This window comes from Felis catus, chromosome B1, assembly GCF_018350175.1.
Source record: "Felis catus isolate Fca126 chromosome B1, F.catus_Fca126_mat1.0, whole genome shotgun sequence".
Classification (NCBI taxonomy): Eukaryota; Metazoa; Chordata; class Mammalia; order Carnivora; family Felidae; genus Felis; species Felis catus.
Window position 1 is genome coordinate 48807431 of NC_058371.1, and position 70445 is coordinate 48877875.

The 70445-nt window shown below is 50.2% G+C and overlaps 2 protein-coding genes across 2 annotated transcripts; one reads left to right on the forward strand and one right to left on the reverse strand.

Annotated features, from left to right (window-relative positions):
* Positions 1 to 2857: 2857 nt before the first annotated feature.
* On the forward strand, positions 2858 to 36612 carry LOC101092602 (L-gulonolactone oxidase). The gene is made up of 12 exons (XM_019828593.2): positions 2858 to 3417; positions 4339 to 4440; positions 7221 to 7346; positions 9246 to 9340; positions 13746 to 13836; positions 17381 to 17566; positions 26787 to 26894; positions 27734 to 27810; positions 33319 to 33468; positions 34327 to 34491; positions 34987 to 35077; positions 35851 to 36612. The coding sequence occupies exons 1-12, from the start codon at positions 3415 to 3417 to the stop codon at positions 35977 to 35979; spliced, it is 1323 nt and encodes a 440-aa protein (XP_019684152.1). The 5' UTR covers positions 2858 to 3414; the 3' UTR covers positions 35980 to 36612.
* Positions 36613 to 45344: 8732 nt separating this feature from the next.
* CLU (clusterin) lies at positions 45345 to 62374 on the reverse strand. The gene is made up of 9 exons (XM_003984800.6): positions 62215 to 62374; positions 58408 to 58539; positions 56922 to 57070; positions 53434 to 53604; positions 51513 to 51921; positions 50361 to 50465; positions 46985 to 47214; positions 45842 to 46017; positions 45345 to 45586 (listed from the first exon to the last, which is right to left on the reverse strand). Exons 2-9 carry the CDS (start codon positions 58499 to 58501, stop codon positions 45577 to 45579), a joined length of 1344 nt encoding a protein of 447 aa, XP_003984849.1. The 5' UTR covers positions 58502 to 58539; positions 62215 to 62374; the 3' UTR covers positions 45345 to 45576.
* Between the last annotated feature and the right edge of the window lie 8071 nt (positions 62375 to 70445).

The window sequence follows — 70445 nt, forward strand, 5'->3', positions numbered from 1 at the left end:
TTGCCCATTTTTAATATTTGCTTTCATGTTGAGTTGTATGACTTCTTTATATATTGTGGATATTAACCCCTTGTAAGATATATAATTTACAGATATTTTCTCCCATGGGTCATAAACTCATTCTATTTTATTTATTTATTTATTTATTTATTTATTTATTTATTTATTTTAAGTAGGCTTCATGCCCAGCATAGAGCCCAATGCAGGGCTTTAACCCATGACCCTGAGATCAAGACCTGAGCTGAGATCAGGAGTCAGATGCTTAACCAACTAAGCCACCCAGGTGCCCCCTGTAAACTCATTTTTAATCAATTAAAAAATAACTTCCTAGCTTAAAGACCTTGGCTAAGACCTACCTTGTGTTTCTTAGGCACTTCGTCACTGTTTTCCATGATATTCATGCCAAGCCCCCAGAACGGGGCAGAATGTATCAGCATGGGAGACTCGGTGTGACTGGCTTGTGTCAGAATTTCAAAGACAGAAACAATTCTTGGCTTATGTAACTCAAAGTAAGAAAATTCCAGAGAAGCCGCCAAACTGTCATCTTTTTTGCCATTTGAATAGATTGAGGAGATGGATATTTGGTCTTTGTCTCCATCACTTATCCTGGATTCAACTCTGAGAAGCAGGGGGCGTTTTAGACTGTGTCATCCTTCTTTGCCGTGTGTATTGAGTGAACTTGAATTAGTAGCACAAGAAAGTAATATCTGCAGATCAGAAGTCATTAAACACTCTCCCAGATATTCACACTATTTCAAAGAAGTGTTAAGTTACCACATGTAAGTTGTATATTAAGGACCTCACTCTGACTGATTAACAAGTATGGGAGGGGAAAAGGTCAAAAAAGCTTCAATGACCACTGAAACAGCAGCATTAATTTCCCTTGTCCACAAACGTTAGAAAAAATTAAGACTCAGCAATTACTGAACCAGGTGAGTCCTTCACACAAGAAGGAATAAGCAATAAACCATCCACCTTAATCACGGGATGGTGGCATTGCACATTAAATTAACTGATACTTTTTGCTGATGTTTATATTTTTCTCATGTCATTTTCTGTTTCTCCATAAAGGCAATTGGCAAAATTGATGTGACTGGCTTGGCGGGGATAGGGGAGAAAGCGTTCCATTCAAGGGCAGTAGCAAGAGGCAAAGAGAAAATGGTGTGTGATTCCAGGCTGGGAAATCTTCCAACAGAGGAGGGAAGGGAGCCCCTCGGGCAGTTCCAGGGCACAGCCCAGGTCCACCCACACCCCGCAGCACCTGGCTTCCAGGAGGTCTCAGCATAGAATGCGTTCTCCAAAAGGAGAGACCTTGGGTCTGACTGTGGGTGAGTGGGAAACAAGTTATTTATTTGGGGTGAACCTCCATGCTCGCCTCCCCTCCTTGCCATGGGCCTCCTTCCAGGGCTTTGGGACAGTGGCCAACCAGGTGCTTTCTCCACCACTCAGCCCCAAGGCCTCCAACCACTGTCTCCCTCACCAAGCCCTGCCCTTCCCAGCCAGGGAGTCTGAGGCTCTATGGGGAGGTCCCCCCAGGCTCCCTCCTCTCAGACAGTGGAGCCGGCGGCGTCGGAGGGCACAGGCCCTGCGTCTCCCATCAGGGACAGCCCAAGTGAACCGGGCTCAGAGGCAAGAGCCAGGCCTCACTCTTCTCTCGCGCGAAGGCCCCCGTGGAGATCCCAGCCTCAGGAGCTTGTAGACACCAGGCATTAATTTTCTCGGGCCGCCCTAACAAACTACCACGGACTGAGTGGCTTCAACAGCGGAGATTTATTTTCTCCCAGTTCTGGAGGCTGGAAGCCTGAGATCAAGCAGTCGTCGGCAGGGGTGGCTTCTCCTGAGGCTTCTCTCCTTGGCTTGCAGACAGCTGCCTTGTCCAGAGTCTTCTCATGGCCTCTCCTCTGTGTGCTCCTCTTATTAGGACACCGGTCATATTAGATCAGGGCCCATCCTGACGACCTCACTTTGGCTTCATGACCTCTTTAAAGGCCCTCTCTCCAGATACAGTCACATCCTGAGATGCTGGGGGCTAAGGCTTCAACATAGGAATTTGGGAGGAACACAGTTCGGCCTCTAACACAGCCCTTCCCCAAAGGATCAGTTCTGTGGCCCTGGGACTCCCCTCTCCATGACTGAGCTGCCGAGTCACCGTAAACAGTCACCTCCTGAGCCAGGCTTTCCCTGTAATGAGCACACGCTGCACTCCTACCTCATACTCGTACATTTGCATCTGGGGTGGGGGTACAATCACACACACACACACACACACACACACGCACTCCGTAGCTTGGCAGAAATCCTGCTCCAGGGGATACGGGTGTGCCTCTGACCCTCCCCCTTGCTAGGACTTTTCGGGCACATCTCTGACCCCAGCTCCGCTCCTTCAGCCTGCCCTTTCCTCCTCCCCTGCTTTCGCACCAGACACCAGCCCTTGGCTTGGAGAGATCTGACAGGCCGGGATTGTTTGTTGCACAAATGCGCTTGGGGCGCTGGCTCCGTGCCAGGCACCAGCTCAGGCTGGCGTGTCCGGAGAATCCTGCCACCAGCAAGCTCATGGCCGGGACAGATGCAAGAGCTTGCTGTCATCTCAAGCTCCCGTTGGGTCCCATGCTCCTCATAGATCTGCTCTCACCCTTATATCGACGCAGAGAATTCGGCAAAAGTGCCCCAACTTTATTGGGGAGGAAAATGAGGTTCCCAGAGGTTAATAGGCAGAGCCTGGAGGAGGAACCCATAAAGCCTGGGAAAGGCCTCGCTGGAAGAGTGCCTGAGCGGAGGGTCCCTCGTCTCCCTTCCCCACCCGGTGCTCCAGCCACCAGCCTCCCGTCCTGTCTCTATAGCAATGAGGGGATCGGTGTATTCATCCCCCAAGTCGGACAGATGAGCTAACACAGATCCTGACTGCACCTGCCCTGGGGTGCCACGTGTGTCCTCCTCCAAGGGGACACCAAGGCAGCCCCTGCATGAAGACCCCCACAGACCCTCCACGTCACAGCCTCTGCTGACCTATGGAATTAAGGATCCCGTTTGGAAGCTGTAGGGTCCTTTGGGTCCAGAATGCCCAGAGCTGGGGTCAGAGCTCAAGCAGCGTCCAGGGACAGAACAGCTGCCTCTTAAACTCCTCTCTTCCACCTCACTGCCTGAGAAGGGCCCCTGGGGCAGGGGGCAGGGGGCAGGGCCTGCGCTGCTATCTGGCTATCTGTCCGGGTGGAGCTTGTCGCAACACTGTTTACCCACCTTTGCCGCCCGAAGCCCCTCGGTATGCAGTAGATACAGAGTCAGCCCTGTGCTCGGAGGCCGCTGTGCTTTCCGCTCCGGACCGTCGCCCCACCTCGCCTCTGCACGCTGCTGCCCCGTGCTCTGTTCCCGGAGGGAGCCTCAGTCTGCCAAGGCCACCGACCCATCGCCGGAGCCATGGTAGGATCGCACGGCACAGCCCGTCAGCCCAGCAGGGCTGCGTTCAGGCTGGGCCCACGGGCCAGACGTGGGAGGACAGAATTAGGTCAAGTCTAGGGCCTGGGGGAGGCCATGGGGACCCTCTTGCATTGGACTTGAGGCTCTAGGGGCGGCACTGGGGTCTTGGGGAAAGCATGGAAGAGACAGAGGCCTGGGTCGGACTCTAGTGTCTTCATTTGATTGCTGTGTGTGTTTGGGGAAGTTACCTCACCTCTCTGGGCTGCAGTTTCTGCTCCTGAAAATGGGAGTAGTATTACCAATTTTGTGGCATTATTGTAAGGTCTAAATAAGGTACCACGTGTACGGATCTTGTACAGTGCTCGGGACACAGCTCATATCCAGCACGTGGGAGTCTTATCCCCAGAGCTCCCTGCTTTGGTTTAGAGGCCAGAAAGGCTGCAGTGGAGTCCCCCAGACTTGGCCCTTCTTGGTGGGAGAAGCCTCATAGGAGAGCTGAAGGCCAGCTCCAAGTCCTTCTTGGGCCACCAGGCCCACTCGCGCAACCCCTTCCCCAGTGTCCCTGCTGGACCGGAGTACGCCTTCTGCTGGGTCCCTCAGAGAGGTGCCCGGGACGGAATGGGGGGAGGGGCAGGGGCCCTGAGTCCTGCTTTTTCGGGCTCCACCCCCAGCCCCATCGTTTCTGCTAAGAATGGACAGCGTCCTCTGTGTGCTCTGCCCACGTGGCCATGAGGGGTCAAGGGAGAGAACAAACAGGAAGTCCCGCAGCTTCAGAGCCTCCGACGTCTGTTTAATCTTCCCACCGGCCCCTGGCTCAGCGCCCCGGCCCCGGCCTCCCATCCTGCATTGGCGGGAGCCCCGGACGGCCGTCGGGAAAGTACGCGGCCACATGTCTGTGATGACCCAGCTCTTCTCCTGTCGCAGGTCCATGGGTACAAAGGAGTCAAGTTCCAAAACTGGGCGAGGACCTACGGCTGTTGCCCAGAAATGTACTACCAGCCCACGTCCGTGGAGGAGGTCAGAGAGGTGAGTGTCCCCGCCCCAGACAGGAAGTTGGGTCGCCCTGCCCCCACCCCCACCCCCACCTCAGAGCTGCCGGCCAGGAGACAGCTCCATGAAGCCTGAAAATTTCCGGGCTCCTGGCCCCCACTCCCCTGCTACAGCTCCACGTTACCCCTTCCCGTGCCACCAATGGCTGCCAGCATTTCATTTCCAGCTCAGATCTCTTCTCTGGCCGCAGACTCGCATGTGACTTCTCTCGTTGTGTGTCTCAAGGTCATCACAGGCTTAGGTGCCCCAGACTACATTTCCAGTGCTTTGAGTCTCTTGTGTTGTTGACTCCACCCTCTTCTACCCCTGTCTCTGCATGGGGCACCTGGGAAGCCAGGAAGTGGGTCACTGTCTTTTCTTTACCCTTATCCGCAGTCAGCAAGTCTTGCCCCAGAAGCTTCCAGAACCCATCCCCTTCTCTTAAGCACCATTGCCAATCTCCATGCCCACTCCGCCATCCCTTCCTCACTCACCATGACCTGCGGCGGCCATGGCCCCGGTCTCCCTGCCTCAATTCTCACGTCCTTTGAATGCACTTTCCACCTCAGCAGAAGTAATTTTCTTAAAATGTAAGTTGGACTGGGCTACTCTCTGCTTAAATCCCTTCACAGGCTCACTGTTTAATGTTTATTTATTTATTTTTGAGAGAGAGGAAGAACACAAGTGGGGGAGGGGCAGAGAGAAAGGGACACACAGAATCCGAAGCAGACTTCAGGCTCTGAGCTGTCGGTCCAGGGCCTGAAGCAGGGCTCGAACCCATGAACCCTGAGCTCATGATCTGAGCCAAAGCCGATGCTTAACCAACTGAGCCACCCAGGCGCCCCCACAGGCTCTCTATTATTTGTGGAGTAAAAGCCTAACTTGACTCCCCAAGGCCACGCATCACCTGGCCTTGGTTCATTCTTTGTTCATAAGACAAACCGAACTTTTTCCTACCCCAGGGCCTTTGCACTTGCTGTTCCCACTGCCAGAATGCCTATCCCTTCACTTTTCACATGACTAACTCCTTTTCCTCCTTGAGGGCTCAGGGTAAACTTCAGCTCCTCAGTGGATTCCCAGACCACCTCACCACTGTCCCCAGCGGTCTCTGTCTCAGCTCCTTGTTTCTTTCCTTCATTGCATATTCCTAACTTGCAATTACTTTGTCGACTTGAACGTGTTCATGCTTCTGGCTCTCCTTCTCATAAGGATGTACGACCATGCTTGGCTTGTTTCCCATTGTATCCTCAGCACCTGGCACTGTCCCTGGCCACAGAAAGCACTTGAATCACTGTTGAATGAATAAATGAATGAATGGACAAGACCCAAAGCATAGAGACCCTTAAAGGCTTGCACCTCAGTCAAGCATGCATGCAACTAGCTCCAGAGAATACAGGTGCCGCTCCACCAGCGCCAGTAGGGTACCGGGGAGGGAGGAGTTCACTCTGCGTGCGTGTGTGTGCGAGTATGTGCATGGGCGTGTGTGTGGGAGCGCACTCGGAGAACAGCAGTCTGGACGATACAGTCCCCGTGAAGTGACCCTAAGTCAGAACGCTGTGCTGCGTATCTATTCTCTCTTCAATTCCATGCTCTCCTGAGACATGGTGATTATTATCTCCATTTCACAGATGGATAGACTGAGGCTACCAGAGGTTTTGTCATTTGCCCATATTAATAAACGTCAGAGCCAGGAGTCCCACAGGGATTGTCTGATTCAAAGCCTCCAGCTTCTCACGCAGGGGAAGAGCACTGAGCAAGAGAAAGTGAGGAGCACCGGGGAGCCATCAGAAGCGGCAGAGACAGGGACCCAAGTGCCTGGAGGGAATGAGTGGGCGGAGGGCAGAAGAGGGAGGCTGGGAAGGCAGGATTAGAGGACCTTGAATGCCAAGGCAACTGGCTTTCCTCCGAGCTGAGGGAAATGTTGGAGGTATGCTGATATGGCCATAAATCAAGGCCGTTCTAAGCTGTGCTGGCCCACACAACTGTGAATTCCCAACAGGCTGAGGCCGCTGCAGGCTGACATTTCCCCGGAGGGCTAGTAGGGTCAGGTGAAAATAAAAATTGGTGGTGTGGCCCAGGGGGCTCACAGAAGATGGTGTTAAACAGATTACTGTAGAGCCTGTAGTCTTAAACACGCCATGTACGCGGTGGGTGGAGAAAGGAGCTAGGGAGGACAGAACCCTTCCCAGTCTCACTTGCTCATGGAACCCCTTGTGGTACACGCTGTGAGTAAGGCCAGTGTTCCGGGTAGCAGATGTGAGGTTTTGGAGCAGGGATGTGAGGGTAAAAGGGAATGGATTCATGTAAGTGATACCATGCATTTGTTAATTAATTTATTCATTCTGTGATCACTAGAGACGAGGGCTGGGCCCGGGAGAGACACACTTACAAAGTCAGAGGAAGCCACTTTCACCCCAGCAGCCTTCATTCCAGCCTAGGAGGCCGCTGAGCCCGTGTAGGCCAGGATGAGGAGCTGGGACCTTACTCTGAAGGCACTGGGGCGCCCTCAGAAGGCTTCGTGCTGGCAAAGGGTGTGATCGGGTGTGCCCACCGAGGAGCTCCCAGCCGCAGCAGGGAAGGGGCATGGGAGTCCCACCTTAGCATGACTCCGCTCTGCATGCCGCTCACTTCCTGGCTCTTCACCCTGGCTCTCTTTCCGGGACTGGACCGCACAGCGGCCTCCAGCCGGGCAGGTGCCTTGGCAGCCTGGGTGGCCCACCCCCTGTAGGCCCTGCCAGGTCTCTGGCCCCCGGCTGACTCCAGCATTGCCTCGGCAGGTGCTGGCCCTGGCCAGGCAGCAGAACAAGCGGGTGAAGGTGGTGGGAGGTGGCCACTCACCCTCGGACATCGCCTGCACCGATGGCTTCATGATCCACATGGGCAAGATGAACCGGGTTCTGCAGGTACTCAGAGCCCTCGGCTTCCCCCAGCCTCAGCCTCCCTCGCAGACCTTGGGCGGAAACTCCTTAGCCTCTGCCCCCAGACCCGATCCCCTCCCTGCCCCTGAGTCCAAAGTGACACCCCAATTTCTGACCTGCCCACGATCACCCCTCCCCGGAGCCCTCCCTGGGCTTGCTCAGGCTTCTTGGCAGCTGTATGCGCCTCCTTGTGGCCACAGAGAGAATGTTCGTCTCCTTCCTCCTGCCAGTGCCTCCTCTCTGCTTCTCTAGAACAAAAATGGCAAATCAGATCCCCAAAGGTGGACTCACAGTCCCAGATCGGAAGGATTTACATCCAGCTAGTTTTACACATGGGGAAACAAGATCAGAGAGGGCAAGTGACTTGCCTAGGGTTACACAGCCAATCAGTAGCAGACCTGGGCACAAACTCGGGGGTCTGACACCAGCGCTGTGCTGGGATGCTGTCCATGCATTTCGGCCAACACTTGTCAGGCACCTGCCAGGAAGTGGAGGCCAGACAGGGCCTTCTCTCCTGACAGGGCCGGCTCCCCTGAGCTGTAGTTTTTGCCAAATAACCTCCGCCCCCCGCCCCCCGCCAACCCCCAGCCCTGCTGGCTGAAGTTCTAGGTTTCTCTCTATTATTTATTTCTTTGCTCAGGCTGACAGTCTCCACCCCATAGAAAATGTTCTGGTCAAGATGTCAGTCATGGCAGTAATGAACTCTGATTGCTAATTAGTGAGGATTGGGCTCCAACAATTGATTTTGCCCAGCTCTGTGCTCAGGGTCAGTCGAGTGAGCTTGGGATTTGGAGTCCCACAGATGTAAATTCTCCTCTCAGTGCCGCCGATGCTTGTGTGACCTTGGGTGAGCAACTTAAAGTCCCTGAACTTCAGTCTCCTCCCTGGGAAAGCAGAGTCTGCTCCCACTTCCCTGGGCTGCCAGGGGTCTTCTAGAACCCTTCTTGTGCGTGGCAGGGAACTTCTGTCCCCTTCCAGTCCTCAGTCTTTGCCTAAGACCTCCCCGGTGAGAATAAGTGGAGAATTGGGACTCCATCTGGTAGAATCAAGCCCTTGTAGGAATAGGCCCTCCTTAGTTGGTGGTTGTGCACGACCATCCAGGAATCCTACCTTCTGGTCCAGGTGGGGCGGGGTTGGGAGTAGGGGGAGTTATGGCAGTGACCTTGAGTGACCCCTTCTCTTCCCTGCTCTTTATTTCCTCCCCTGTGGGAAGAAGGGGTTACACAGAATACACTGGTCCCCCCATTATCTGTGGTTTCTTTTTCCGCGGTTTCAGAGGTCAACCACCCTCTGAAAGCAGATGATCTGCCTTTTGACATATTATCAGAAGGCCAACAGTCACCTAATCCTAGGTCACAATTCCTAAGCCCTTTATCTCACTTAATCTCATCATCACGTAGGCATTGTATCATCTCACATCCTTACAAGACACAAAAGGCTGAGGACAGTACAAGAAGGTATTTTAAGAGAGACAGAAGCCACATTCACGTAACTTTTATTAAATATATTGTCATAATTGTTCTATTTTATCTTTAGTTATTGTTGTTACTCTCTTACTGTGCATAATTTATAAATTGAACTTTATCATAGGTAAACATATGGGGAAAATATGGTACATGTAAAGTTCAGTGTTAGATGTGGCTTCAGTCATCCACTGGGGGTCTTGGAACGCATTATCCCCTGTAGATAAGGGGGGATGACTGTATTCCCACAGCCCCAGCACTCCAGGGCTCTGCCCACACCCCCTTCAGCTGCCTGCAGCAAGAGGTCAGCTTGAGCTGACCACAGGCTGGGACAGACATGCTCATCTTCACGGGAATGTGGTTGCTGGGTGAGGGTTGGGCGATAGCCTGGCTCATCCCAGCCTGTGCTGGTCTCTTGCAGGTGGACACAGAGAAGAAGCAGGTGACTGTGGAGGCCGGCATTCTCCTGTCTGACCTGCACCCACAGCTGGGCAAGCATGGCCTGGCCTTGTCCAAGTAAGAACGGCTCTTCCATTCCTGGGGGGCCAACACTGCCCACCACCCCTTGCCCTGGCCTTGGCCGGACACTCAAGGATCTGGCAGGAGAGAGAGAAACACTTCCCAGGGCGCATCCTCTTCCTCTGGACCCCTGTTTCTCCCCCAGGGGGTATCTGTCTCCTCATCCCCCGTGAGTTCAGGGACTCATGTGAGAATAGAAAGAAACAAGCCAGAGATGGGCCAAGCATTAAGCAACAGTCTTGTAAAGGGGCAGGAAAACCATGGATTAAATTTTTTTTTGGCGGGGGGGGGGGGAGGGGAGAGCAAAAAAAGTGAATTTATTAAAGCACGGGGCCAGGATGTGTGGGCAGAAAGAGCTGCTTTTTTTTTTTTTTTTAAGTTTATTTATTTATTTTGAGAGAAAGACAGCACGAGCGGGGAAGGGGCAGTGAGAGAGGGAGAGAGAGAGAATCCTAAGCAGGCTCCACACTGTCAATGTAGAGCTCCATGCAGGACTCGAACTGATGAACCATGAGATCATGACCTGAGCCCAAACCAAGAGTCGACGCTTAACTGACTGAGGCACCCAGGTGCCCCTGGATTAAATTTTTCTTAAAACTTGCAACGAACAACAGTATGGACCCAGACAGAAAAATGTGCAAAATAAGCGTGGAGGAATAGGAGGGCATGCTGACTTCCTGGGGCACCTCCCTGTGGCTGCACTCCTCTCTCCGTCCGGACGAGGAGTCGGCGATGGCTCAGGTTTAAGATCACGGGCTTTGCATTGAAACAGGTGGCAAACAAAGCCAAAGGATTGAATGTCTAAGTGTAGCACTTCAACCATTGGAAAAAGGTGACTGTATTTTGGATATCGGGTAGCACTTTCTTTGCAACAGCACGCATGGAAGCCTGTGGTTTGTCTTGGGGCGGGGGTGGGGGGATGATCCGTTTGCCTTAGCTCTCTTATCACAGGCCCTGAGGCATCGCTACACCTCTTTTACTCCGGAAACCATCCTGTTCCTGCTTCTCCAAAGATCAGGGCAACTCAAACATTTATGGAGCGTCTAGCATGTGCAGGTCTTGCTCAGGCCCTGAAGAGGCAAAGATGAACAAAACCCAGATCCCGCTTGCAAGGAGCTGCTGGCGAGGGGCACACAGACACACAAAGGGTTAAGCATAATGCAGGGCGATAGGTGCAGTGTCAGAGAGGTGTTTGGGACACTTCAGGGCTCTCAGGGGGCCCTGGGTTCAGCCTCGGCAGGCAGAGGACGCTGTGAGGGATGGGAATCAGCAAGCTTGTAGGAGGGGCCCCTGGACTGAGTCCTGAACGATGATCAGGAAGAAACCAGAAAGAAAGAGGAGAGAAGGGACTCGGGCAGAGGGAACGTTGTGAGCAGGAGCGGGAGGGGCGCCTGGGTGGCTCAGCCGGTTAAGGGTCTGACTCTTGATTTCGGCTCAGGTCACGATCTCACAGTTTGTGAGTTCAAGGCCCACATCGGGCTCTGCGCTGACAATGCAGAGCCTGCTTGGGATTCTCTCTCTCTCCCTCTCTCTCTGCCCCTCCCCTGCTCTCTCTGTCTCTGTCTCTCTCTCAAAATAAATAAAGTTTAAAAAAAAAAAGAAAGAAAGAAAACAGGTAGCACTTAAAGAGAGAGAAGTCCAAAAGGGGGAGAGTGTGGGGGGGCGTGCAGGGACCTATGAGCAGATGGTGGGACAGAATCTGTGACAAGGACCACAGGAAGAGACATGGTCTATCAACTATGGGCTTTAGCTTCTGGACTCTGAAGCATCTCTGCGCCCTGCTTATAATATGTCCCTGTCCTCCCTGGGGACCCAGTCCTCCTCCAGTACTGCCCGCATGGGCCCTTCTGCCACTCAGGAGTCAGGATGTCCTATCCTGCGTGCCTCAGGGGAGCCTAGGTCGACAGCTGTAAGGGTGCTGTGGGAACTTCAGGAGTGTCTGTGGCTGGGGGGTGAAGGGAAGCCCCACACTATCAGGCTGCACGCTGGGTGCTCGACAGATGAGGAATATAACCCTTTTACAGATGAAGAAACCGGGGTCTGAGGCAAAGTGGCTTACATAGCCGGAAGGCTCTGGAATGTTCCACTGTGTGGTGAACCAGAGGAGGCAGGACAGCAGCAAGGTGGAGACCCCAGCTCTAGAAGCAGGTGGCCTGGGCGCACATCTTGCTTCAAGTTCCTTGACCCGTCTGGGCCTCAGTGTTCTCATCAAGAAAATGGGTCTTAAAGCAGGGTGCTCAGAGGACTGGATGAGTGAAAGATGCCCCACATAAGGAGCTCACTAAATGTCAGTTCTTGTTCACCTGGCTTTGTCATCTGGCTCCACAGATTCTGGAGGTGATCTTTCCCCTTGGCTTGTTATCTTCAGCCCCTCAGAGGTCAGAGTCTAATTCTTCCTTCCTTGACCCTTCTCCCTGAGGGCCTTTTATCCAGTTTATTTCTCTTAACACGGGGGTCACGAGCCTGTTTCCGAACTGCTTTTTTGTCTGGTAAAGTTCATGGGGAAGAGAAGACACATTGCAATTCGATTAACCACCCCCTTGCTGGGCATTGTTCTCAGTTTTTCACTGTTCTACCTAATGCTGTGATGAACATCTTCGAGCTATGCCTTTCCACACATTGGAAGATGTCCCTAGGGCAGGATTCTATGGTCCTCTTTAAGATTCTGGTATTTTCAGAAGTAACCCAACTAATGTGGACAAAGAGACAAGACTAGACACAAAGGTGGTGGAGGTGGGTGGGTACGGGTAGGCTGGAAAGGGTTTTTTTGTGTTTTTGTTTTTTTGGGTTTTTTTGTCCTCTTCCCGATCTGGCAGGACAGCCCCCAGGTCTCATCCACAGGAAGGTCTGAGACTAGACTTTCTAATCATTAACAGCAGGTGTCCTCCAGCGTCTTTGGGAGGCAGGGCCCAGCCTGCCTCAGGGGCCCCAGGTCTGTGCTGAGAGCCAGGGCGTGTCAAATCCTCAGTCTCCCATTTTGTGTCTGCGACAGGGTGGGCACATTGCTTTACCTTGCAGAGCCCAGGTCTTCAGTATAAACTGAGGGGGGCTGGGCTATTGTGAAGATATATCGTGCAGCATACAACGCACCCACCGCCGGGGCACCCAGGGGGCCCTCAGTAAACATCAGTTGCCTTCTCCTTTAAGCTAGGGCTGGGATGTCTCAGAGAACACTCCTAAGAATTAGTAAGAGTTTTGAACTCCTGAGCCACTCTTTTTCCTTCACCCCGAGATCTGGGCACATCTTTCTAATTCCTGCCCCCAGAGCACAGGTCTCCAGAGCGGTCCTGCTCCCCTTCAGGACCCTGGTCCTTCCTGTGCATGCACAGTTCTGGTATTATTCCTTCCAAGGCCCAGAAGTCTGGGCTGAGAGATGTGGGTTTATCATGGGGGCCCCGAGGAGCCCCTGACTCTTTTCTTTCTTTCTTTGTTTCTTTCTTTGTTTCTTTCTTTTTTTTTTTTTAATGTTTTATTTATTTTTGAGACAGACAGAGCATGAACGGGGGAGGGTCAGAGAGAGGGAGACACAGAATCTGAAACAGGCTCCAGGCTCTGAGCTGTCAGCACAGAGCCCGACGCGGGGCTCGAACTCACAGACCGCGAGATCATGACCTGAGCTGAAGTCGGACACTCAACCGACTGAGCCACCCGGGCGCCCCGTCTTTCTTTCTTTTTTAATGTTTATTTATTTACTGTTGAAAGAAAGAGATAGAGAGCGAGCAGGGGAGGGGCAGAGAGAGAGGGAGACAGAATCCCAAGCAGGTTCCGCACTGTCAGCACAGAGCCCAAAGTGGGGCTTGAACTCATGACCTGAGCTGAAATCAAGAGTCCGGAGGCTTTAACTGACTGAGCCACCCAGACGCCCCCCCCCCCCCCTCCACCACTGACAGTTTCTGAGCCTGGAGGTGATACAGTCTCCTCCCCCTCCTTTCCTGACGGCTCAGGGACGCTCACACCTTCCTGGGACAGCTGTGTGAGCTGTTTGAACCAGCTCACTCCCTCAGGGACTTCGCAGGCCTTGACAGTCTGGGTCTAGAGAGGTGTTAGCAGGTGCATTTGGGCCTTTGGTTGGTGAAGATCTTGTTGGCAGATGGGGACAGAGGAAGGGGATGTTCTATGCTGCGGAAACCCCAGAGCCAGGCAGGCAGAGCTGAGTGAGCCACGCCCCTACCAGTTTCTCTAATAGGTCACTGTGATGAGAAAACTGAGGCTCAGAGAAGAAAGGCCAACAAGTCAGACAAGCTAAGTCATGGTATATTCGGAGCGAGAACCTGGGCAAGAGATGCATCTATTCTTCTGCTCTGAGGAGCGTCGCACTGCAACCCAGTGGAGGGGGTGGGAATTGTCTCAGGGGAGCCTGACTGGTCCCTTGTGTCCCTTTTGCCCCTCCTGTTGAGCCCAGCCTAGGAGCTGTGTCAGACGTGACTGCAGGAGGCGTCATTGGGTCCGGAACGCACAACACAGGGATCAAACATGGCATCCTACCCACCCTGGTGAGTCCCCTGCTTCTCTGCTCCACTGACTGCCGGGGACAGGGACGGGGGTGGGGGGGGAGATGGGGGATGGGATGGGGCCTCTTCACCGAAGCTCCTGGGAAATCAAGGGCTTCGTGGGCAGTGTTGGCTCTGCATCTTGTAAGCCTCAGAGCCACCCCAGCTCTCCCCCTCTGACAGATTTGGCAGGTGCCCTCCAGCCACAGTATCTCCTCTAAATCTCATTCATCCCCCACAGACACAAGTGATGAAGGAGGCACAATGCATGTTGAGGCACCCCTGCCTCTCAGGAGCCTCCTGGCCACCCTGTGGAAAAGGGCAAGCAGGGCAAGAGGTTCCATCCTCCCTGAAAGGTCTGAGCCAGGAGCCAGACAGGGCAAGAGGTCTTTCCAGGTTAGCAAGTCAGGAGGGGCCAGGACAGGGACCGAGGCCACCTGGGGTAGGGTCCAGCACATGTGGGCCTGGATCTGTACCTGACCTTCACTGAAAAGCAGGGTTTAAAAAAAAAAAAAGTTTTATTTGTTTTATTTGTTTTTGAGAAAGACAGAGACAGAGTGCGAGCAGGGGAGGGGCAAAGAGAGAGGGAGTCACAGAATCTGAAGCAGGTACCAGGCTCTGAGCTGTCAGCACCGAGCCCGATGCGGGGCTCGAACTCACAGACCGCGAGATCATGACCTGAGCCGAAGTCGGATTCTTAACCGACAGAGCCACCCAGTCGCCCCTGAAAAGCAGTGTTTAAACTTTACAAGAATCTGGTTTGGGAAACTGGTTATGAATACAGATTGTCGACTCAGCTCTGCGTTCAAAACCTGCCTCCAGTATGTGCTCGGTATGTGCAGGGAGGCAAGCTCTTTGCTCCTCTGGACATCCCTGTTTTCATCTGTAATCTGGAGAGAATAATCCTCAACCCAGGAGGAGGATATGAGATAGCAGAAGTTAAATACATGGCCGAGCCAAGGACAGTTCATGATTTGTGTCAGAAGCCGCCGTTTGGAGGACAAACTTTTTTAACTTTCAGTATTTAGAGGGACTTCCTAAGTGTAAGGTGTAGAGGGACTTCCTTACACCTGCAAGGGCTCATCTGCCCCAGGGACCATGGGGCCTCTGGCCACTGGAGCATTATGGCTAAACACTGGGGCTTGGATTTTGTATCCCAGTCTACCACTACTGTCTGTGTGACCTGGGTGAAGTCTCTGTCTCAGGCTACCTCAGTTTGCTCACCTGGAAAATGGGGATGGTCACAACAGCAATGCATCTGGGGTGCTTAGCAGAGGGTACACAGTTAGTGCTCAATAAATGTCAGTGGTGGGTTTTGCCTGTAGGGCAGGGCTCTTTCTGGAGCTCACCCTCTGTGTTATAAAAGAAATTTCAGCATGGCTGGGGGTTGGACCACACAGATCGCTTAAGTCAGCTGGCCAGGTGTATGGCTCTCTCCTGTACGACGTGCTGAGGTCGACGGACACCCCAGCAAGCACTGTCTGAATGTGACTTCTGGGAGCTGGGTCCCCTGTGCTCCAGTCTCGGAGCAGCTCTGAGATCAGAAGAAAACAGCCCAAAGCAATTTCTAAGAGATTCACTTTGCTTTGTGTTTGTTTTCTCCAACACCGCGAGGGAAACCTAGTTCATGCTTTTCCTTAAAACATCACTTGGCTTTCTCATCACCGTTGTGCACTGTTTCTGGTTGCTTTTTTCCTTCTCTGCTCCCTCTTTCTACCACAAGAGCCCCAGAGACTCCCCAGGCAGGATAGGGGCATCCGGAGGGAAGGGCGTGAGCCAGGGAAGGGGAAACACTGAGCGCCCTGTGGTAATCATGCTGCTCTCTTCCCATCGGTAAGAGCTGCTGCAGCAAAGCGTGCTGGGTTTTGTGGGACTCGATTCCCAGGTGCTTGGAGCCTTCCGTGGACATGCCATGACCTCCCTTCCCTGAAAGCTGGGTTCCATGCCCAGGAGAGCCCAGTGGTAACGGGGCGTGACAGGCAGCACAACAGCCAACCCCCACCCCCGCCCCAGATTAGGCCACAGTCGTGGTCTGCTATCCAGGGCTGATGGCAGTTTCTAAAAAATGGTCAGCACAGTTTGGAATAATTCTTAGTGGCCACAAATCAAGATGCGCGTGAGATTTACTGGCTCCTTCTCTTGGGAAGCTCAGCTGAGCAGGACCAGCCCCAGGAAGAGCAGCGGGAGAATGCTGCTGTTTTTTTTTTTATGCATTATGCCGATGGCAGGGGTCGGGGGAGGGGATTGACATCTTTAATGTCCACTGTATACCAGACGCTCGGCTGGAAACTTCACACACTGTCTCTGAGATAGTTACTTCCCTCATTTTACAGGTAAGGAAACAGAGGGTGAATCACACGCCCAGGGTCACACAGCTGGTAAAGCGGTGCCTGCCTTTGTTTGATGCTGGACCCTGCTGAGGGGTGTCACTAGCCAGTTGTCATTTACGGCTCTGGGTCTTAGACAAAATCTGGTTTTTATAGAAATCATTCTGACGTCCTCACGCCTACGGATGGCCATCGCGCCCCATTTCTGCCAATTTCTCCCCTCTGGCCACGGTCTCTGCTAATTAGAATTAGTTCGGCTTTCTCTGTTCTCTCACCCCGAGCCACACATGTCGAAAGCAATTTCCACTCAAATTAGCAGGTAGCAGAGTGTGGAGAAGTACTTACACAGCAATGAAAGAGGGTTCCTTTGGAAATGGGGCCAAGGGTGAGAGACTGGAGTTAATCATCCGTTTCTGGCTGAGTATCCCACCCTTTGCAGAAACTGACGTTTTTGACTGTGGCCAAGAATCTAGTTCCTGAGGTGAGTGGGTCCCCGAAAGAGAGGATGAACTCTCAGCTCGGCTGAGATGGTGCCCGAGAGGAGCAACAGGCAGAGAGAGGCTGCAAGGGCCCCTGGCCCCTGGGCTGTGCTCGGACAGCGGGGACAGCCCTAGCCCAGATGCACACATATCCTCCCTTCCTTTGCAAGGCACCTTTTTTTAATGGCTCTTAACGTCTTCTTCTTCTTCTTTTTTTTAATGTTTATTTTGAGAGAGAGAGAGTGTGAGCAGGGGAGGGGCAGAGAGAAGGAGACAGAGAATCCCAAGCAGACTCCACACTGTCAGCACAGAGCCCAAAGCGGGGCTCGAACTCACAAAACGCGGGCTGAAAGCAAGAGTCCGGCACTTAACCGACTGAGGCACCCAGGTGCCCTGCGAGGCACCGTTAACCAGCACCTCACGGCTCACTGGGGCCCTGTCTCACCTTTGATGTCCTCTGCACAGAGGGGAGCCTTGCTGCATCCCCACAGCAAACAGGCAAGGCAGTGGTGAGTTCCCGTGGAATCTCATGGAATGGATGCCCCTCCCTGCTGAGGGCCGATGCTGCCCAGACCTAGCCTTCCTTTCCCCAGTCCCCTGTGGCCAGGTGGCATTGGCCTTCAGGGGATAGGTGATACCTGGCCTCACTTCCAAGGACAAACAGGGAAGGGAGGGCCTCACCCGAAGTCTCCAGGAAATACCCACCCAGATTCTGAAGTGTGACTCTTCTCCCACTGCCAGGTGGTGGCTCTGACCCTGCTGACGGCTGATGGGACCATTCTTGAATGCTCCGAGTCCAGCAATGCGGAGGTGTTCCAGGCCGCGCGGGTGCACCTGGGCTGCCTGGGAGTCGTCCTCACCATCACCCTGCAGTGTGTGCCTCAGTTCCACTTGCAGGAGATCTCCTTCCCCTCAACCCTGGACGAGGTACTGCTTTCTTGTTTGCCACCGCTCAACCTCAGGAAATAAATGGAGGATGCGGACAGGTGGGCCGTGTTCCAGTGATGACCCCCTGTGGCTCTGCAGGCCCCCTGAATGGAGGAGTGGGCTGACCTTGCCAGCTCTTCCTTGGCCCAAGGATACTGTGGCCAGAACCCTTTCTGAGCAGATCCGTGAAGCTCAGAGGAACTGCAAGGGGGTGACAGAGGTACGGGCGAGAAAGGAGGTTAGAGAATTGCCACAGGAGATAGGGTGCTGACTGCCCCTGGGAAGGCATTGACTCTCAAATACACTGAGCCATGAAATGTGCCCAGGATTCCCTTTATAATGGCTTCTTCACAGCAAAGTGGGTGGGCTAACTTTCAGTCTGGCTGGGTGCCTAAGGTCACATGCAGGGGATGTGGATCTAGATGATGGAGGGCAGAAAGAATGGCTTCTGATTGGTAGCAATGTTTTGTAAATGCATGAAAAGCATGCTTGGTTGGCTAGCTGGATGTCTGGATTGGACGGATGCATGGATGGATGGATGCATGGATGGGTGGAAGGATGGATGGATGGACGGATGGATGGACAGACAGATGGATGGGTGGACGGATGGATGGACAGGTGTATGGATGGATAGATGGACGGATGGATGGATGGATGGATGGATGGATGGATGGATGGACAGATGCATGGATGGATGGAAGGATGGATGGATGAACGGATGGACGGACGGATGGATGGATGGACAGACGGATGGATGGATGGATGGATGGACAGGTGTATGGATGGATGGATGGACGGATGGATGGATGGATGGATGGATGGATGGATTGACAGGTGCATGGATGGATGAATGCATGGATGGATGGGTGGACGGATGCATGGACAGGTGCATGGATGGATAGATGGTGGATGCATGGATGGATGGATGGATGGATGGATGAATGGATGGATTGACAGGTGCATGGATGGATGAATGCATGGATGGATGGGTGGACGGATGCATGGACAGGTGCATGGATGGATAGATGGTGGATGCATGGATGGATGGATAGATGGATGGATGAATGGATGGATTGACAGGTGCATGGATGGATGAATGCATGGATGGATGGGTGGACGGATGCATGGACAGGTGCATGGATGGATAGATGGTGGATGCATGGATGGATGGATGCATGGATGAATGGATAGCATGCAGCAGTCCTGAAATGCCTGTGGGCAGGATCTATGCCTGGTAGTCACTAAAGGACTCAAATCTACAGGTCCGAGTTCCTTGGTCTTTGAGTTCCTCCATGGTCACCTTATCATTTGATATGAGTAGACCCTCTGTACAGATGGAACAGTCAGTGATGTAGGCACTACTGATCCAACATGGTTAAGGTGGGATTTGTGATCAAATTGACCTGGCCTTGAGCGTTGGCTCTGCCACTTCTAAGCTGCGACCTTAGCCAGCCATGTAACCTTGTTAAGCCCTGGTTTCTTCATCCAAAAAGAGAGTTAATAATATCTACCTTAAAGTATTGAATCTGATGATTAAATCAGATAACACATGTAAAGTGTCTAGTTCAGTATTAAAATATTCCCCCCACGGCACCTAGTCAATGATAAAAGGGAAACATTGCTCTCTAGAACCAAAATGTCTAATGCATGAAGACCAGGAAAAGGCCTTAAATCCAGAAGGCCCCCTACTCAGAGGCATGGTGTTTGGTGGAAATTTATCCCCAGAACTCCTGGTTGGTGAGAAAGTGCTTCCATGGCTCTAAGGGGGTATGGCATGGACCCCTGGAGTACCAATACTGAGCCTAATGGGACAAAATTGGCAAGTGAACTGCATGAAGCCTTGGCCCAAGAAAGTAGGGCTGGTTCTGGACAAGGACATTTCATGGAGTTGTGTGGCAGGGACAAGTTATGGCTAAGCCAGGGAGCCCCACAAGGGTCTGGCCTGCCCACACGACTCTGCCTGGAACCAGCCCAGACTCTGAGCTCTTTGGGGCCATTTTGGCCTGCCTCAAACAGCTACAATCTCTCCCAGACCAGTGCTAAACGGCAGATCTAGACCTGTTGTTCACTCCAAGTAGGGTTTGAGAGTGTTCTATGTTCTGGTCAGTGCCAGGCATGTTGGTTGAGGCCTGCTGTGGGGTCGGCAGTTGAGACCCGTATGACTCTAGGGCTAACTCCTAAGGCCATAGAATAACAGTCTGAGCACCCACTGCACTCTCATCTTCTCGGCCTTTCCCTTCTGTACCTCTTAGTGGGGTGACCCACTGCAGGATGTGGCAGGGACCCCCACGGAGATACAGCTCAGGCATTCTTCTCCGGCTGCAGCTGGGCAGGCCGGGTAGCCCTTTCTTCTCCCCAGCAGACTCTGAGACAGCCTGCTTCTTCCCCCCTTGGCAGCTCCCACCTTCTGTCCTCTGTACCCCTCAAGGTTCTCTTGCCCCTAGACTGGCTGAGAAGAGAAAACAGAGCCCCCAACTTCCCTCATCCCTGCTGCTTCTGAACCAAGCATTCCAGCCTCCTCAGTTAAAGTGTTTTTAACAGACAGAGAATTATAGAAATGCACGCAGGGGTAGGTTACAAAGAGAGACCATTTTGGTCTCCACTCTGAGGTTAACCATATATGCCGACATGGCTAATGAAGCTTGGAGCTGGGGCTCCAGGAGTGACAGACTAGGCAGCCTGCTCCAGGGCTTGAAACTGAAGACATTAGCCAGGACAGATGGCCTGGCCAGGAGCTAAAGAAATAGTTCAGGACAACCATCAAGTCCAAAGGGAACCTGGCAGAGAGATGTTTGACCAGAGTCAGTACTGTGAGGGAGATTCAGAAGAGAATGATGTAGAGTAGGCGTAGCCTGGAGAGGTACCCAAGGGACTGAAATACAGGGCCAAGTCCACTTTTTTAGGGCACAAATTCAAGCGATATTTAAAGTTTATTTATCTATTTTGAAAGAGAGAGAGAGAGAGTAGGGGGGAGGGGCAGAGAGAGAGGGAGAGAGAGAATCCCAAGCAGGCTCCACACTGTTAGCATGGAGCCCGACGCAGGGCTCAGTCCCACCAACCACGAGCTCATGACCTGGGCCAAAATCAAGAGTAGGGTGCTTAACTGACTGATCCACCCAGGTGCCCCTCAAGCGATGTTTGAGATGAGGGACCAATAGGACTCGGCAGCTGAGAGCAGAGTGGTGGAGTGGGAGGCAGGAGGCAGAAATGGTGGCCCTACCACCGGGGTGGAGAGTCCAGGAGGCACAGCAGGTGTGGGGAACAAGATGACGAGTTTGGGGTGGGAACTCGAGTTTGAGGTGCCTCAGGTGGAGGTGTTGGAGGGCAGCTGGCTTTGCAGGTTTGGCACTCAGGCGGGAGGCGGAGGCTGGAGATACAGATTGAGGGGTTGTATTTTGCTAGGGCTGCAGTAACAAATAGCACAGACTGGATCAAGAGGTCTACAGGGTTGGTTCCTTGTGGGGACTCTCGCCTTGGATTTCACGCCCTGTATTTCACGCCCTGCCGACAGCCTTCGCCACAGTTGCAGGCCATAAACAAGGACAGAGGGTCGGTGGCATTTGCAGCCCTATGATTTATCCCAAAGGGTGTGGGCAATAAACGGCCTCCTCTGCCATTTGCTTTTGCTCTCTCCACGCAAAATAGCCTTTAAAGGGCACCTTCGAGAGGCTGTGAATACTGAGGAGGAAAAGCTAAGAGGATGTGCAAATCCACAACACGGGCCTGCTGCCTTGCTCCCCTCGAAGGAAACAAGCCCACGGAGGAGGAGGAAGGATCAGAAACTCATCATTAGATCAACTTCTCCCCACTCTTGCTTGGCCTGGGATCTAATCTAAAGCTAAAAGGATTTAGATTAAGCTTTTAATCTAAAAGGATTCCTGGACTCTAAAAGGAACAATAATTGGATGTAGCCTTCAGGAGGCATGACGATTTTGACAACCATTAGGAAGACAGTGCACCCTCCTGATCCTGCATCAGGGTACCTGCTCCTGGCTTCTTACCATTTGGGTTCATAGGAAGTTGCCCCACCTCCCCTGGGGTGCAAACCGTGCTGCCCTGAGTGTTTGCGTCTACATCGGGCCTGCACACAGCTCCCCAGCATCGTGTCCTCTCTGGGCATGGGCTTTTCCCTGATGGCCACGCCCTCCAGGTTGGCCGATCCCGGGCTCCCGAGGAGCATTCGAGAAGTGAGAGTTAGGAAGCCAGGACGAAGGAGGACAATTGCTTCTTGCACATAAAGTTAGGTGTGAAAAGCTAGCGGGGCCACCATTTTTCCTTCCCTTACATTTCTTTCCTTTCCTTTTCTCCTCTTTCCTTTCCTATATCCTGCTTTCTGTGTGGCACGTGTTTATGAAATCCCCATCATGGGCCTTCCAGCCCTGAACTTGGGAACAGAACCCAAGCGGACCCATCACGAGGGGTGCGGTGTAGAAGCTGGAACATATCTCCCAAGTCAGACCACCAGGTTTGAAGCCCGGTTTCTTCACTGGCCTTCTATGAGTTTGGACAAATCTTCTCACTCCCCTGAGCTTGAGTGTGTGGTGAGGATAAGAGCTTGACTGGCCCCATGGGATTGTTGCCAGGACTCAAGGCAACACAGCAGGTGAACCCTCTGCCCTTGCTTTCTTTTTTTTTTTTTTTTTAATTTTTTTTTCAACGTTTTAAATTTATTTTTGGGACAGAGAGAGACAGAGCATGAACAGGGGAGGGGCAGAGAGAGAGGGAGACACAGAATCGGAAACAGGCTCCAGGCTCCGAGCCATCAGCCCAGAGCCTGACGCGGGGCTCGAACTCATGGACCGCGAGATCGTGACCTGGCTGAAGTCGGAGGCTTAACCGACTGCGCCACCCAGGCGCCCCAATGCCCTTGCTTTCTTAATGGCCTTAGTGACAGGAACCCCCACTGGCTTTATTTCTAGAGAATGCTACCTCCTGACACCTGCTCTGTGAGTAGATCCCAGAATCTGAGTCACTGCTTGACTTTGCAGGTGACAGGTGCTGGTTACTCTGTTTTGCTCATGACCATTTGCCACCGTCTCTTGAAACGGTCCCCCTCCCTTTTGCTACTCGATGATTAGCATTCTGGAGGGCAGGGATTTTATCTGAGGCCTCCGGCTCCCCAGCATCCACAGAACACATGGCAGTGCTCAATACGAGGTTACTCAAGGTCGGTTGATCGGCAATGTATTAAAAATCCACCTTTTTCTGGGATTTTCAGCAACTCCTCCCACCTGTGCTGTGCGGTGGTCTGTCAAGTCTGTGCTTCCCATTACTGATTCTCTTAAATACATCACCGCATGATTTCTGAAGGCTGTTCAAAGCCACATGAGGGGAAGGGGTCATTCCCGGACCCCAGGGAGAGTTGGAATCAGTGTTTCTAGAACTGGAATCCAGTTCTAGAACTGAATCCAGTTTCTAGAGCTGGAAAGAAGTCTTGTCCAGTTTTGTGGTGCCTAGAAAGAGGCCACCCTCACAGTTTTTCTGACAAAGTCTCAGCATTTCTGACTCTTGCAGCTGGGTCGGCATGGAATCACAACCGGTTAGAAGGCATGAAGATTTTAGAAATTATTGTCAACCTTTTGCCCTTTATGTCACCCAAACCATAATGAGATGTGATGAGTGCAGCTGGCTGTTGCCTCAGCCCTCCTGCAGCGCCCCAGGAAGCAGTATTGGTCCCAGTGTGTCACCGTCCTTGTCAGTAGCTACCAGATGCCGACCACTGTCTGGGGTGGCCGTCAGCTGATGCCAGGTAATCCCCGGCTATCACACTGGAAGCCCTCTGCTCACAAGCCTGAGAGCCAGTTCCCGGGAGCCAACTCAGCAGTGCCACAAGGACTAAATCTGGAGGGACAGAACCTGCCAGAACCCTTCATGCCAGTAATGTGTCAAGGAAGAGACTCCTCTGGGACCCAAAGGTCTATGATGGTGCTCCCAGGAGACACAAGTCATATCAAGGATCCTAGGAACAGTCCTCCTCCAGTTAGGGTGGTTTGTGGGTGCTGAAGGAGAGAGTTTAATCCACAGTGGGGTGGGGCCCAAGGTTGTTCCACCATCCAGCGGCCAACCTCGTGCTAAGTTAGGGGTAATGGAGAGTCCAGAGCTCAATCGTGCATAGTTCATGCCTCTAGAAGCTTATTATTTTGTGTGTGTGGTGGCGGGGGGGTGGGGGGAGAGACATGAGACATGCCTTGTTTCTTTACTGTGGGAGGAAAAGAATGACCAGTGTCAGGACAGAGGCACAAAATGTAATGGGGTGACTCTCGTGACTCTCGTCACTCCATTCTAGGTAGAAGAAGGCTGGACATAAACCTCTTAGAGCTGAGAAGGGCGCCATTACATTTGCTGCTGGATTCTGGGCAATAGAGTGGGATGGCCCAGGATGCTAAACGTGAGGAGATGGGGGTTTTCTCCTTTCCAGTGTCCCAGCCCCACCCTCCAGGCCAAGTCACCAGGCTGTATTCCTGGCTCTCCCAGGGGAACGTCAGCTCTGCCCAGAGGCTTCCCACAGGAGAGTCCTGTGGACCATGGGTCCATTGCCCTGTCAGGATGGAAGTGATAGTGACAGGGGCTCTGGAGTTTCTTCCTCAACCTTTCCTGAGCCTCCAGCATGGCACGAAAGGCCTTTCTCTTCAAGTAAGGAATGATAGTGTCCTCGGCATTCTCTGTACAAGGCATTGTGCCAGCAGCTCTAAGGCAAGGGGTTGGGAAACTAGAGCCTGCAGGCAGACTCTGGCTCACTGCCTGTTTTTGTAAATAAAGTTTTATTAGCACACAGCCACGCTCATTGCTAATGTATTGTCCGTGGCTGCTTTCATGCTATCGTGGCAGAGTTAAATAGTTGCAACAGAGACCACAGGGCCCCAAAAGTCTAAAATATTTACTGCCTGGTTCTTTACAGAAAAATTTTGCTGATCTCTGTGCTGGCAGGGACCAAAGATGGACGAGATAGTCCCTGACCTATAAGGGACTACTGACCAATTTCAGAGACAGATGCTTCAAGAGCTGCAGTGTCATTCTGGGATGGATGCAATATAATTAGAAGCCACTTAGAAGGGGAGGAGATGGCTGTATGAGGAGCATTTAAGTTACATCCATCTCAGTTCGGATAAGTCACTTTTCAGGTGCTCAATGGCCACTTGTGGACAGGGGCTGTCGTATCGGACAGTGTTTGTGGACGGAGGTCCCGGATGCCGAACTAAGTGGTGTGAGCTTTATTCTTTAGGCAGTAGAGAGCTGCTGGGGGTTTCTGAGCTGTGTTTTGCGTATGCTCTGTAGAAGTTGTCTGGAGAGATGAGAAAGGGGGCATATTATGAGGTGAATGCAGGAGTACGGGTGATGGGTAAGAAGGGTGTGGACTATCTCACAGCAGCAGCAATGGGTCTCAGGAGAAGACTGGGGAGGCATTTTCAGAAATAAAACAGGGTGACCAACAGATTGGGGTGGAGTGGGAGAGGGGGAGGACGACAGGCAGATCACTGGAATGCAACAATCATCCACCCGTCTCCATATCCCCGGCTACACCATGCCCTGGTGAGCTGGTCAGGGGGCCTCCCCGACAGTCATGGCAAAGACCCAGAATTCCAAAGTTCCGCTGCTCTCAGACACCCCGCATGTAAGTTCTAGAGGGGCTCATCTCAGTGCTTCGTGTTGGCTTCACCTTCCTTCCTGGCCAGACGGTGGAAATGGCCGTTCTCCCTCAAGCGTACCAACCTCTTTGGACACCGTCTTGACCCGTGATTGGATCTGGCCATTTTTCTCTGCTGGGTGCCCAATTCCCCACAGTGCATTTGGTCAGTAAGCTGCTGTGTTGTTGTTTTTCCTCCGTCTTTCCTGCTCCCTCCCTCACATGTTGAGTTTACAGTGCTTTCAAACCCCTGATTTCCCCTGCTCCTCACAACAGCCCTGGAAGGAAGGAAGGAAGGAAGGAAGGAAGGAAGGAAGGAAGGGTATTACTGTCTTCATTCTACAGATGGAGAGATGCTACCCAGAGGCCTCAAAGGGCTTTCTGGAAGTCACAGCTAGGGACTTCGGGGGGATAGGACAGGAACACTAGATGTGTGTGTGCTAGCATTGGTCAAATCCAGAACCAAAACTGTTCTTCGGGCACATGCCACATGGCAGTCACTGTCCTGGGAGCTTTGATGTAGATTATCTATTTCATTGCACCAGTGCCCACATGTTATCTACGGGAAGACCAAAGCTCAGGTACATGGCTCCTCCTAGGTCGTGCAGCTTGGTAAGCTGCAGACCAGGACTCGAACCTGGAACTCACCCCAAGACCAGTGGTGCTTTTCCCCAACTGCCAGCTTCCCATCAAATACCAAATCTGTCTACCCTTTGGCTCAGAAATTGTCCTGTATCTACTTGATAGGTTTTAGGGAGACATGATTTGCTCCGTGATCTCATCTCTAGGATTGCAATAATGAGCCATATTAGAGCGAGATTCTCCTGTTCATTTCTTTTTTTTTTTAATGTTTTTATTTATTTTTGAGACAGAGAGACACAGAGCATGAGCAGGGGAGGGGCAGAGACAGAGGGAGACACAGAATCCGAAGCAGGCTCCAGGCTCTGAGCCGTCAGCACAGGGCCCGACGCGGAGCTCGAGCTCACGGACTGTGAGATCGTGACCTGAGCTGAAGTCGGACGCTCAACCGACTGAGCCACCCAGGCGCCCTTCTCCTGTTCATTTCTTTAAGGACCTGTGATGTATTAGGCAGTATGGAGATAAAGGACGATGATGGTGACAGTGAATGACAATGGAAGGGTAATAATAGCAGCAGCAGCAACAGCTTACGCCTATGCGGTGCCTACCATGTTCGTGACACCATCGTGAGCACTTTCTAGGTATTAGCGCATTTTATCTTCATACCAGTCCTGACAGGGGTACTATTATTAGTCCTCTTTTACAGATGAGGAAACTGAGGCACAGAGGTGTCAGGTACCTTGCCCAAACTCATACCGCTAGGAATTGTTCAAGCCGGGACAAATAAGAAACCATCTCCATCCTCTAAGCTGCTGGGGGAAGTCACCATGCAAAAGGACCACTGATGTCCAGCCTATTACAAGCCACATTCCATGCCATTTGACGACGCTAGGACAATTTTAAGTATTTTCTCTTGCTGGGGAGAAACTGAGGCACCCGCGGGCCCTGACTTCCAGTACTTTCCCGCCATCAGCCTGGACCCACGCCGTCTTTCCCTTTGCCTTCTGCCGAGGTCAGGTTCTCGACAACCTGGACAGCCACCTGAAGAAATCTGAATACTTCCGCTTCCTCTGGTTCCCGCACAGCGAGAACGTCAGCGTCATCTACCAGGACCACACCAACAAGGTAGCGACAGCATCAGTCCCGTCCTCACGCACAGCCTGCAGTCCCCAGGGTGGCTGACCTTTGTCCTTGTCCCGGGTGGTCAGTGAGGTGTGAGAGGGAAAACGAAGGTGGGCATCACTGAGTGTGAGGACAGAAGCAGGCGAGGCAGCAGGGTGGATGGAGGAAGGAGAGTTGGCCCAGTTAGGGTCTAATGGGACCACAGGTAGGGATGTGCAGGAGTGAGGTCAGGGGACAGCCTAGATGCGGGAGAGGGGAGCAGAGGTGTGGGGAGGCCAGGATAGGATAAGGTAGAGTACCAGGCAGCTGGGCTATCCCTCGGACCACCTCCACCTTCCCTCCAACGCCCCTGTCTTGCCCACCCCCACCTGGACAGGTGAGGAAAGCAACAGTTTTGTCTCTCCTCCACGTCCTTAGCCAATGAGCTGCTTCTCAGCAGAAAAACACAAAACCATCACCTAGGATGAACACTGATGGGCCACGTCAGGCAAAAGCGATGACACTTACTGTGTGTTACGGGCTGGCATGGGGTTTGTAAATGGTGATCTCTGGACACTTGCCTCCGGGGCTCAGAAGGGGAGGGACGGATGCACATCGTCATCTTGTGCAAAATAAAAACATACCTAAAGACATAAATATGCAGGAAACGAAAGGGGTGGGGCATGCAAATTGGCTGGGTCACCAAGAAGTGAGGCTTTCGATTGTCCTGGCAGGTGGGTCACCCCCTCTACACACACATGCAGCCCCTCTTGGACACATCTCCCTGTAGGGGGACACTATGACAATAGGTCAGAAAGCAGCTGAGCTCTGGCCCTGAACTGATTACAGATTCTTCTCCCCAGCCCCCCTCCTCTTCAGCCAACTGGTTTTGGGACTATGCCATTGGATTCTATTTACTGGAGTTCCTGCTCTGGATCAGGTAGGAATGCAAGGTACCTTCTTCCAGCATCTGCCATATGCTGTTGAGGATGCGGTCCACCAAAAGAATAACACCCTGGCCTTTATGCATGTAAATTAGGGTCTAGGGCAGTGATTTTTCAACCCTGCCTACACATTCAAATCACCTGGGGAGCTTTTTATAAAATGCCAGTGCCCGCGTCCCACTCTTTGGCCCCCAAGTGATGTAAATCTCATAATGTCCTGTTTTCTACCCCCTTCCCAGCCTGACATCTAGGCTTATGCCCAGACTCCATGTCTGCTGGTAGACACGTAACTCTCAGTGATGGGGAAGGTTTCATGGGTTCTTGAATGGTAACTTTATATCTCGCCAAGACATGGAATGACATGATATAAAAATTTTTTGAAATATTTTATACATACAAAATAATATAGAAAACATATTAAAATATAAAGAATAACGTGGGGTGCCTGGGTAGCTCAGTCGGCTGAGTGTCTGACTTGATTTTGGCTCAGGTCATGGTCCCAGGGTCATGGGATCAAGCCCTGTGTTGGGCTCTGTGCTGAGTGTGGAGTCTGCCTAAGATTCTTTCTCTCTCTCTCTCTCTCTCTCTCTCCCTCTCTCCCCCTCTCCCCCACTCACCCTCTTTCTCTCTCTCTCTCAAAAAAAAAAAAAAGAGTAATGTAATAAGCATCCACGTGGTTACCACCACACCAGCTTAAGAAATGAAACAACATGAGTACAATTGGAATGGTCTTTATGTTAAAATTTTTTTAACGTTTATTCATTTTTGAGAGACAGAGAGTACAGAGTATGAGTGGGGAAGGGGCAGAGAGAGAGGGAAACACAGTATCTGAAGCAGGCTCCAGGCTCTGAGCTGGCAGCACAGAGCCCGACACGGGGTTCGAACCCATGAACTGCGAGATCATGACCTGAGCCAAAGTCAGACACTCAACCGACTAAGCCACCCAGGCACCCCAGGAATGGTCTTTATGAAGTCCCAGAAGTCCCAGACCACACTCTCCAAGGGGTAACCAAGAAGTAATCACTACCCTGAACTTTATGTTTATCACTCCCTTGCTTTTATTTATATTTTAGTTTTATGAATCTTGAAATCAGAAATTTGGTAATTCAGCTTCGATTGTGATAATTATCCATGTTGATATGGATAGCTGTGATATATAACGATCAGTCATTTTTCACTGTATGCATTTATCACAATGCGTTTATCCATATTCTTTTTTTTTTTAATCCATATTCCTAATAATGGGTATTTGGGTTATTTCCAAGATTTTTTTTCTTTTTTCTTTTCTTTTCTTTTCCTTTCTTTTCTTTCTTTCTTTCTTTCTTTCTTTCTTTCTTTCTTTCTTTCTTTCTTTCTTTTGCCATTACAAACCATATTGCTGTGAGGATTCTCAACCACTGCTCCTGATGCTTTTTTTTTTTTTTTTTTTGTCTTGAGTATACTCATGAGTGGAATTCCTGGGTCATCGAGCATGAGTATCTTCAGGCTTATCAGATCAAATTGTTCTCCCAAGTGGCTATACCCAGTGACCTCGCCGCACACTGTAAGATTCTCTGTGCCCCACAAGCTGGTCGAGATCGAAATTTTACATTTTCATGTGACATGTATTAAATAGTATCTCACTGTGGTTTTTAATTCTTATTTACATGCTTACTTGTAAGGTTGTGTGGTTTTTTAGTATATTGATCCTTTAGATTTCTCTTCTATGAAGCACGTGTTCATGTATTTTGCCCTTTTTAAAAATTGGGTGGATATTTTTTTCTTATTGTGCTGTAGGGTTCTATGTATATATTTTGAGCACTCTGTTTCTGGGCTGCAATACCTCCCTGTTTGTTCTGTCTTTCACTTTTATGGCTTTTAAAAAAACTTTTAGTGTTAGATGTATTTAATGTTAGTATAGTGAAATCTAGCTGTTTGTTGTTTTACCTTTGAGACGGTGTCTTCATAAGAAATCCTTGCCTACTGAAAGGGCATAAGAGCCCATCAAAGGTGGCACTGATGACAGAACCTGGGAAACTAGCTGGAGTTCTTGTCGGTCCTGGACGTGGTTGAGACCTTTGGCACCTGGCGTCGGGTCTTCTCAGGGTAGGGGAGCTACAGGTGCACGGATGGGACTCACATTGGGGTGACTAACTCCCTGGAAGGTGTTAGGAGAGAGAAACTCAACACAGGACTTAATGCATCTGGGCAGGCAAGGGACAAGGAGGAAGCCGGCCTGGGGACCACGATCCAGCGGATTATGGGTGGGAGTGAGAGTGGAAAATGCCCCACCAGGCTTTCTCTCTAGCTTCTATCACAGCCTCTCGGCAGTTTTATGTGCGTGTGCCTGTGGAGCCCGATCCCAGTGAGTGTGCAAATAAATTGGGCTCTAAATCACAGCTGCCACTTCCCGGCCCGAGTGGGTGCTCTGTGAGAGCTCCACAGCCTCTGAGTTCAGCCCGTGGGGCTTTGGCTTAGGTGCTTCTGGAAACCGTATCCACCCAGACTCACCCCTGCAGCTCTGGGGTGCACACTCAGCCGTGTGCCCGAGGTGCGGGAATGAATGGCGAATAACAGATTGTACTTGGTGGTTTAACGGCTTCTTCACAGTAAGACTCACTGTGTCCCTGCAAGGTCAGGAACCCTGCCTGTCCTGTCACACTTGATCCCCAGTGCCCCAAGCAATGCCTGGCACCTAGAGGCAGGTCCCTAGATATTTGTGTAAGAAATGCCACATTAAAAGCTTGGTGCCTGTCTTTGAGGAGTTTAGTAGTGGTCCACTGTGGGAGTGATGACAGTGGCCATAGCTGACCAGGACAGAAAGGCAGGCTTTCGGTTGGGAACAGGTCCCTGGGGGTGACCCAGGGCCTAGGCCAAGCTCAGCTCCTGTGGTTAGAACAGCCCTACTCCTGGGGGCCAGTGGAAGCCCCACCACAGCCAGCTGGCCTCTGAGACACCAGAGAGCATCTGCCTTGAGACAGATGGCATCCGTCTCCTACCCCGCCCCTGAAGCAAGTACCCATGTACCCTTTCTGAGTCCCCGGAAACTCAGCAGCTTGGGGCCATGGGAAGAGCATGAGCTTTGGACTCAAGGGGCCCTGGACTCTGATCCATACCTTCACTTCCCTGCTGTGTGACTCTGGGTAAATCGCTCAGCCTCTCTGAGCTGTGGTTTGCAAGTACATAAAGTAGAGCCACTAGCAACAATTGGGTTGTTTGCTAGACATCACTTCCCTCCCTTCTCACAAAGGCTCCTGGTGCCCCCACTAAGCGGCAAGATGCAAGGGCCTGGGTCTGCTGTTCTCTGTAACCCCCATGAGGTGCTCTGAGCACCTGGAATGGATTTTTGACAGACAATGAGGCGGCCGGGATGAGACCAGGGACAGGCCTGGGGAGCGTGGCTCTAACAAGAGGCTACTCGCCGGGAGGGAGAAGTCCAACTAAGCCTCGTTACCAGGAGTCTTGAGTGACTCCAGGAGAGGCACATGCTACAGCTGGCATGATTAGAGCCAGTTCAGCTCCCAGGACCCCGAGCTGGCAGGAGCTGGGTTCGTGAGTGGGATGACTGGACAGGCCCCTATAACCAGCCTCGGGGCTGATGTCCTCTTCAGGTGCGTCTCTAAAAGAATTGAAAACAGGGTCTCTCTCTCTCTCTCTCTGGTTTTTGTGTTTTTTGTTTTGTTTTCTTTTTAGACAAAATGTGAGCAAGAGCAAGAGAGAGGGGCAGAGGGAGAGAAAGAGAATCCCAAGCAGGCTCCACGCTCAGTGCAGAGTCTGACATGAGGCTCGATCCCCTGACCCTGGGATCATGACCTGAGCAGAAACCGAGAGTCAGACACTCACCTGGCTGAGCCACCCAGGTGCCCCATGAAAGCAGGGTCTTTTTTTTTTTTTTCAATGTTTTTTATTTATTTTTGGGACAGAGAGAGACAGAGCATGAACGGGGGAGGGGCAGAGAGAGAGGGAGACACAGAATCGGAAATAGGCTCCAGGCTCCGAGCCGTCAGCCCAGAGCCCGACACGGGGCTCAAACTCGTGGACCGCGAGATCATGACCTGGCTGAAGTCAGACGCTTAACCGACTGCGCCACCCAGGCGCCCCGAAAGCAGGGTCTTAATGGCGGCCCTCTTGCACTGTTGGTGGGAATACAAACTGGCGCAGTCGCTCTGGAAAACAGTGTGGAGGTTCCTCAGAAAATTAAAAATAGACCTACCCTAGGACCCAGCAATAGCACTGCTAGGAATTTACCCAAGGGATACAGGAGTACTGATGCATAGGGGCACTTGTACCCCAATGTTTACAGCAGCACTTTCAACAATAGCCAAATTATGGAAAGAGCCTAAATGTCCATCAACTGATGAACGGATAAAGAAATCATGGTTTATATATACAATGGAATACTACTTGGCAATGAGAAAGAATGAAATCTGGCCATTTGTAGCAACGTGGATGGCACTGGAGGGTGTTATGCTAAGTGAAGTAAGTCAGGCAGAGAAAGATACCATAGGTTTTAACTCTTATGTGGATCCTGAGAAACTTAACAGAAGACCATGGGGGAGGGGAAGGGGGAAAAAAGTTATGGAGAGGGAGGGAGGCAAACCATAAGAGACTCTTAAAAACTGAGAACAAACTGTGGGTTGATGGGGGGTGGGAGGGCGGGGAAAGTAGGTGCTGGGCACAGAGGAGGACACCTGTTGGGATGAGCACTGGGTGTTGTATGGAAACCAATTTGACAATAAATTATATTGAATATATAAAAAAAGCAGGGTCTTAAAGACATATTTACACACCCATGTTCACAGCAGCATTATTCTTAATAGCCAAAAGGTGGAGGCAAACCCAAGTGTCCAGTGCAGGAGTGGATAAACCAAATGAGGTCTACTCTTATAATGGCATCTTACTTGGCCTTAAAAAGGAAGGAAATTCTGGCACAGGCTACAACATGGATGAACCTTAAGGCCATTATGCTAAGTGACATAAGCCAGTCACAAAAGGCAAATACTGTATGATTCCACTTACGCGAGGCCCCCAGAGCAGTCACATTTGTAGAGACAGATAGTAGAATCGGGGTCGCCAGGGGCTGGCAGGGGGAGCAGGGGAATGGGGACTTGTTTACTGGGGACAGAGTTTCGCTTTGTGAGATTCTGGGGATTCCTTGCACAACAATGTGAATATACGTAACAGTGCTAAACCTCATACTTAAAAATGGCTAAGATGGCAAATTTAATGTTAGGCAATTTTTTTTACCACAATTAAGAAGGAAAAAACCCCAAACACTGAAAACAAGCTAGCCCTCACTAGGAGGGTAGTGGCATGCACGGGGGCGATCCAGAAGTGGCTTCTGGAAGTGTTGGGAGGGTGATTTGGAATGCTATCTGCATCCCCAGGAAGGTTTCCAAGCCGCAGGTAAGCGGGAGTGGCAGAGGTTTGGACGGAACCTGCCCCCCCCCCCCCACAAGGTTTGTAAGCACACAGGCAGCTGGATTGTATGATTACTGATCATCCCTCTGCCCTGCCCCCTCCAGTTCCTTCCTGCCAGGCCTCGTGGGCTGGATCAATCGCTTCTTCTTCTGGCTCCTGTTCACGAGGAAGAGGGAAAGCAGCAACCTCAGCCACGAGATCTTCACCTATGAGTGCCGCTTCAAGCAGCACGTCCAGGACTGGGCCATCCCCAGGTAGGGGCCGCGCCGGCCGGGCTGCAGGGGGCGGGGTCAGTGTCCAAGGGACCCCCTTCAAGGGTGCCCCACGCAGCCCTGATGCGTACTCTGCCAACCAGGCTCCTGGTCCTACCTATCCATTATGAGTAGGGGGCAAAATGGAGGCTGAGTCCCCTTCCGGCACCCTTGTGCCAAGCTGTTCTACCTCTATGGGGACAGCAGCCCGGAGGTGGGTCACGGCAGACTCGGGTGCGGAGTGTGGGGCTTCCTGCCCGGCTTCTTATTGCTCTGGAGAGCTGACCCCTACATTCAGTCCCTCGAGGGACAGCGCCCACCTAGCATGCCAGGGGCTGGGACTCTGCCTTGGGCGGCAGCCCAGGTAAGAACCTAGGTGAGGTCTGTAGCCCCAGCTTTCTCTCTGAATGGTCCCCTCTCTGTCTCTCTCCAGGAACAGGGGGGAAGCGGTGCCCAGGGCTTAGGCGAGACCTCTGTTGCAGTGTTCAAGGGCTGGGGCACCACTCTCCCAGCGGGAATATTAGAACACGCGCAAGTGTTGGAATCAGACTGATTTTACTCTGTCAGAAAAGGAAGAGGCCAGGGGTGTGGGGCAGCTGGGGCCAGACACCTGAGAGGAGCCCCTGACTGGGTGGGGGGCCCAGGGCAGGACCAGGAGCAGGAGGCAGCTCTCCAGCGGAGACACTCAGAGGCTCCATTTCCACGCGGAGGACTTTGAGAGCAACCGCTAAGCGTGGGCCTCCTAGAAGCTGGGAGCCCCCCGTCCCTGGGGGAGGGGGGGCAGGCATGCAGAGCCTCGTGTGATGGCTCCCGGAGGCCCTTTCCCGAGGCCCGGGTTCTGCCCCCCTGGGCTGTGTGCAGAGAGAAGACCAAGGAGGCGCTGCTGGAACTGAAGGCCGTGCTGGAGACCCACCCCAAGATGGTGGCCCACTTTCCCGTGGAGGTGCGCTTCACCCGGGGGGATGATATCCTGCTGAGCCCCTGCTTCCAGAGGGACAGCTGCTACATGAACATCATCATGTACAGGTGACTGGCTCGCTGGGAGCGGTGGGGCTGGGGGAGGCAGCCCCTCAGCTGAGAAAGACCCTCCTTCAAGGCCAGTTCAGATGCTGTCCTCTCTAGCAAGATTTCCTTGATCCTGGCAGCAGAAAATAGTCTCTCTTCCTTGCGTTCCTACAACTCCCACTTCCTCCCCATAGTACTACAATAATTCATATTAATTCATAGGTAATGTTCATGTGAATAGCCACCCTTTGTGAGATGGATGTCACGCAACGGCAATTGCATGCCGTCTCACGGGCCTACCCTAGTTGATGGTTCGGACAGCCTGAAATGCTGTGTTGAGAAGGATTCTGAAGCCGGGTTTAAGTTAAGCAGAGAAGGGGGCCCCTGGGTGGCTCAGTCAGTTAAGCACCTGACTCTTGATTTCGGCTCAGGTCGTGATCTCATGGTTCGTGAGTTTGAGCCCTGCGTTGGGCTAAGGGCAGGGACAGGGCCTTACCTCCTTCTGCTCCCCACCAGGCCCTATGGCAAGGACATACCACGGCTGGACTACTGGCTGGCCTACGAGACCATCATGAAGAAGGTCGGGGGCAGGCCCCACTGGGCCAAGGTAGGATTTGCCAGGGAGTGGCTCACAGGGCCATCAGCCTGGCAGCTGCTGTGAGCTTGGGGCCCACCAGAGGGCGCCTCTCTTCCCTGTTCGTCTGCCTGACCAAGGCTCAGAAGTTGGGGTCCAAGGGCTAAGCAAGTCACAGGAAGGAAGCTGACCCAGGCCCAGCTTCCCCCAACATTCATGTTCCAATAGCTCAGTGATTATACTCCGTGAAGTCTCCCTGAGAGTTTTCAGAGAAATTTCTCATCTCTCATTTTATTCGATTCTCATGGAAACCTCTGTGAGCAGGGTAAGGCAGGAGTCAGTGAGCCCCTTTAACAGATAGGGAAACTGAGAGTCTTCAGAAGTGATGGGACTTACTAGTTAGCAATAGAATTGGGGGCAGAGCCCTCTCCACTGTCACACTGTGGGGTGGTAAAGGGAATCCAGAGTTTAATGTTAATGCTGTAACACCTTCCGTCTTTACCTTCCAAGAACTTCCTCTCTTCTGTTTGGGTCTTTACATTATGTGGGTACTTGCATGCATGCTTGTGTGCGCAAGCATATGTGTGCACACATACACTTGCATGTGTAGGTATGGGTACATGCATTTTATATGCATGCACGCATGTGCAGGTAAGTGGATACATGTGTGCGCATTCACGCGTGTGTGTGCCTGGGGGTGGGAGGGTCACGTGTGCAGGCATACAGACACAAGGCTGCCTGTTTGCAGCCCCACTGAAACGTCAGCTCTAGGGAGCAAGGTCTGTTGTGTCTGGTTGCTTCCACAGGCCCACAACTGTACCCGGAAGGACTTTGAGAAAATGTACCCAGCCTTTTCAAAGTTCTGTGCCATCCGAGAAAAGCTGGACCCTACTGGGATGTTCCTGAATGCGTATCTGGAGAAGGTGTTCTACTGAAGCAGAAACAGAATAAATTGAGCGAACCCCATCCCATCCCTCAGGTCCACCTCCAGGAGGTTGAAGGCTCAATGTCCCCACTGGCCCCATGGGGAGCAGACCTCTTTCCGCGGGCCCTCTGCCACGGCACCCACAGCTGCTCCCACCCACAGCCGTGAGCCTGGATCTAGGCAGGGCTCCCCACTCTCTTCCTTCCTTTATCCCTGCAACAACCCCATGCAAGGAAGAGCACCCAAATCTCTGCATCTCCTTGCGGCAGCCCCCTTCCCCGAACCTACAGTCACCACATTCTTTCCCAGGAAATAGAGAAACCCTGAAATGTTATGTTTCTTGAAGAGGGCAGGCCTTCGGTCATTCACAGCTTCCACCTGCCGGCTAGTTGCCTGTGACTCCAGGGCCCCCGTTAACGTGTGTCTGGGCACAGCAGTCCTGTGTACTGTGTCCTGCCTCCTGTCACCCTTGAGGGTTTTTCAGATGCCCGGGTGCGTGCCCACCTGCCCTGGGACTGCCCTCTCCCAGTTTCTCCCCGTCCCCCTGACCTCCCATCACCTGACCTTCAAGCATGGCTGCTTCAGGGGATGTTTGGGGAATGGGACTCTCCTTGCCTTCTTTTAAATAAAGACCAAGAATTGATTCACTCTCTGCGCCCTCCTCTTCATCTCCAGGTAACAGGAGGCTCCCTAATTTCCTGGCTTCCCTCCAGAGCTCATGGGTCTTGAGCCTGCCTGGAAAATGTTCTTCCCATTCCTTTTGCAAACTTAGTTTCAACTTGCCTCTGACCTATCACACTTCGTGATCATTCTTTTGTGAGCGTTTGTGGAGCATCCAGTAGGTGTCAAGTGCTTGGGGGGGATTAAGAGAACATTAAGACAGGTTTCTGACCTCAAGAAACTTATATGCTAATCTCATATCTCATAAAAGGATAATATCCATGGTATGTGAGGAGCTCTTAACAACCCAACAACAACAACCACAGATGTTTGAATGGGCAAAGGACTTGAGTCGACATTTCCCCAAAGAAGATATCCAGATGGCCAATAAGCACATGAAAAGATGCTCCACATCACTAATCATTAAGGAATGATTAGTTCATTCCCTAATCATTAAGGAAGTGCAAATAAAACCTCAATGAGATATCACCACACCCATTAGGGTCACTGTTGTTAAAATAAACAAATAAAACCAAAAAAACCTCCAAAAAATAACAAGTGTTGGCAAGGAGGTGGAGAAAGTGAAGCTTGCACATTGTTGGTAGGAATGTAACATGGTGCGTCCATTCTGGAAAACAATATGGTGGGTCCTCAAAAAATTAAACATAGAATTACCATATGATCCAGCAATTCCACTTCCGGGTATATGCCCAGGACTGAAAGTCGGGCCTTGAAGAGGTATTTGTACACCATGTTCATAGCAGCATTATCCACAATTGTCTAAAGATGGAAACAACACAAGTGCCCCTAGATGAATGAAGGAATGAGTGCATAACATACATGCAATGGAATATCGCTCAGCCTGGAAAAGGGAGGAAACTTTGACCTATGCTATGTGGGTGAACCCTGAGGGCATCGCGCTAAATGAAATACACCAGCCACAAAAAGAAACACTGTATGATTCCACTTAGAGGGTACCTAGAGTAGTCAACTTCATAGAGACAGAAAGTAGAATGGTGGTTGCCAGGGGCTGGGGGAGAGAGAACAGGGAGTTCATATTTAATGGGGACAGAGTTTCAGTTCCAGACCATTAAAAAGTCTGGATGCTGGTGCTGGGTGCATGACAATGGGGATGTGCTTGATAATGCCACTGAACTGTAGACTTAATAATAAAACAATAACACAAAATGGTAAACTTTATGTTCTATATTTCTTATTCCAGAAACAATGAAGAAATTTATATTCTAGTTCAGGGAAACAAAATTAACATGCATAGGACATTAAATAGCAACAGCAGAGATAGGAAGAAGTGTCAGGGGAGTGGCACAGCCATGAAGACCCGGCCAGGGCACTTGGACTCAACTTCCTCAGGGAGGTTACTTCAGCCAGAACCAAGTTCATGACTATGAGAGCCAGAACGATCCCTTCAGCAGGACCGATTATATAGTTCACAGGTCCCAGAGCAAAACAATTAAAAAATTTCAACAGGTCTCCTGACAGCAGGGAATTAAATTAAACTTAGCATCCTTTTTTAAAAAATATTTTTTAAATATTCAATTTTGAGAGAGAGAGAGAGAGAGAGAGAGAGAGAGCACGAGCAAGGGAGGAGCAGAGAGGGAAACAAAGATTCTGAACCAGGCTCCAGACTCTGAGCTGTCAGTACAGAGCCTGACTCAGGACTAGAACCCACGAACTGTGATATCATGACCTGAGTCAAACTGGACACTTAACCGACTGAGCCACCCAGGCTCCCCAAGCTTAGCGTCCTTCTGAGCCCCAACTGGTCCTGCTTGGAAATGTGTATCACAGGTAGGGCAGCTAGTATTATGTGTCAACTTAGTACACTCTAACACTGAGTTATTTAATCTAGGTATTGATCTGAACATGTTTTGTAGATGTGGTTTATATCTACAATCAGATGACTTTATGTAAAGGAAATCATTCTCAAAAATGTGGGTGGGCCTTGTGCTATCAGTTGAAAGACTTAAAAGCACAAACTGAGGTTTCTGGAAGAATAATAAACTCTGCCTCGAAAGTTCCTGACTGAGTTTCCGGACTATGTGGCTGCCCCACAGATTTCAGGCTTGGGAAAATCACATGAACCAATTTCTTGAATGAATATGAAATATGAATTGGTTCTATTTCTCTAGAGGACCCTGACTGATACATAAGGGATGAGTAAAGTTAATAAAAAGACAAGCATAGGAGGGAAAAGCCTGAGGCTTTGGAAATCATGGAGCCCAATCTCTCATGTTCTACAGTTGAGGAAACTGAGGCTCAGAGAGGTGAAGAAATGTGTCCAACACCACACAGCAAGTTAGGAAAGGCAGCGTCTTCAAGCCTTTCAACCAAAGTATGTCTTGCAGCCCTTTATTTTTGAGAGTTTGAATTTTTAAAATCTATGAATGTTGCATTCTATTTCATTGTATAATTGTGTTTCAAGCTTTTGAGTAATATTTTACTTTCCAAATCTTTAAATGGCATTTCCACTCTAGGAAGGAGTACCATGTTTGTTCTGTGGTCTTCTGGCCCCTCACATCTACCCCAGCAGGAGAAGTACAGATATTAAGGGACACACAGTGCAATGGCTTATGTCTGAAACCTTGAGATTCAGTAAAACTTCAATTCCTGGAATGCTAGGGCAAAAGAATATTCTGGAAATAGACTTTCTAATTATCAGAGAACCCAGATGTCTTTTCTGGCTCAGGCTTTGAGGAAGATAATTTACTCTTCCTTTGACTTGGGATCTTTTGATGCCTGAAGGTCGTGCTTCCCTAAAATTCTTTTTTTTTTTTTAAATCGATTTATTTTGGGAGAGTGTGCATGCACATGCACGTGCACGCAGGGGAGGGGCAGAGGGAGAGAGAGAACCGATGCAGGGCTCAAACTCACCAACCGTGAGATGGTGACCTGAGCCGAAATCGAGAGATGGACACTTCACCGATCGAGCCGCTCAGCCGCCCCACCAAAAGATTCTGATTGCAGAATCCTTTTGGCATTGGGTCATGTGTACTGATCTGCTTTGCTCTCCTTCCTTGATTCCTCCTTTACTTCTATCCCAGATTCCCACCGGCCGACCTCTCTTCTCTCCCTTATGGCCCCTTATGGTGTCAGCCTCAGGTAGCATGAGCCAGCTCTGCCCCCTTGGCAAACACTCTCATCTCAGGAGACCTGGAAAGTCATGGGTGCTGAGCTTGGGACCTGTGCTCCGAGACTATGCTTGTAACACTGGACAGTGACCGCCTGCACCATCTAGAGAGACAGATGGAAGGATGAGGAACAGTGTCTCCCCTGGGCCAATGGGAAACTAAATTGCAGTGCAGCATCGGGGCTGCTGAGCCATGAGGGGTCTCAAGGTTACATTTGGGGTGAGAGGTCACCAGCCAGAAGAAAAGGTGCATATCCCACCAAGTAGAGCAGGTGAACTGTGGGCAGCTTCTCACCTTGGGCAGCCACCCAGCCCTTCATCCCACAGGGCGGAGCCAAGAATGGGAGGGATCGGGTGAGCTCTGAGGGTCTCAGAAGGATGCATCTCCGCCCAGAAAGTCTCCCCAAATGTGAAGACATGAGACATTTAAAGACCCAAGACAGATGATGGCTCACTTCACTTGCAAATGTTTCTGCATGGGGAGAACCCAAAACTCTGAGTCAACCTGGTCACCTCATGGGCAGGGCCAAGAGGATAGATAAGGGGGTGGGTAGATAGAGCTGACTTGAGGGAGGGGGCATCGAAGGGCACGGGCGTGGGGGGCCCAGGGGGGGGGGCGGTGTGTGGAGCTGCAACACCACTTTGGGCTTCCCTCAAGGTCAGCAGCCACTGTCAGCCCCAGAACAGGACTCATGGTGCCCCCCTGTGGCAGCCGTCCTGACCCAGCTAAGGTACCCAGGCGGAAACCAAGCAGCCCGGCCCTGACCTAAACTGCCTAGCTAGCTAGTCCCAAACTAACAGGTGGCCAGAAATGCCACAGAGAAGGGAGCAGACCTTGAGGGAGGCGCTTGGGGGGGGGGAGGGGGAGGGGGGAGGGGGTCGCTGAGAGGGAAGAGTTGTTTTTTTATATAATTTAACTTTATTTATTTATTTATTTATTTATTTATTTATTTTTGAAATTTACATCCAAATTAGTTAGTATATAGTGAAGCAATGATTTCAGGGGTAAAGTCCTTAATGCCCCTTACCCATTTAGCCCATCCCCTTAGCCCATCCCCCTCCCACAACCCCTCCAGCAGCCCTCAGTTTGTTCTCCATATTTATGAGTCTCTTTTGTGTTGTCCCCCTTGGGAAGAGTTCTTTATGCAACCATGTTTCAAATTTAGAAGAGGTTCCTGGGTCCCCTACAAGGAAGATCTTACAAGGAAGGTCTCCAGTTAAAAATGAGGCCCAAGGCAGGAGCTATCCAAGAACGGGGGAATGGAAGCTGGAAACATAGCTATGAGTACCCTAATCCCAAGAGGCCTTGAACCCATGGACGAAAGGAGCATAGAATAAAGCAGTCTGAGCATACCCGAGCCTGACTTATCTTAGTTTGACCCTGGTTTTCTTCCCCACGCGGCAGGGCTCTTCAGAGACACCTAGACATTTCCAGAAACTTCCAAAAGAAAATTATCAAAATTTGGGTGTGGTTTTTTTTTCACTGTTGACATCCACAAATGAATGCCTTTACACCCACACGGAGGAAGAGAACGATGTTCAAGATAACTGCAGGATGTTATTTTAAAGGTCAATACCTTGTGCACTCCATGCGGGTGGGCTGGTGAATGGATGCAGGTTTGGATTTGGAGAATGAATACCTTCCTTTGATGCCGTCAGTGCATCTCTGTGATTTTATACACGTGCTGTCATATGCAAAGAGGTCAAAAGTCTCTTAACAAAGGTAAGGTTGAAGTAAGTGGCCCGCCTGTCACCAGTTACTGAATTGGGCACCAGAGAGGGACAGAGACCAAGAGGAGATTGAGGGGGGAATGTCTGGTACTAGTTCAAGGTCAGCGTCTTTGCTCCCCCACGTGCTGGAGGCAACGGATGAGAGCAGACAGGTAACGGTGCCATCCTCTCCATCCCAGACCCCAGCCCCAGTGAGCTCTTCCCACCTTGGAGCGACCCCGACAGGTTGAAGGCAAATGTTGGCTGTCAGGGAATGGGCCTCAGAGCGGTGGGGGTGGGCAGGAGGAAGTGGGCAATTTGCTGTTGCCCACACAGCTCTGAGCGATGCCATAAACCTGGAGGATTATGACCGAGGGGTTGAGAATCTCCCAGAGGCAAACAGAGTTCATTATTAACCTTGTAAATCTGCTCCATGCGGTCTGGCATTTACTGATAGTACACTAATTGATTTGGTAATCATTAATTCCTTTAATAAGTGCTGCAGACCTGAGTCCTTTCCACATTGCCTTTAGAACGATTTCGTATTTCCTGGGTTTGCCAAGCTGCTCTCTTACAGCTAGAAAATACCAGGCAATGCTGGGTCTGGATAGGTTATGAATGTGGGGGGCCTGAGCAGCTAGAACAGGGCAGTGAGGCAGAATCAGATCGGGGTTCAATCCCAACTCTGCCAACTTACCAGCTGCATGGCTGTGAGTAAATGGCCCCAATTATCTCTGCAACCTGACTCTTAAGTGACCTCTCCCCACGACACTCCTTGTCCGGGCCTCATGCTTCATTGTGGATAAGAGCTTCTGGAATCTGTTAATTGTGGAGTTTCAATTCATTTGGGGGCACAAACATGAAATCTAAACAACATCTCAAGCAGACTGTTTAACTTCCTGGAAACATCACAGTTAATAAAACAGTCCGTTTTGTTTACTTTAGAATGTCAGTCTAATACCCAAACCTAGACTCTTCTCCTCCCCTGTGAAGGGAGGGGGGGAGGAGGGGAGGGGCACACTCTGCCCTCCGGCACACCCCCAGCCCTGGGTTCTGAGAGCCTAGAGAGAACAGGAAGGGGCGTGGTCCAGCTCTTGACCCCTCCCATCCTCCACTCTCCCTGCTCCAGCTGTCTTGAGGTTATCTGAGGTGGGGCGGGGTCTTGCTTGGTCTGGTCACCGAGAGGGTTAGTGCAAGGTGGCCTCTTCTCCTTGTAGACAGGATGATAGTTTCCTTGGTCGGCCTTTGAACTTCGCTTGGACATCCGTAGAGAGCAATCCCTCTGTCTGACCTAGACCCCTGCCAAGCAGTCCAAGCCTCCAGCCCCCTCTCGGTGGGACAAAGGTACTGTTATATGGTGAGCATTTTCCTTTGATCCTGTCATCGTGACTCTGTGATCAAAGGGTAACCCCAGTGGAGATGACGTCAAAAGCCTAATTGGAGGCCCTTTGGGAAAGTGAAGCCCGAGCCAAATGGCCTTCCATTGACCCACAACCTCCACTTAGTGGTGAGCTCTGTTCCGCATCATGGGCAGCTTCCTGGCTCTCACCCCTCCTCTATTCCCTGCTACTTCACTGAGAAGGGTGGGCAACCCGAGGTCCCTTACAATAGCCCCTGTGGGCACAAGGAACAGAGGTCAGATGTTCTTTCATCCAGACCCCTGGGTCACACACTTTTCTAATGAAGGCGACTCCTGGAAGCCTTTGTAATGTGCCTAGAGAGTAACCGTGGGACCTAATGGAATTACATGAAGCAATTGGCCCAAGTTGTAGAGCACTTTAGCTGGCCCACAGCTACTGGTACAGTTGCACAAGCTGCACACTGCGTAATTCCGGTGTCATTTCACCATGCAGGGAGCAGATTCCTTTTTGTTACAATTCCCTGGCAGAAGGCCATCAAGTGTCAGCACAAGGCCTAACTGCAGGTTGGTGGTGCCACCCTTTACCAGGCAGATACTAAGCCCTCTCTTCCCAGAACATCTGGCGCTGTTCCCACTTTGCTCCAATAATCCTAGAAGCCAAAAACCCAGGGCCCATTAGCACATGGTCCTCCTGCCGGAATTCCCCACATCTCATCCCTGCACCTTGGTGATCTCATGTCCTGCCTTGGTTTTTCTAGGGCCTCAGGCCAGGACTTCTGTCAGGGATGGAGAGACATCCAAGGACCCTCAACAAGGCCACCGTGCAAAGGGGGAAAGAGGATGGACAGGATGGGTCCCAGCCAACTTCAGAGTAGCTTTAGACTATCTTTTAAGGTGCTAGCCTAGGACAGTTAAAAAAATTTTTAATGTTCATTTATTTTTGAAAGAGAGAGAGAGAGAGAGAGAACAGGAGAGGAGCAGAGTGAGAGGGAGACAAACAATCAGAAGCAGCCTCCAGGCTCCAGCTGTCAGCACAGAGCCTGACATGGGGCTTGAACTCACAAACCACAAGATCATGACCTGAGCCGAAGTTGGATACTTAACCGACTGAGCCACCCAGGTGCCCCTAGCCTAGGAAATTTAAAGTAGACTGCATATGGACGCCTGGGTGTCTCAGTTGGTTGAGCACCTGATTTCGGCTCAGGTCATGGTCTTGTGGTTTTTGGGTTCGAGCCCCACATCAGGCTCTGTGCTGACAGCTGGAGCCTGGAGCCTGCTTCGGATTCTGTGTCTTCCTCTCTCTCTGCCCCTCCCCTGCTTGTGTTCTGTCTCTGTCTCTCTCAAAAATAAATAGACATTAAAAAATAATTAAAAATAAAGTAGATTGCATAAAAAGCAACATGTAGATACTGTGGCTGCCAGCATCTAGAGACATAATAGGAAACAAAAAATAAATTTTGAAATCTGGTATGTGACATTAATGTGATGTACAATTTACAATGAGGGCCATTTTAGCAAAATGCCTTCTGAGCTTGTAACCCTAATTAATACAGATCATTAAGTGAATCATACTAACTTTACTCCAAATTTCCTTGAGACTAATACTAAAATACCAGCTTCTTTGATGACCTAAGCCTTGCAGTCTGTTCCTTGTGTGGCAGAGGTCCTTATAACTTAAAGAAGGGAGAGACAAGGAACAGGTGATGTAAGAATATTCTAAGTTTTTAATTTATGATGTAGACTTAGCTACAATCCTGGAATGCGGCCAGATGTTTTTTTCTTCGTGCGAAGTATATTTGATGAAAAGAATTCTATGGCTACAAAATACTCATAAATGGAAATGCTTAGTAACTTAATGTTGAGGGAGGTACCACAGTTAGGTGGGGCCACCTGCTGGTAGCATGGGGTACTGCAACCCAGCCAGACTGCAGACTAAGAAGTCAGATCTCGCCATCAGGAAAAACCCAAGTGGAAGAGAAATCATGGTGGAGGGGACAGATGTAAGTAAGGGTTGTATGGATTGACAGCATACCAACAATGTCACGGTGAAGGCCGTGCCACAGGAATTCCAGGTGAAAAGGAAATCACCCCGTTTTGTCTTTTGGGGACTACAGTTTCCATTAGGAAAATAGCAATTGTATATTAAAATACCCAGTATGCCTTATCAGTACCCTCTCTTCACTCTGATTTTCAAGGTATTCCTTCAGATCTCGCCCCCCCCCGAATCAGAATACATCAACGGTTTTATAATGGAATGGCCAAGATTCACTTTTCAGAAATTTATTTCACTGGGCTGTTCGAACACATTTCTCTCCTCCTAAAAGCAAGAATCCTTCGGTTTAACTCTGTCACGCTCCACTTATCCTCAATTATATGGTATTCCTTATACCATCTTTGCTACTGCTTTTTCTTTTCTACTTCTTTTTTTTTTCAATATCAAAATGCAGGCGTGTGGGAGATAGAAAAAAACAGCATAAAAGGAGGACACCCCAGAGCATTCTGATTACTGGCGGTTTTATTGAGTTAGTGGCACGTGGGACTTCTTCCCATGATCGGCGAACGCAGGCATTACAGCGCGGAGTCCAGAGGGAGGAAAGGCTGGGTGAAGGGACAGGAGGGCAAGGCCTGGTCACTTGGTCACGTGCAGGGCTCTCTCTAGGGGCCTATCGCTCATCTTGGGGGCAACTGAACTCAGACGCCCCCATGTTTGGAGAGGCAATGTTCACATCTCATTTCTCCCTGAAAATAAAATGAAGGAAAATGGAAGGTGAGGGCTCGATATTCACTGACAGGCAGCAACCAATACTCAACTTCTCATCAACAAAGAAAGGACATCCTTCAAAGGAAAACTAAAATGTCCACTGATTTTTCTGCCTTCGTCCCTGGGCTCTGGCTACTGGTGCCATCATTCCCAGGCTGGCTATGCTGCCCTGTTTCTGGCTCCTGCGGACCTGCTGGGCCCGGAAGGATGACAGGTAAGGCCTGCATACTCACCCGTTCTTTTGACGGTATTCCTGAAGGGCCTTCTCTGCCACAGTCTCCATAAATTTAGGATTGTTCCTGGAGACTTCCTCTGGGACCATCACAGAGATGGGGTCGGAATCAAAGAGCTTCACAACCACCTTAGTGAAGCCAGAGGGAACGTTGGAGTCAGAAGTCTGGGAGCTCACCTAGAAGGAAGAAAGGTAAGAGAAGGACTGAAAAACTGGTCCAGATGGACTCATTCTGCAACAAAAGCCAGGCAGAAATCTGGGCAGTGGACCCCTTTTGCTTTTGACTGATTTTGACATCTGGACAACTCCGTGAACAGAAATGCCCGAGTTCAGAGACACTTGTCTGTTCGTACAAACATTGTCTGCAAATGACCAGCCTGTGGGGAGCCCCACAGAGACAAATGGGTCCTAAGCCACCATATTTCCTTTGGGCAGCCACTGGCTGGGCCAGTGGCAGAAAAGGAATCGGGGAAAGAAAAACAAAAAAAAGGTTCCCAGCACTAGAGAGAAGCTTTCTATCCCTGGTGGAGAATAAGGCCCCAGTTCATGAGGCATCCAACATAGCAAGGCAGCTTCGTGGAAAGAGCACAGGCTTTCTGGCCAAGCACACGAGTTCAAACGCCCAGGCGAGTCACCTACCGGTTATTAAAACTTGGGCGCGCTGTTGAGTCTCTCTCCCTTTCCTCAACCGTAAAATGGGGTCACGACGGTCTACACCTCACGGGGTCATGAGGCTTCCGTGCAACCATGTGCGTAAAAGCTCTTATGTTTCCTGCCGTGTGACAAATGCTCGATCCAAAGCATAAGGGCTGCCTTTAAATTTTTTTTTTTCAACGTTTATTTATTTTTGGGACAGAGAGAGACAGAGCATGAACGGGGGAGGGGCAGAGAGAGAGGGAGACACCGAATCGGAAACAGGCTCCAGGCTCTGAGCCATCAGCCCAGAGCCCGACGCGGGGCTCGAACTCATGGACCGCGAGATCGTGACCTGGCTGAAGTCGGGCGCTTACCGACTGCGCCACCCAGGCGCCCCAAGGGCTGCCTTTAATACCTTCATCCCATTTACTCCCAGGGAAGGTTCCCATGGCCTCCGGACCGTGTCCCGGGCCCCCGAGCTTCGGTGCGCGGCCAGGACATGACTCACCGTAGTGACCTGGAGATAGAATGGGTCTTCACTCTGGGTGAGATTAGCCAGCTGGGACACCCAGCTAAACTGCTCGTTCAGCTGCTTCAGCAGAGAGGACGTGTTGAACATCTTCTCCTGGTAGGACCGAAGCAGCTCGTCGTACAGCTTGGTGAACTTCTCTGCCATCTGCAGGGAGTTGTTAAGTTCCTGCCGCAGCAGCACCTGAGAGGGGTTGCTGGCAGAACAGTCTGCCCAGAGATGGGGGGGGGGGGAAAAAGGCAGAAATGTAAAGGGAAAGCTAAAAAAGGATAAAAACATGAATGGAAATCCGTCCTCGGAGCCAGGACCGAAAGCAGGGCTGCTGTTAAGTCCCGAGCCACAAACCACGTGTTGTCAGTCTGCAACGTTAACAGGGCTCACCCCGGAATGTAAACCAGCACGCAGCTTCCTTCATCGATGAAGTCTTGCTCTGGAAAACAACGTCACCTGAACTAAACAGTGTCCTTAGAGACATCATTGATTTACCTTTGGGTGCAAGACCCTTATCCCTTTGGAAGACTGGTGACAAGCAGTGTGGACCACACTTTGAGAAGCACTGATCTCAGTCTCTGTGCTCAGACCCGGACCTGCTCTTGCTGCCCTGATGGATCATTTCCGGAGCCGAGGGAGGGGTTACTTACGGCTACCCTTTGTGGGGACCTACTCGGTACCAGACACGACATAAGTGCTTTAGATAGCCCCTGTCTCCGATAATCACATCTATTCTGCCTTTAAGTATTACCAGCGATGACACTAAGGCCCACAGAAGTAAATCAATTGTCTAAAAATCATAGAATGAATGATTCATGGGCTACTCAGAGTAGGCCCTTCCTACTCTGAGTCTATGGTTCTAGAAAATTCTCCAAGCCTGTCTTTGGAGCATATCTGCAGAGCTGGAAATCCGGTGCCAACAGTCAAAAGAGGCAAAAGAGCTGGCCAGGGTCCTCGGGGCACAAAGCACAGCAGCCTGGTGGCTGGGGGTCCCGGCTTGCCCATCTTGGTCCTTGAATACTCACTGCAGGTTTCAGATTGAGAAGAGCTGGCAACTACCCACTATCTCTTTACAAACTACTGATTTTCTTTCCCTAATTTTTTCAAAACTCTCCTAAGGAGGGTGCATCCCCTGACTTGGGGAAGACAGATCTTTGCACACTGCATTTAATATAAGTGATTACCATAGGTATTGCAACTTCAAAAATGTTAGGTGGGGCAAGAAATAAAAGCCAGGTTGAAAAGACAATACAATGAATAATCTTAACTCTTTCACCAGAGAAGAATTAAAAAATAAGGAAAGCCATTGAGAACCCAGACTGTCTGGAGCAGTGGATCTCAACTGGGGGCTCTGCTAACCCCTGCTAACCCCAGGGGATATTTGGCAAGGTCTGAAAATAGTTTTGGTTGTCAGGACTGGTGGGGAAGGGAGGCAACTGGTGCCCACTGGGGAGAGGCCAGGGGTGCTGCTAAACAGCCCACAGGGCACAGGACAGTGCCACACGACAAAAAATCATTTGGTGTGGATTGTCAGGAGTGCCAAAGTTGAGACACCCTGGTCTAGAGTGTTCGCGCAGTGCGTGCTCATTTGGTTCAAGCACCTTCAGTAAGAGGTGGTGACTCTTTCTCAATGCAGAAGAGAAGGCAGTTTAGGTAAGCTGCGACCAGTGACCATTAACCTCAGTGCTGGGTCGGGGGCGTCTGGGTGGCTCAGCCGGCTGAGCGTCCAACTCCTGATTTTGGCTCAGGACATGATTTCATGGTCGTGGGTTCGAGCTCCGAGTCGGGCTGTGCGCTGACATCGTGCAGCCTGCTTGGGATTCTCTCTGCCCCTCGCCCCACCCTCATGCTCACTCTCTCTCTCTCTCTCTCTCTTTCAAAATAAATAAATCAACTTGAAAAAAAAAAAACAATATCAGTGGTAGGGGTGCCAATTTGAGCCCTGGCATCTGTGTGTCTCTTTTTCTGGCCCTAAACAGGACTTTCTTGTGGCAAAGTACTATGTAATTTCTGCAACTTTAACTACGATATTTTATGGGAAAAGCCCGGGAGGCTTGGTTGAGTGCTCATCTACACTTCATACATCAGCCTCTCACAGCACTTGTATCTATTTTGCAGTGGCTTCTAAAATTATAGGAGTGAGGCTAGGAATATTTAACTAGACTCTGAAGGCTTGCCCTGGCAAACCCAAACGTATTCAGAACAAAGCCACAAGATTGATCCGCAATGTACAAGGGGAACAATTAACTCTTTCTGAGCACAGACTATTGTGTGCCAGGAACCATTCTAGATGCTTCGACAGCTGTTACTCAAATTAACAAGAAACTAGTCAATGAGCAGATCTAACAAAACTGAGGGCAACAGCTGAAGGGAAGTACAGTCGACCCTCAAATGTGTCCACAGTGTGGATTCTATACCAGGCAGTACTGTGATGTCGTTTTTCTCTTCTTTATGATTTTCTTTCTTTTCTTTCTTTCTTTCTTTCTTTCTTTCGTAAGAGAGAAAGCAAGAGTGCGGGAGGGAATGGGGGAGGGGCAGAGATGGAGGAAGACAGAGAATCCGAAGTGGGCTCCTCGCTCAGACAGAGCCTGAGGCAGGGCTCGATCTTATGACTGTGAGATCATGGCCACCGGACACCCCCTCTTCTTTATGATTTTCTTAATCTCTTTTTTTCTAGCTTACTTGAAGAATACAGTACATAAGACACATTGAATATGAACTACGTGTTAATAGACAGCTTACGTTATCGCCTCCTTTTACCCCCTCGTTGTTCAAGGGTCAATTATATTTCCTTTGCTTCGGGACCAACCACTACCGGTGACCCATGTGTTCTGGGGACAGAACACCAAACACTGGTTAAAAACACGTCCCAAACACCTAGCTCTCCAACATAAGGGTGTCCTATAATCTTAAGAAGTTACTCAACCATTCTGTGACTACGAGCTTTCACCTCTGTTAAGACAGGGACAATAACTGTACCTAACTCAGGATCATTCTGAGGAAGTGAGTAAATGTTTGCCAAGTGTTTATAGTGGTGCCAGCAGAACACACGGTAAGTGTTTGTTAACCAGAATACGTATTCTCTAAAGTTCCATCATCTGCAGGGGAAAATGAGGAGGTCTACCAGGCCGGGCCCTGGGGAAGAAGATAACTGGAGAAATCAAAGAATGCTGTCTCCCGATTTCAGGGACAGCCCTCCATCTTAACTCGTGTCTACAGATGAGGGGCCCAGGTGGAGCAGGGCCGAGGACCGTCCCCAGTGCCACAGCCAGAAGGCAGCAGAGTGGAATTTCAAGTCCCATGTGTCTGACCCCACAAAGGGAGCCCCAGTGAGGGACCAGGGACCCAGGGCTCCCCGACTCACCCACTGACAAGATCTCCTGGCACTTGTCACACTGGTCCTTCATCCTCAGGCACCCCGTGGAGTTGTGACGGATCTCCTTGCACACCATACGGTCTTGGTTGTCTTCTGGAGACACAGGAGGGAAGGGGGAGTCATGCTGATGGCCCACACAGAGCAATATAGTGATGGGCCACCCAGACCTCACTGATCCTTCCACGCTCCCGTTTGCCCCCCTGAGATGCAGGTTGGAAAGTAGTCATCTGCCTGCAGACTGATCGGGGCTCCCCACAGAAGGACCAGGAGCTGGCTCCCAGGGCCTCGCCTCCCACCGTCTCTGGGGGATGAGACCCTCCCGCCGCCACACTGCCGTTAGCTCCACGGGCCTCTCTTTGGCATCAGAACCCATTTTTGCTTTGCATTTCATCTGGCTCGTTTCTCTCCCCCTAGCCAGTCAGCAAGCCCCTTGAAGGCAGGAATGGGATCCTCCTTTGAGCCGCCTTACAACACAGGGCTCCCCCCATTGCGGATATGCAGTAGATGCTGTTCAATTCAAGGTCCTTCTGTATTTCCAGACCATTTCAAGCCAACACACTGCAGCATTTAGGAGATGGTGTTGGCCAACTACGTCTATTAGTTCAACGAAGGAAATCAGTTCTAAATATATTGACTTTTCATGTCCATATTAGACTTCATTCCCTGAAAAAATATTCACTGCATGCTCATTTTCCACCAAGGCCCCAAGGTTATAGCCATGAACGGTTTTCTAAACTGTAATATGGACTCATTATATAATTGGTCACCAATATATGCATGGCATCCACATAAAGCCACCTGCGTTCCCGAGAGAAAGGCTGTCTGGTTCTCTCGAATGAACTAATCAATGTCATGACCACCAGTTGCTGGGAGGGGCATGGTAAACTTGGAAAAAACAAGGTTCCAAGTCTGGCAGGGCTAAGTTTGACCAGGTCATACTTTTCCGGCTGTGAATACTTGGACACACTCCTTTACTGTCATAATTTTCTCCTCCTTAAATGGGGATAATACCATTCATGGAGTTGCTGGGGGGAATAGAGACGACACACGCCAGGCCGCCAGCAATGTTCTTAGACTCTACTGAGCTTCTCAATAACCTGCTAGTTCCCATCCCTTAGGAAGAATGAGACATTTTTTCACCTTCTGTGAATTCCATCGGAAAGTGGTAGGGAATTCTCTGGAGGTTGATGTCCATGGCCTGTTGAGCCTGGTGTATCATGTCGAAGAAGGGTTGAAACATGTCGTGGAAGTTCAAGGGTTGGAATGCAGGGAAAGGCATTACGTTCCGGGCGAAGCGGGACTTGGGATTGAAGAAGAAAGGCCTCCTCTGTAATGAGCTGAAGGGTGAGTAGTGGTAAGTATCCTGGGGCTCACGGGTGAAGAATCTGTCCTGGAAAAGCTCGTCCATAATTCTGGATGCCCGGTTGAAGCTGTCCTGCATGACGTCCAGGGCGTGGGTCTGCTGCCGGTCGTTCTCCAGCAGGGAGTCGATGCGGTCGCCATTAATCCAGAAGTAGAAGGGAGAACTCTGGTTCAGGAACTCCTCAAGCTGTAACAGGCAAAATGGGCAAGTTAGGAGAAGGTTGCTAAGGTCCCAGGCTCCTCCTGCCCTCCTGCGTGTTGAGAAGAGCCGATCCTGACCCCTCACTGCCCTTGGGTCTCCTCAATCATAGCACGTGACCAAAGATCCTGCTGGGACTGGCTCCCTGGCCCCCCAACTGGGGGGCCAATGCCCTTCCATTCTACCTGCCCAATGGGGAAGAATTTAGGAAGGCCTCTGAGGCCACGAGATGCACAGACCCCCGTCACCTGAGACTAGTCTCTTCTTTGACCAAGAAGGATCCCACACCCCTGCTCAGCCAAGGGCCAACTGACAGCCTTCAGTTCATGAGCTCCAACCAGGCGAGGCCCTCAGGGGAGGATGAGATCAATATTCATGTGCCAAAGTTCTTAACTCCTTCTGCCTAAGCGGGCACAAGGATCTGCTGTACCACGAAGCTGTTACATTACCCAGCTAATAATTTCTAGAGAAGAACCTTCTAACAGATGGCCAATACCTGGCACATGTGCGGTCCATGACTTCACATTTGTGCACTCATAGCAACTGATGATGGGCGCTCTGGGGGCCCCAGTGCCTCCGCAGCCCGGACTGATGAGTTGCATCAGGGCTTGTGAAAGGAAGCTGTGATGTTGTGATTTATAGTAAGAAATGTATATTTGGTCTTCGTGGGGTTCCTAAAGCCCTTAGAATTTCCTTCCAGGAGAGCAATAAAGGTCTTTTGTTATGTTAATGAGGCGGCTTTTGGAAAGCACCTAAGGATGGGGGCTGGTGGCCAGAGGAACGAACCGGGTGAGAACAATTAGAAGGTGGAAGTTTTAATCCCACCTCCTGAAGTCGGGGGGGGGGGGGGGGGGGGGGGGGGGGGGGGAGGGTGTGGAGGTTGAATCCATCCGCAATGGCCAATGATTTTATCAATCATGACCACGGAAGGAAGATTCCATAAAAATCCCAAAAGGATGGGCTTGAGGAGCCTCTGGGTCGGTGTACATGTGAAAACACTGGAGAGGGGCGCCCTCTCAGAGGGCGTGTTAGCTCCCCACCCTTTCCCCACACCTTGCCCTATGCATCTCTTCTGTTTTTTCTGAGTTATAGCCTTTTATCAGACACCAATAACCTAGTAAGCCAACTGTGTCTCTGAGCTGTGAGCTGCTCTGGCAAATTAATTGAACCCAAGGAGGGGATTGTGGGAACCTCCACTCTGTAGCCAGTCGGACAGAAGCACAGGTGACAAGCCAGGCTTGGGATGGGCGGCTGAAGCTAGGGGGTGGGGAGGACGGTCCTGTGGGCCTGAGCCCTTACCCTGTGGGATCTAATGCTGCCTCCCAGGTGGACAGTGTCAGAATGGAGCTGAATCGTAGGCTGCTGTGGGGGAATTGCTTGGCGTGAGGAACACCCCCCGCGCGTCGGAACTGGGTGTAGGACCATAGAAGCATATTTCACTCAGTTCTTCGCACCCCCCACTCAGAGCCTAGCTGTCCTCAGCGGCGCGTCCCCTTTCACCTGTTGGCCAACCAGGCCCGAGCCGCTTCTGCAGACGCGAGCATAGAACTTCATGCAGGTCTGTTTCAGGCACGGCTTACACTCCTCCCAGAGGGCCATCATGGTGTCATTGCACACCCCCTCGGACGCCTTCAGCTTCATTTCAGAGTCCTTGGTATCACTTAGGGCATCCTACAGGGGGACACGAGGCCAGGTTAGCCACACAGAAACCACAGGCTTCACGCTTTCCAAGGGCGCACGGCGATGCCTGGCCCTCCCTCCACCGCTCAGGCGGGTCTTTCCAGGGCTGGCCACACAGCGTGCTTATTTCCTCCTCTGGCTCCTATATCCCTCACTCGCCTGGATTTCCCTCCCCACCCAGCTCTAAAGACCTTCCCAACTTCAAGACCCCGCTTTTCCTTACAGTTTTGTCCAGCCACTAGAACCCATGTGGATATCCCCTTCCTCTGATGCTGCACCTAGTCTCAACCCCAGGATTTACCGCTCCCTTATACCTAATTTTCTCTTCTCCACTTTTGGGGTTTAAATGTTGTCTTCCAAAGCTTCCACCGATGTCCTGAATCTTATCTGTCTATTGCAGCCACAGTCCCTGGCATGCAATGAGAATAAGCAAGCTTTCTTGATCAAAGTCACTGGGCGTCTGGGTGGCTCAGTCAGTTAAGCGTCCGACTTCCACTCAGGTCATGATCTCACAGCTTGTGAGTACGAGCCCTGCCTTGGGCTCTGTGCTGACAGCTCAGAGCCTGAAGCCTGTTTCAGATTCTATCTCTGTTTGTCTCTGCTCCTCCCCTGCTGTCTCTTTCTCTTTCAAATATAAATAAACATTAAGAAAAAAATTAAGGTGGCTCAATCAGTTAAGCATCAGACTCTTGGTTTCAGGTCAGGTCATGATCTCACAGATGGTGAGTTCGAGCCCTGTATTGGGCTCTGTGCTGGGATTCTCTCTCTCTACCCCTCCCCTGATTGCTCTCTCTCTCTCTCTCTCTTCCTCAAAGTAAATAAATAGCCTTAAAATTTTTTTTTCTTAATTAAAAGTTAAAGTCACAACAACTACCAAAACTCTCTCGTACATCCATGTCACTTGGTCCAGTAATTCTATAAGAATCCATCCCAAAGAATTCCTGCCATAAAGGGAAAATCCCTATGCATGAAGATATTTGTTACAGTATTCATTTATGGCAGAAAAAAAATACTGGAATCAATCCGGATGCTTAAAACTAGAAGGCCAGTGAAGCAAATTGTGGTCCACCCAGAGGCTGGACAAGTAGTTTGGCAGGGGTGTTCATAGTTAAGTTTTAAATAGCGTAACAAGCACTTTTCCATGTTAACCGTGATTTTGAGTATAGCGGCTGTCAAAAGAATACAAAGGGGAAAATGTAGTAAAAAACGAATCACATGTTAACAGTCCTCAGGTAAGAGGGTTATGGAAAACTTTTTCTCTTCCACTTTTCTATATTAAAGTCTCAACAAATGAATGTATTAACACTTCCAAGAAGAATGAAGTAGACCATCCACACCGCAAAGCAAATCTACACTGTGAAGAGCTGACCAGGAAGACACGGACTTCCAAGAGATCCCTCCTCTGTTCCACGTCCCCTGCACCCCTGGTACCCTGCTGCTGCTGGAAAGGCCACCATACCTCTTACCAAGCCAATTGACAACCATCAACTGCCCTGCCCACTTCCTCTCTTTCCCGTTCACATACTGAAGAACTAAGAAGCAATGTAGTCTTGGGGCGCCTGGGTGGCTCAGTCGGTTGAGCGTCCAACTTCAGCTCAGGTCATGATCTCACAGTTTGTGGGTTTGAGCCCCTCGTCCGGCTCTGTGCTGACGCCTCAGAGCCTGGAGCCTGCTTCAGATTCTGTGTGTGCGTGTCTCTCTCTCTCCCCCTCCCCTGCTCACGCTCTGTCTCTGTCTCTCAAAAACAGATAAATGTAAAAAAATAAAATAAAAAATAAAAATAAGTAATGTAGTCTTTTCTTGAACTTGATGTGCTTTTATCACAGAATCTGGATTGTAGAACATCCAACTGTGATCATGACCACAAAAACTCCAGAACAAGACTTGCCTGCCACCTCTACATGAGCTACTTGAGGATTCTCATAAAATGGTGAGAAAAAAACCACTGAGGCCAAGGAAGGGCACGAAGTGTCAAAAGAAAGAGCTGCCTCCAGGCCAGCATTTCCTGAAGCAGCTTCCACGGAATTGTGCTAAAAGCTATCAGGGGGAGAAAAAAGGATGCTCTGATCAATTCCATTTGGAAAACAAAGGGTTAAGTGAAATTACACAAACTTCTTCGCTGCAGAACTTCTCAGAGCCTTTATTTTATGTATTTAGTTATTCGTTATTATCTTTTTTTTTTTTTTGTAGCTTTTAAAAGTTCAAAACAAAATTTCTAGGGAGAGAGCACATGAGCAGGGGAGAAGGGCAGAGGGAGAGAGAGAGAGACTCTTAAGCCTGATGTGGGCTCACAACTGTGAGATCATGACCTGAGCCAAAATCGAGTCAGATGCTTAACAGACTGTGCCACCCAGGTGACCCCTCAGAGCCTTTAAAATGCTTTACTATGGGGGCTCTGGGTGGCTCAGTCGCTTAAGCGTTCAACTCAGGTCATGATCTCACAGTTCGTGGGTTTGAGCCCCGCGTCGGGCTCTGTGCTGATGGCTCAGAGCCTGGAGCCTGTTTCAGATTCTGTGTCTCCCTCTCTCTCTGCTCCTCCCCCACTCATGCTCTGTCTCTCTCTCAAAAATAAATAAATATTAAAAAAAAATTTTTGTAAATGCTTTACTATGCATTATGGGTCATGAAGGTAGCAGGTGACCCCGTCTTAGCATTTCGTTCATTAGGGGGAGGGAGGCAATGGGAGTAGGTTTTTAGGGTACACTTAAGGAGACTATTGATTTTTAAAATAAGTTGTTTATTGCATTGTGGTGTTTTAGTTTTGTTGAGTCATTAAGCACAGTCTAGACCCGCTATTTTCACTATTGGACTTAGGTGTCTCTTCATGAAATAGTCAGAACTCTAGAAAGCCGGGGGGCAATACAGCTGTGTGCCTGCCTTAACCCCAAAGGTATTGTCCCTGCTAGGTAAGCTTCCTGCCGGCAGGGCCCCATCCCCCTCCTGATCTGGGACAGACTTTATCCAAAGCCTACCTTGGAGCTTGCATAGTCAGGGTTTAGAAAAATCTATTGAAGTGAATCCTGGCATCATCAGGCCCTGCGCCAGGCTGGTAAAAAAAAAAAAAAAAAAAAAAAAAAACAAAAACAAAAACAAAAAACACCAGATCCAAGATCTCACCCCTTGAAGCTTTCAAAAGCAAAGAAACTCTCCCTATTTATTAACTGCAGCCCCAGCATCAGCTGACACCAGCCTGGAAGGGCTGAGGGTCACCCTGGCAACCCAGCAGGGCCCCACTGGAGCCCGGGCCACCCCTCCTCTCTAGCAGAGGCGAGCCAAGGGGGAGGGTGCGGTCACCTGGCTGTCCTCACCTCTTTCTTCTTCTTGGCTTCTTCTAAGTTGCTGAGCAGGGATTTGCGCTCTTCGTTTGTCTGTTCTATCAGAGTCTTTATCTGTTTCACGCCCTTGAGGGCGTTTTTAATTTCCTTGTTAATGTACTTACTCCCCTCAGTGGACATTTCTGCAAGAGAAGGGTCGGGAGGTAGAGGGAGGAGAGAGGACGAGACTGCGATGGGGCATGTAACCCTAGAACCAGCTGGAAGGGTCGGGAAGGCCAGCTGGGTGTAGGAGCTGCCGGGCTGGCAATGCCCACCCTGGCAGGCAGCCTTCGGGCCCCAGCTTTGCCCTGACACGGGTTCCCATCCCAGGGCCTATTGTGGACCCAGGGCCCACGTAGCGACTACACCAGCGGCTCAGGAACACAGCCCGCTGGAGCAGGCACACCCCAGAGGAGGGACAGCAAGCAGCACCACGCCACGACGCCCCTGTGGCTCTAGAGAACCAGCCTGCCCAGCTGCAGAAGAAAACTTTCAAGGAAAACAAAAAATCCCGGAAGTGTGACTGTTTAAGCACCAAAAGGTAAAATATTATCTTGGATACAAGTGTTTCTGGAATTCGGCTTAGCCGCACATCTGAACTTCTTTATTCCACGGTTCCAGGTGATGGGGGACACAAAGATGAACGAATGGCACCGTTCTGCGAGGAGACTGCGATCAAGACACAACACCGCGTGACAAAGGCAATGAGACAGTGTCCCGAAGAGCGGAAGGAGTAACAGCTAAGGCTTTTCTGGCGGTTATCCTGGGCCAGACACTGAGTTCGGCCACTTCACGCGCCTTTTATTTAATACTCTCTGTGCTGGCGTCGTGCCCACTGCATACATGAGGAAAAGGAAGCACAGTGAGGTCAGATACCTACCCCAGGTTATACAGCTAGGGAGTCACAGAGGTATCAGACGCATACCCAAGTCCGATCTCAAAGTCTGAGTTTTCAACTACTGCCTGCAGAGAAGCAGTCAGCTTGCAGGACAAGGGTGGGGAGGAGGGAGGACAGGTTTCAGGAAAGGCCTGGCGGAGGAGGGGACCCCCGGCTGGGCTCTGAAGGAGGACATTTCTCCCTTCCTGGATATGGAGCATTGAGTTTCTAGGTGGACTGGTATCAGATACATACAGCAGGCGCCATGGAAACTCAGAAATGGAAACTCACAAGGCGCAAATGATCCAGGCTTCATAGACCTTTGTGGACAAGGTGGGAGCACAAGACAAGCGGACTGGTGAGGGAACAGCCCAAAAGGAATACAGCAGCATCCAGTGCTTTCTGAGCACTTAAGATACACCTGAAAAACGTCTAGGAGTCACCTGACCACAAAGAACCTAGGCCAGGCAGCTTGGAGAGACGAGGCTCTGGGAGAGGCCGGCCCGAGCCAAGCAGACCTGATGCACAGGAGAAAACGGTCTTTACCACTTGGGGCCCTGACAGTGAGGAAGTGTGGCCGAGGGGAACCCCTGCTCCACTTACCCTGGAGCTCTGCGTCTGAGACCGCCTTGTCTCCCAGAACCCGTCCATTCTCACAGGTCAGCAGCAGCCCCACCAACAGTAGGAGAGTCTTCATTGTGCCCGGCTCTCCAATTCTGGAATCCCAACAGGCCTCTGTTTGCAGAGAACAGGAGACTGTCATGGTAACAGCTAGACAGCCTGCTGGTTTCCGGCCCAGCCTGCAGCCTACAGCAGCTTCCCTGGAGCCCTGCCCTCAGCCAGCCCCTGAGCTGGCAATGCTGTGTTTTTATCCCTGGGGAAATTGGGAGAAAAGATCAGTCTTGCCCCCGGACACCTTCAAAAGAAAGCAGAGGCGGTGGGTACACGGAGGAGCCATAGGAGAAGCAGCCTAAGGCAGAAGAAAGGAGAACTCTGGAGTCAGAGCCCTGGGCTCAGGTCCAGCCCTTCCCCTCCTCCCCACCCTCCTCCTCCTCCTCCTCCTCCTCCTCCCCCTCCTCCTCCCCCTCCTCCTCCCCCTGAATTGCTGACTAAGACTGGACACTGCTTTCTGCATCCAGAAAGGACGTCTATCTGATGATACCTGCTCATATCAAATAAACCCTCAAAACACCTCTCTGGGATGACTCATCCGGCCCTTTCCATCCCCACCCCTAACTCCCTAACATGGGGATGGCCTCCCAGAGCTCAGCAGCCCCCCTGCTGTGTGCACCACTAATCCTGCCCACAGGCATCACCAGTCAATCACACCTTTTTCTCCACTGAGCCTTAACACCACCTAAAACTGCTTTTTAAGACTCAGAGGCAGTGACAGCCAACCCTTTGGGTCGGCAAAGGACAATAAATCCCATTTGCCATCCCTGGCATGAGACGTGAGCCAGGCAGCATAGATTTGGGGTATAAATACAGGAGAGCAGAGGGTGGGGCAATTGTGCTCAGAGAGGGGAGAGGGAGAGAGAGAGAGAGAGAGAGAGAGAGAGAGAGAGAGAGGCAAAGTCAAGGGGTTAAAGGTGGGCCCCCTGCCTCCCCAGGAGAAGTTCCCTCTGGATGGACATGTGCCTCGGCCCTGCCAGGTCTCTTTCACAGGGCTGTTCCCTTTAAGCCCACAGTAGGGTGCCCTGCCAAGGTGACCCTGCCACCACTCAGCTGACTGCTCGAAGCCCAGGACAGCCCAGTCTTACACAATGGACCCTTTCCCAGAAGCTGAAGTTGTTGCCTAAAACAGAACCCCCCTCCCCAGCAGCCCGTCTTCTGGCCTCCCCCTCCCACTGCTTACCTGAACTCACTCATTTCCCATAACAGAGCAGGGAGGTGGGGTTGCCCCCCTTCCTGAAATCGTGAACATCTACAAACTGCCTTCAGCTCAGCAGGCCCGTATGGACACTTGGTAGCACATTAATAAAGGAAGCCTCTCCCAGAAAGTAATTAGTAAAACAGCCAAGCTGTGGTTCCTCCACTGGCCACACAGAGCAAAGGAGCAGCGTGGGAGAAGAGAGTGGGTCATTGCCTTCCCCAAAGACAGGGTGGGTGGCTGAGTCGGGGTGCTATTTCAGGCCTGCCAGAAGGCCCAGGGCTCCTGGGCTCTGCCCTAGCTGCTCACTGAGGCCTGAAACACCTCAGAGAGAAACAGAGCTTTTGTTAGGCCAGAGAGAGAAAGCCAGCAAGAACACCTCTTGGGAAGAGGCCCCTGGATACTTCTCAGAATTCATACAAGAGCCTCAAAAATAGGTTTGGACCAGAAGAGCACTGAATGAGGAGTCCAGAAACCCAGCAGCCAGTGCAGAGACTCCCATCAGGACCCTGGGGTCCACTGGGGGGCCAGCAAGTCCTGAGCTGAGAAAAAGATCAGTCTCCTGCCCCATCGCTCCATCTCAACTGGGTGGGGGGGGAGAGGGGAAGCAGGACCCTGAGACGAGATAGGGGCTCCCCAAGGTTGGCAGCAGGCTGGCCACCCCAGGATGAGAATCCAAGCCCTCCCAGCCTCCAGCCCAGTGTTCTTTCTTTGACACTAAGTCAATTAAATCTGAGCCTTTAGTGTCCTCATCTGTAAAACGTCCCCAACAAAGACCTCAGAGATGGGACTGTGTTCTGTAAATCTGGGGTCTTATATAATCATAGTAAATTCTGACGATGTCGAAATCTGACCCAGGACCAATTGTGGGCTTTAGCAATATCTATCGGGGAAGTGGGGGGAGGTGGCATGTTTGGAGAGGGTCAGAGGGACTGAAACGGGCACCCGTGGTCCCTCCTTGTGTGGCTTTGCTATTAATGCAATGATCAGCTCCTTTACAGTACCTACGAATCAGCCTGAGGTGGGATGGGGGGGGGGGGGCTGGGCAGCCGTGGGGGGGGGGGAGGGTGTCTCATTATCATACTGATTCCAAATGTGAGATTGATACCACTAGTTCAAGGATGGCACTGGAACGGGGGCTGGACAGGGAACTGCTTGCCCTCGGACTGTCTGCGACTGTCCTGGGGGCCTGGCTGCCGGTTGCTCTGATTGGACAAGCCCAGCCAAGGCCCTCCTTTTCCCCACAGCCCCCAGGCAGGCTCTTTCCCCCAAGGAGGCTTAACCCTAGGAGAGGGAGCCACGGGAAGGACACAGGCACCTACGCAAAGTGGTCACGCAGCTAGTGAGCTGCACGGTTTTTAAAGCCCGAGGCCCAAGCTCCTATCGAACCTCCTCCCCAAATGTAGAAACTAAAGGAGAAAAAAAATAATACACCTGAAATTTACACCATCCAGAGGCAAAAACTAGCACTGTGGTATATTTCCTTTTATTTTCTATGGATTTGTATACAATTAGATCCCTTATACCCACTACCTCCAAAGAGTCTTTAAAAGCACCCTTTTGTGGCTGTGTAACAGTCCATTTTCTGGTGTACTCTTATTTCACACGGTGGGGCATTTAAATTGTATGTAGTTTCACGCTGTTATTATAATGAACACTCCTGCCAGTATCCTTTCATTGTATCTGTACTTATTCTTAAATTCTTAACCTCTCTCTTTTAAAATCATCATCATCATCATCCTCAGCAGCATTTTTTTTTTTCTTTTTTCCTTTTTTTTTTTTAGGTCCAGAAATTCTGGAAGATCAAGCCTTCAGTTCTAATCCCGATTCTGACACCTACTTGCTGTTTATCTTGGGAGACGGTCCTAAACCTCTCCAGGCCTCAGATTATCATCTATAAAATGAGACAGTTGGATCAGACGTCTGAGGTCTGATGGAGTATGCCTGACTTTTCTGTGATGCATCCTGGTGCGTTGGGAAGCAGAAAGAGTGGGATTTAAGTGGTTGCAACATGTACTTAAAATCAAAACATAAACACACTATGGAGACAACTAGAGAATTCTCGGGAGCAAACAGGATGCTTCAAGCTGGCTAGCTGACAATCATCACTGGAGATCAGTACCTGTACAAGGAAGATGCTGCAGGCAGGCCCTTTGCGGGCACCCGGCTCCGCCACTCACTAGTCTGGGCCACCGGCTTTAGGCATTAGTTCTCCAAGTCTTTGTCTCCCCATCTTTGCAGGAGGGTCATTACACCTGTCCTATTTAGCCCATCCAATTGTGGCTGGAGCTGGCGAGCGCCGGAGCTCCGGAGTCCCGGCCCTTGCGCCACCCCCAGCAATTCCGCCTCCGGCTCGGCGGCCTAGTGATGAGGCTCGGACCACCTCCCTTCCCCGGTTTCCCGACTCCATCCAAAGCGCGGCTGTGACAGCCTTGTGAGTACCAGCGATCTTCCCGTCCTCGCCTGGGTGCCACCCCCGCCCTCCCGTGGGGCCCGATGGGGCTCTGCCCCGGGTAGACGAGGAGGTGGGGACATCTCACCGGTCAGCGGCGCCCGGCGACGGTGCGCTGCTCCTGGCGACGCGTGCTGAGCACCGCGAGGCGCGCGTATTTATAGCGCTCAGACTCGTATACACCCCCTTTGGGGCTGGCTGCAAACCTGCATGACTCACGCCCAAAGAACGCCGTGGAATTCACCGGGAGCTTTCTGGAAGCTGGCGCCAGAGGGGATGCGGAGGTGGGGGGTGGGGGAGTGCTCCGGTACAGCACCCGGCGGGGGGCGCGTAGGGTGGAGGGGAGGGAAGGCAGGGCATCTGCACCGCGAAAGGCCAGACAGACGCTCCGTGCCGCCGAGCACCGCTCCCCAGGGGGTCGGAGGGAGGGGCTCAGAGTTGGAAGACGGTGCCCCCAGGAGGGGAGAGCTTGAGTTAACATAAGGCCGCTGGGCGAACCCTCCACGGGGTTCCAGGGGTGCACTGCGCTCCTGAGCGGTTCCCAGTCCAAAATAAAATCTCACGGCTCTTTTCACATTGAACGTGAGCCATTCCTCTTGTTCCACTGAAGTAGAAGAAGCATCAGAAATAATGCGGGTGGGATGGGGAGGGTGTTGTGCTAGAGAAGAGCACCTAGGAGGAAAGAAACGATTTCTCCAACCCCACAGTGACCAACTCCACCCAACTCCCCCCAACTCCACCACAGTGACCCCGGTGGTCCTTTGGCAGACCTGCCGGCCAGGAGGAAGAAGAAATGTGTTTTTAGCCATGAGCAGAGCGCTCATTTGGGGAACCAAAAAGCCCCCTGAACCTTAAGCAAATTATTGTCCCCATCGACTTGGGGCCCCCGACAAGCAGGGTGGGCTCCATGGGGTGGGACTCAGCAGCCCCAAGCTTGGTTTGGTGGCCATCGCTGCAGTCTTGAAATTCCTCATTGATGTTAAGGGGCCCCAAATTTTCATCTTGCATCTGGCCTTGCAAATGACGTGCAGTCCTGTTTGCAAAGGGCCTCACTCAGTTCCATCTGTCTCAGTTCCGTCTGCTGACAGGAGCTGACTTCTAGACTCCCTTTGGCAGGGGGCTTTGATGTGAAAGAGAGATGGGAGCCTTCACACGACCCCCTGCCACGGAGGGCACCAACCCAGACACCCCTCAGATATAGGTACTGCTTGGGAAAGAAACAGAGCCACCCACTCTGGAACCCCAGGACATTTGCACACCAGGTGAAAAGTCCAGCTGCCTGAAGGTGGTTCTCACACTGACAGGGGAAGGAGGGTAGGCAGAGAAGGATTAGGCAGCCTGCTTTGGGTGGCCGACTTTGAAAACCATCTGAGATGCAAGGGTTTAGGGGAGAACTGTATGGAAGGGGGCTGGGTTTTCTGCTCCCAACTTCAGAGATACAGCTTGAGGCTCAGTTCCTGATTTCCCAAGGTCCAGGGACGACTAGCTAGGACCCCACCCCTTTTCAGGAGGGAGCATGGATGAAGCTTCTAGGCCTGTGAAAAACTGGAGACACTGGAGCTGGGTGCATGGATTTCTGACTACAGTCTGAGCTCTGCCCAAAGGTGCTGGGTAACCTTGGACCACCACTTGGGCCTTTGGGCCTCAGTTTCTCCCAACAGGACAATGAAGAATCTGCTATGTGTCATCTCTAAGGTCCCACTCAACCTAACCTGAGACAATACCAAGTGTGGGAAGATCAGCCAAGAAGAAAAAAAGAAAAATCCAGTGAAAATATAGAACAATATTTCTTTCCTGAGGCTTCCTTTTATTTTTCTTTAAAAAAAAAAAAGTCTAATCATTAGTAACAGCTACATTTTCTATGGAAACAGCCTCCTCCTTAGCATATCAATGACTGAGGTCACAGGAGCTGTTTTTGAGCACACTCCTTGTAACTTTTCTGTTCTCTGGCTCCCCCAGCATCCGGCCCAGGAGGCATAAATCTGTGATAATTATATTTGTAAAAATCAGACTTTGGAGGACAGGCAAACAGATCTGCCTTAGTCAGCTGAAGTAGGGCAAGGGAGGGAGAGGAAGAAAGGATTTGGAAGAAAAGAACGCGATTCACAGCCTGGACTGTGGTCCCCTGGGAATGATTACTTGATTACTCCAGCTACTAAGCAAACAAGGCTCGGATGATTTTTAAGGGGAAAAAGTGCACATTTTGAAAGCACCATAAGTGCATTACTGGAGTTTAAATATTCTGAGTAGATCGTAGAGGTCAGCTGGTTCAGCTCTCGCACCATACTCCAATGCTAACTCCCACCACCAACTACAACGTTCCCCCCAACTGATTATCCTGCCTCTGTTTGAATGCCCCCATAACTGGGAGCTCACTACCTGTATGTCAACGGTTGTCTAGAAAAGCTGTTGATAGCATTAGGTTCTTCTGTTGAGTCAGAGTCTGGCTCCTCCAAGGGCTACCAAGCCCAGCGCTGTCTTTTGGAACCATGTAGGAAAACCCAGTCCATCTCCCCGCTGCTAGTCCTTCAGATATTTGAAGGCAGCTAGTCCCTTCTCCCAGTGATCTCCAGGCTTGTGGCTGCCTGCCCCGTCCTTGTTTGCAGATTCCTCCCCAGCCCTTTGGCCTTCTGGACCTTGCCTCTCGCTTGACACTCTGAGCCCAGCTGTGGGCCTGCCAGTACCAGTGGGGGCTGACTACGTTTCCCGTTGCCCCAACGCTCTAGATAAGCTTTCATTCAGCTGCTGAGTCACTTGGCTGATTCATAATAGAATTCATCATCTCTTTGGCAGATGCTGCTATTTAATCAATTTGCTCCCATCTTGGACTTGTGCAGTCGGTTTGGGGTTTGTAGCTTGATTTTTTTTTTTTTTTTCCCCTGGAGCAGGGGATTATCGGGGGAGGGGAGGCAGTAAAGAGTTTTACGTTTATAGATTTGTCTCTGTATGCTTTGCCCCATCATCTCTCCCCTGCTCTGCAATATCTTTGTGATGCATCCATATCACTGCCACACTGATCAGCTAGTGCCACAAGCTAGTGACAGCTTGGCCACCGCCAGTATAACTCGAACAAGCGAGAAATGGACAAGAACGGTAAGTACCCTGGGGCCTGTTATTAACAATTCCTCTCCAGGCTCGAATTATTAAATGAGTATATCTAGTTAATTACAGACCTATGAAAAAAATCATGCATAATAAAATTATATACAGTAAACTCGGCCAACAGCTGATGCAGAGTATCCTGAGTGCTTTTTCAGGGTCTCCCTAAAGTACAGAAAGTTTCACTCCATCGGTTGCATTTCCTTATCTTCCCATCTAGGGAATATCTTTTTGGGAAAAGGTATGAAACTAGCCTTTCCCAAGTTGCTTATCATAGGAGTAGACAAATATTACTTATACTATCTTCACTGTTACACTTGTTATTGACTGACTATATCGTCTAGATTTCACTCCAGAGTTGGTCAATTCTATTTATTTATTTATTTGTTTGTTTATTTATTTATTATTTTAATGTTTATTTTTGAAAGAGAGAGAGACAGAGTGTGTGTGCGTGTGTGTGTGAGCAGGGGAGGGGCAGAGAGAGAAGGAGACACAGAACCTAAAGCAGGCTCCAGGCTCCAAGCCATCAGCACAGAGCCCGACGCGGGGCTTGAACTCACAAACCGTGAGATCATGACCTGAGCTGAAGTCGGACGCTTAACCAACTGAGCCACCCAGGCACCCCTCTGTCCTCCATCTTATTTCTAAGGTGCTATATGTTAAACCCCCCCTCCTCTACAAGACAGCCCTTCAAACATTGGAAAACAGTGGTTCTATCTCAACTTAGGTGTGTTTCCTTATATGGGTCCTTCACTCCCTTCTAATAGAGTGAGGTCCCCAGATACCTCGCTCTGCTCCTTCCTGCCTTGAGGGTGCTCCGTTTTGTCACTGTTCCTCTGGTGTGGCTTTAGGAGCAAACACAAGACCCAGCTTCAGGTGGCCAGGCAGGAGGTTAGTCAGACACTTACAACCTATGATTTGATACTGAGGTCCCTGTGGCCCCAAGCCACCCTCTGCTTCCTTTTATATTATGTCGTAACACATTGTGCTTCTCAAATTGGTTTACATTGTCCCCTGGGGCAGGCTGTGGGGTGAGGAAAGTACACAAGGACACAGAAGCATCTGACTACACTTTCACTCGGATTTAGGGCAAAAAGTTAATATTTAATGAGTAATCAATCTTCCTTCCTTTTCTCCCTTCCTTTCTTCTTTTCTTTCTGTCTTTATTCATTTTTGCTTAAATCTCATGCTTTGAAAGTAATGCATGTCTATTTATACATAAATTTATTTTTAGAATGTATAAATGTATATTTAGAAGTGTAATATAGATACATCATATATTACATATCTAAACAAATAAGGGATTTTGCCTGTTTCTTTTCTTTTTAAAAATAAGTATATAAAATCATATTATACATATTGCTTGTTTTTTTCCACATAATAAAACATTACGGATATCCCTCCAGGTCAATACACAGATAGATTTAAACCATGCTTTTCTGTAGCTACATATTTTATTCAGTCATTCCCATTTTTTCTGTCGCTATAAATGGTGCCACATTAAATGGCTTTTCACATGTATTCTAATATGTTGGTGCCTTTTCTGGTATAAGGGAGATTCTCAAAGTGGAATTGATGGATAAAAGGGAACATGTAGGATAAAAGAGAATTGTAGTCTTCATGTTAATCTATATTGCCTGATGGTTTTCCCAAAAGGTAGTGGTAACTCCCACTCTCTCTGAGAATGTACATTTCCTAGGTGATCATCAGACTGGATGCTGCTGGTCTTTTGCATTTTTGCCCGTCTGGTGAGTGAAAATGGCATCTTTACACCTTAATCCCTTCATCTATTATTATTTTCAACTCATCATTTATTTATTTTATTTATTTAAAAAGAATTTTTTTTTTTTTACATTTACTTATTTTTGAGAGACAGAGACAGAGCACAAGTCGGGGAGGGGCAGGGAGAGAAGACACAGAATCCGAAGCAGGCTCCAGGCTCTGAGCTGTCAGCACAGAGCCCTACTTGGGCCTCGAACTCACAAACTGTGAGATCATGACCTGAGCCGAAGTCGGACGCTTAACTGACTGAGCCACCCAGGCGCCCCTGACTCATCATTTTTTAAAGATATTATTTTTAAGTAATCTCTATACCCAATGTGGGGCTCCAGCCCACAACCCTGAGCCAGCCAGGTGCCCCTCAACTAATCTTTTTTTTTTTTAATTTTTTTTTCAACGTTTTTTATTTATTTTTGGGACAGAGAGAGACAGAACATGAACGGGGGAGAGGCAGAGAGAGAGGGAGACACAGAATCGGAAACAGGCTCCAGGCTCCGAGCCATCAGCCCAGAGTCTGATGCGGGGCTCGAACTCCCGGACCGCGAGATCGTGACCTGGCTGAAGTCGGACGCTTAACCGACTGCGCCATCCAGGCGCCCCTCAACTAATCATTTTTAAAGGAAGTTTCTTCTTCTGTGATTTGCCTATTCACATTGTTTGCTCATTTTATTGGACTTTGATCCCTTTTTCTTATCAATTTATAGGAGCACTTTAAATAAATAAATTTTATGTGTGTGTTGCAAAGTCTTTACCAAGTTATTTTGTGTCTTTTCCCTTTGATTATGGAGGCTTTAAAATTTTTTATATGGTGAAATTTGGTTTTTCCCTTTACAGTTTCTAGGTCTCCTGTCTTGTTTAAGAATGTCTCACTAAAATATAGACAGTTATTCTCCTAATTTTCTTCTAGTTTCCTGTTGTGTCAATGTTTGTATTTAGATATTTCATCCAAATGGAACGTGGGTGTTTGTGGTGTGTGTGGTGTGGTGTGTGTGTGTGTGTGTGTGTGTGTGTGTGTGGAGGAGGGAGGTGAGGCAAGGATCTAACTTCATTTTCTTCCAGATGTGCGGCCAATTACGTCAACATGATTTATCAAATAAACTACCCGATTTGTGCTGAGTTGAAATGCCATCTGTGTACAAAATGCCATTTGTCATCTGTGAACTTTCCCAAAATAAATTTGGATCTATCTTAGGACTTTCTAGTTTATTCCTCTGATTTATTTTTTTATTCATGTATAACATATTGTTTTCATTACATAGTCTTAAAACAATAACTGATATTGAAAAGATCACCTCCCTCACTGTTCCTTTACCAATTTTGTTGGCTATTCTCGGATGTTAAGTCTTCTGTATGAACTTTAATTTTGTGCAGTTTGGGGAAAAAATGGTAATTGTAATGACAGTTGCATGAAAGGTACATACTGGTTTTAGAAAAATTCACATTTTTGTATTCATTCTTCCAGGGCAGAAACATAACATGTCTAGAAGTAGTTTAAACTATTATTTTTGTTTCTAAATAAATTTTGCCTTTATCAAAGTGAGATAGGTATATAATTTGAAAATACCAAGTAGTAGAAAAAGTACCAATGCAACAGCCCTCTGGCACATTCCCCACCATTCCTCAACGCCAGGCTGCCTCCACACCCACCCCCAACCCAGAAAAACATTACTTCTATATAAAAACAAATATGGTTTTGTTGTGATATGGCACGCAACTTTTATGTTGTTTTTAAAATTTGTATTTATTTATTTGTTTTGAGAGAGAGCACACAAGCGGGGGAGGGGCAGAGAGAGAGGGAGAGAGAGAGAATCCCAAGCAGGCTCCATGCTGCCTGTGCAGAGCCCCACGCAGAGCTCGATCTCACAAACCACAAGATCATGACCTCAGTGGAAATCAAGAGTCCGACGCTTAATCGATGGAGCCACCCAAGGGTCCCTACATCGTGTTTTTTTGTTTTTGTTTTTTTTTAATAAGAGGAAAAGTTTCAAAGGTATTTTTGCTACTTCTGTCATTACGGCAGTGGGAAAGTGAGAGAAATCTTGACTAAACATAGCATACTGAAATGTATCAGATTAGAGTTCAAATGTTTCCCCACTTCCATTCAGCTTTGCGCTCCCATTCTCTAAGACATGGCCTAGCATGCAGTAGGTACTTAATAAATGTGTGTTGGGGCGCCTGGGTGGCTCAGTTAAGCGTCTGACTTGGGCTCAGGTCATGATCTTGAGGTTTGTGGGTTCGAGCCCCGTGTCGGGCTCTGTGCTGACATCTCAGAGCCTGGAGCCTGCTTGGGATTCTGCGTCTCTCTCTCTCTCTCTGCCCCTCCCCTGCTCATGCTCTGTCTCTCAATAATAAATAAACGTTAAAAACATTTTTTTAATAAAAATAAATAAATATGTGTTAAATGATCTGAATCCATTTTTCAATGAGTGCAGTCTAAGATCCCAGGTTTATTTTAGTAGTCTTCTCCTATTTGTGATTCCTGTCAACACTGTAACATCCACAAGGTTAGGGAACATATCCCCAGCACTAGCACAACTCCTGGCTCTGTGTTTGTATAATAAATGAACAAAAGCCATGCACGGCCACATATCAACTACATCGTTTTCTCTGAATTCATCCTTTGTTAGAGCAACTGATGGTGGATCTCAATGTAGGGGTTTCAGTTTATTTCCCCTGAATGTTCTTTTAGACACCTGTCAAGATGGTTCTGAATTTTGTTCTCCCAGTTTTGAATGAGAAACAAAGAAATAAGCATGCTTCCTGGGTCTCCTCCATCCAGAATGTGGATAGGAACGTCCATTAGGACCCTTCTTAGCACATTAAAAACTCAGTCTCTTGAAGGCCCGCTATAAAGAAATTCCTATGTACCAAATCCTTTGGGAAATACCTTCTTGAAAAGCATCTCTGTCCCTCCAGCTCTGATTATTTCCATTTTCACATGTATGATTCTTTGGACGCCTGGGTGGCTCAGTCAGTTGAGTGTCTGACTTCAGCTCAGGTCATGATCTCACGGTTCATGGGTTCGAGCCCCACATTGGGCCCTGCACTGACAGCTCAGAGCCTGGAGTCTGCTTCAGATTCTGTGTCTCCCTCTCTGTCTGCCCCTCCCCCCTCTCATGCTCTGTCTCTCTCTGTCTCTCAAGAATAAATAATAAACATTTAAAAAAATTTAATATTTATGATTCTTTCCCCCCCCCTGGATACACAGGCTTTTCCGGTCCTCTTTGCACCAATGCAAATTATTGCAGGGATCCCTTTCCATTATCCAGTGGATGGTTTGACTAAAAGATGCTTCTCCTTCCTACACAGCATCAAGGCTCCTTCTTTGCTCATCTATATCCAGCCCCAAATGAAGTCAGCCACTTTCTTCCTGAGTTTATAATTGATTTGGATGAAAAACCTAAGTACTTTGTCTTTGCTAATACCTTATTATGTTAATTT

Bases quoted from the DNA above. Each gene is read 5' to 3' on its own strand.
- LOC101092602 (XM_019828593.2), top strand. The intron at 9,341-13,745 runs GTAAGAACGGCT...TGTTGAGCCCAG, and splicing joins CATGGCCTGGCCTTGTCCAA to CCTAGGAGCTGTGTCAGACG. The intron at 27,811-33,318 runs GTAGGAATGCAA...TGCCCCCTCCAG, and splicing joins GAGTTCCTGCTCTGGATCAG to TTCCTTCCTGCCAGGCCTCG.
- CLU (XM_003984800.6), bottom strand. From the start codon at position 58,501: ATGAAGACTCTCCTACTGTTGGTGGGGCTGCTGCTGACCTGTGAGAAT. The intron at 53,605-56,921 runs GTGAGGACAGCC...GTCCCCCTGTAG, and splicing joins AAGCCAAGAAGAAGAAAGAG to GATGCCCTAAGTGATACCAA. The intron at 51,922-53,433 runs GTGAAAGGGGAC...TGCCTGTTACAG, and splicing joins CGGGCCTGGTTGGCCAACAG to CTTGAGGAGTTCCTGAACCA.